General features: G+C 40.6%; 4 protein-coding genes across 5 annotated transcripts; 3 read left to right on the forward strand and 1 right to left on the reverse strand.

The window, feature by feature from the left end:
- The first annotated feature begins 767 nt into the window (after positions 1-767).
- LOC146551089 (tubulin alpha-1A chain) lies at positions 768-5,395 on the forward strand. The gene is made up of 4 exons (XM_085260430.1): positions 768-904; positions 3,702-3,924; positions 4,011-4,159; positions 4,255-5,395. The coding sequence occupies exons 1-4, from the start codon at positions 902-904 to the stop codon at positions 5,233-5,235; spliced, it is 1,356 nt and encodes a 451-aa protein (XP_085116556.1). The 5' UTR covers positions 768-901; the 3' UTR covers positions 5,236-5,395.
- Positions 5,396-10,134: 4,739 nt separating this feature from the next.
- LOC146551090 (tubulin alpha-1C chain-like) lies at positions 10,135-12,570 on the forward strand. Its single transcript, XM_085260431.1, has 4 exons — positions 10,135-10,284; positions 10,980-11,202; positions 11,289-11,437; positions 11,539-12,570. Exons 1-4 carry the CDS (start codon positions 10,282-10,284, stop codon positions 12,511-12,513), a joined length of 1,350 nt encoding a protein of 449 aa, XP_085116557.1. The 5' UTR covers positions 10,135-10,281; the 3' UTR covers positions 12,514-12,570.
- A 3,647-nt stretch (positions 12,571-16,217) lies between these two features.
- Positions 16,218-21,820, forward strand: LOC146551091 (tubulin alpha-1C chain-like). The gene is made up of 4 exons (XM_085260432.1): positions 16,218-16,309; positions 18,016-18,238; positions 18,325-18,473; positions 18,575-21,820. Exons 1-4 carry the CDS (start codon positions 16,307-16,309, stop codon positions 19,547-19,549), a joined length of 1,350 nt encoding a protein of 449 aa, XP_085116558.1. The 5' UTR covers positions 16,218-16,306; the 3' UTR covers positions 19,550-21,820.
- Positions 20,746-49,928, reverse strand: jph2 (junctophilin 2). Of its 2 annotated transcripts, none has more exons than XM_085260425.1 (6): positions 48,564-49,928; positions 44,138-44,954; positions 28,521-28,639; positions 25,363-26,306; positions 22,463-22,563; positions 20,746-22,388 (listed from the first exon to the last, which is right to left on the reverse strand). In XM_085260425.1, exons 1-5 carry the CDS (start codon positions 48,940-48,942, stop codon positions 22,483-22,485), a joined length of 2,340 nt encoding a protein of 779 aa, XP_085116551.1. In that variant the 5' UTR covers positions 48,943-49,928; the 3' UTR covers positions 20,746-22,388; positions 22,463-22,482. The 2 variants fall into 2 exon arrangements, with proteins under 2 accessions (XP_085116551.1, XP_085116552.1); XM_085260426.1 differs by having other exon boundaries at positions 20,746-22,378; positions 48,564-49,927.
- Between the last annotated feature and the right edge of the window lie 5,091 nt (positions 49,929-55,019).

Below are 55,019 nucleotides of genomic sequence, written 5' to 3' on the forward strand. Positions count from 1 at the left end.
ATGGCTGTTAATCTGCTCAATAAAACACCACATCTACCGTATCATGTAGAAGGCAGTAAATTTTGAACAGTATGTAAAAATCTGTATGCATGAAAACATACAAAGGTCATATCAAAAATACATTTAACAGTGATGGTTTGATAATAACTAAAGTTTTGTTGTTGCCAGCCAACGTGGATGGGTGTTTAAACTCCTCTTTAGGTTAACTGCAAATGCACATTTTATAATATAGCCTTAAGGAAAAGTAAGACACTGGAAGATCCATATATATCCGGTGAAAGGCTTGAAATTCAGTCTGATGGTAACAAATTGGAGGGGCGATTTGAAGAAAGATTAGCTGATTGATTTTGTATTGGAAAATGTGAAATAAAATAAGATGTATTATGGATAAAACCTGATAAAATCAATTATAAATAAAAGTGAATACAGTTTTCACTTTTTAAGTGTTTCTTGAATTTTATTATAAGCCTTCCTATTAGTTATTCTGTTTTTGTTTATTAGTTTTAGCATGAGGAGCGACATATGGAGAGTTTGTGTAGAGCAGCCGGGTCTGTCTGGCACAAACATGCTGAAAATTACGCAGCATTTTTCCCATAATCAGAGGCGCCATGCTTGCAGCACAATACGGCAGGATAGTAGGGTGGGGTCTGCTGGGCGGTCCTTGCAGTGAGGAGAACCGCTTATCCAATCGAAAGCCGCGGAATGATTCGAAACGTCAGACTGACGGGAGATTGGCCAATAGGGCGCAGCAGCCACCGGCGCCGGGTCTTCCCTTGCATATATACCTCTGTCCATCCTCATGTGCGCCATTATCTCTTACATCGACCCCATAACAGTCGAATTGTAAGACTGCTTATCGAGGAGCTTCTGCCAACCTCCACCGCGACTATAACATAACAAAATGGTAAGAACTTTTAAAAAAGCTTTGTTAACAGGCCATACTTGAGGCACACTTAAAAAAAAAGAAGAAGGTGGGTGTGATTTGTAAGTTGAGCTCTTATAACGGAGGGTTGCTTTACCTTTAAATGAAAAGTGGGATTTAAAACTGTGTGGCTGATTTTGCTATATAGATATTCAATTTCTTGCAGTGTAGTGTGGGGGGTTTTAGTCCCAGCTTGAGATGGGGAGATGCTCTGACGCCTTTCAATTGGGGGACGTGGCGGGCAGACCGAACAAAAGAGGTTTTCAGGGGTGGACAGAGGGAATAATGGAGGCTTCAGTCCAGCCGGTGACTCTGCGGTATTTTATTCTCTCACTGGCATGACAAAAGCCCCGGTCATCACTAGTCGTGACCGCGACGGGCTGTAAGGGCACGGCACTGGCAGGGAGAATGGCATTAAGCTGTATCAGCTTAAAAAGAATGCCCCACACCCACAGTAACCCAATCCTTAGGGAAAACTGGATGAAAATGCCCTGTCAGCGCGGCAAGCCATTAAAAATGCATGCGAGTAACGGACTCTCCCGGGCTGATAGTTACCGCACTGATGCACAGCCAGCCACCTAGCAGATGTACAGCCGGCAACCTAGTAGTATTTTCTGTTATAACGGTTTAGTTTCAGTGATGAGTCGAAATCAGTGGCATTAACATATAGACAGACCTAACACTGAATTAAAATGATCAATTCTCTGATGGCAAAGATGGCGTAACTTGGGGGGGGGGGGGGGGGGGGGGGGGGGCGCAAAACCGCATTTTGGGGCTAAACTGGCAAACTTTTGAGCCATTTTTCCACATTTGACTGGTGGTTCAACGCATGCAGTTATTATGCTGTGAAATCAATACCCGTGGGCAGGCCCGGCCCTAACCAATCTGGCGCCCTAGGCAAGATTTTAGGTGGCGCCCCCCTACATCGGCAGTGTAGTGTATGTACTCACAAGAAACTGAATAGCTTTGTCTTTGACCTTTTTTTTTACTTAAAGAAAGCAAATTCACAATCAGAATAATTAACAAGATAAAAAAATATACGAATAAATAAATGAATACAAAAAGTAAAAAATGAATATATGAAATACAATAAATTTTACATACATAAACACAATAAAACGTGTCAACAAGTTGGATAAAATAAATTAAAAATACAATATAAATAAGGCAACAGGAAGACCGCTTGATGCTGCTGCATCATGGCTGGGTTGTGCTGCTGATGCTGCATCACTGGTGGGTTGTGCTGCTGAAGTGGAGGCAGCAGCGGTAGATGTGGTAGATGGCCCAGGGGTGGGATTTAGAAACTTCAACAGTGTATCTGAAGAGAGGAGTATGTGACACCACTGAGTATTAAAGTCTAATAATAAAAACATATGATTCCAGGAATAAAATGAAATGATATAATATAAATGAAAAACCAAAGAGATATATGTATGATGTTAACTGATATGCAAATTAGATTAGATTCAATTTATTGTCATCATTACAGTGAAATGCTGAATAGCAGAATGCAAAGTAACAGTATAATATCATATGAGAATGTTATGTTATGATTATCTTTGACCGAATCACAGCAGTGCTCATATTAAAAAACAGCATTCCCTCTCATGTGATATTGCTTAATTAACACTAATGATGTGCACTTTAACAACTAGGCTTTCAACTATAATATATACAGGGGTGGAAAAGTGACTATTACCTGCAGGGTAAACGTTAGCTAACCAGAAGGCAATAACAATGTAAACAAAAAACACCTGCTTAAAAGATGAATACAAATGAGGAATGGTGGGAAAGGTGGGAGTACTGTAATTACCTAACGTTACATTATTATTTTCCATAACAATTTAGCCCTCTCCACAATATTAACTGACGTTAAAACAGTTAACTAGCTATTTATTGATTAGCAATTAGCGAATCATGTAACATTAGCTTAATGCTAAAAATTTAGGTTACTATCACATTCAGACAAATAATTTCATGTAGGCTAACGTTACCTACCGCTGTCTTTTTCTCGTTTCTCCTCCTCTTCTTTTCTCTTTTTTCTTCCCTGGCCACCTGACAGTTTTGGCCGTTTTGACATCTTGTGTTGATTTTTTGATGTGGTGACGTCCAAAAGGAACCATGATACGGGAAGGGAGGGGGCGCACCGTGCGGGGATTATTTGTTGTAACAAATAATATTTCTATTAAATAAGCTTTACTTTGCATTTTAATTAACGTGGGATTATTTTTTGTATGTAGAAATAATAGTACCAACTTTTTTTTTTTTTTTTCAACATTTGTGGCACTGGCGTGGTGCCCCCTGATGGACCGCGCCTTTAGCATTTGCCTATACGGCCTATGCCACGGGCTGGCCCTGCCCGTGGGCATTACCACTATGGCTGCCTTGCTTCCTTGACTAAACTTTTCTCCTTTAACGGCTCAACCTTTTCTAATATTCACGCTTCCCAACGAATTTCAACAGCCCCGACGTCATCGGTTGCCAGAGTGAAGGGTTTGTCGCATAGCAACGAGGTTCCAGACACAATCCAGTGCACCTGTTGGGCGGGAAAAAAATAAGACTAGTTGTTGCTAATAAAAGAACATGTTTGGATCAGTAAAAGTGACTCTCACCCAAAACAACTGAATGAAGAAAAACACTTTGAACAGTTTTGTCCTTTGTTTTGTTTGCATAAATAAATTATTTTATTTTTGCATAAATAAATAAATAAATAAATGAATACATTTACAGCTAAATTAACCCCCCCCCCCCTTATCGCTTTGTTTTCTTCTCTCCACAGCGTGAGTGTATCTCCATCCACGTTGGTCAGGCTGGTGTCCAGATCGGCAATGCCTGCTGGGAGCTTTACTGCCTGGAACATGGGATCCAGCCGGACGGACAGATGCCCAGTGACAAGACCATTGGAGGAGGAGATGATTCCTTCAACACCTTCTTCAGTGAGACTGGAGCTGGAAAGCACGTCCCCAGAGCTGTTTTTGTGGACCTGGAGCCCACTGTCATCGGTAAGTGTCATCACCGCTCGCTGAACAATAATGTAGGAAAATTAAAAAATCTTTAAAGCAAAACTAACGTAATGTTGTTTTCATAGATGAGGTACGCAGTGGTACCTACCGCCAGCTGTTCCACCCCGAGCAGCTGATCACAGGCAAGGAGGATGCTGCCAATAACTACGCCCGTGGACATTACACCATCGGCAAAGAGATCATTGACCTGGTTCTGGACAGGATCCGCAAACTGGTGGGCTAAATTTACAGCAGCTTGTTTCAACTTTATCTTCAGAAAGACAAATTAAATAAAATAATCACTGGTTGTCATCTCCTCTCTCTCCTCAGGCTGATCAGTGCACTGGTCTTCAGGGCTTTTTGGTGTTCCACAGCTTTGGCGGTGGCACCGGCTCTGGTTTCACCTCCCTGCTGATGGAGCGTCTGTCTGTCGACTACGGCAAGAAGTCCAAGCTGGAGTTCTCCATCTACCCAGCTCCCCAGGTGTCCACCGCTGTGGTGGAGCCCTACAACTCCATCCTGACCACCCACACCACCCTAGAGCACTCTGACTGTGCCTTCATGGTAGATAACGAGGCCATCTACGATATCTGCCGTAGGAACCTTGATATCGAGCGTCCTACTTACACCAACCTGAACAGGCTGATTGGTCAGATTGTGTCCTCCATCACTGCTTCCCTCCGCTTTGATGGTGCCCTCAATGTTGATCTGACAGAGTTCCAGACCAACTTGGTGCCATACCCCCGTATCCACTTCCCCCTGGCCACCTATGCTCCAGTCATCTCTGCAGAGAAGGCTTACCACGAGCAGCTCTCAGTGGCTGAGATCACAAACGCCTGCTTTGAGCCAGCCAATCAGATGGTGAAATGTGACCCTCGTCACGGCAAGTACATGGCCTGCTGCCTTTTGTACCGTGGTGATGTGGTGCCCAAAGATGTCAACGCTGCCATTGCCACCATCAAAACCAAGCGCACCATCCAGTTTGTGGACTGGTGCCCCACTGGGTTCAAGGTTGGCATCAACTACCAGCCCCCCACTGTGGTTCCTGGTGGAGATCTGGCCAAGGTCCAGAGGGCTGTGTGCATGCTGAGCAACACCACTGCTATTGCAGAGGCCTGGGCTCGGCTCGACCACAAGTTCGATCTGATGTACGCTAAGCGTGCCTTTGTTCACTGGTACGTGGGTGAGGGTATGGAGGAGGGAGAGTTCTCCGAGGCCAGAGAGGACATGGCAGCTCTGGAGAAGGATTATGAGGAGGTGGGAGTTGACTCCATTGAGGGTGAGGGAGAGGAGGAAGGAGAGGAGTACTGAAAGGGACCTGAAGGCATTAGTTAAAAAGGAAATATTTGACTAAAATGTTTCCGTTAAAGCATTCCAAATACAAATGTTTTGTCATTTTGGCTGTTCAGTTCTAAACCCTTGGAAATGTCAAGTTTGGCTATGCTCTAAATAAAACCTCTGTGATGAAAAACTGTTTAACTGTTTGTCTTTTAAATATTCAGTGATATTCAAAATGATATTTTCAGAATGATTTTTAAATATTCAGAAACTTTACGACATATTAGTCATGAGTAAGTAGCACAAAAAGGTTTGAATCATGTAATTTAAGATGTTTCAAATTCATATGTTTTTAAACATGCATGTAAAAAGCTGATTAGTTTTCTCAATAGCGTTCCAATCTTTTTTCTTGTAATCGATACATAAATCCTACAGCCGTGTTTATAACTACTGTTCATAAATACAGATTTTAAATATTAGTGTGAACCATTGCTTGAAGTTTCAATAGTTAAAGTCAAGCTAAGAAAATCAGTTTTCAGCAGGTGTTTAAAATTCACCTGCTGAATATCTGAGTGATTCAGCCGACCTGAATGACAAAGGAAGACTCTTTCAAAGCTTAGGTACGACAACTGTAATAGCACCAGCCCGTGTGACCCACCTGCCACAAACTTTAATACAAAAGCAGTAAATTTAGGTCAAGTAATGAATAATATCATAAACTAACCACCTTTGATTAAGTTTTTATATAAATAAATATGTTTATGTAAATATATAACTTGGCTGTTGCCCGCTTGCAGTACCTTTATGGTCCACCAGGGGGCCCCAGCCCACAGTTTAGGAATCCTTGCACTGTGACAAATCTTTAGACCGTAATGAGGATCCTGAGGTTTACAATGCGGTCTTCAAAATTTAATAATTAAATAGTATGAACTGTTAAACTGAAACCTTCAACTCACAATAGATCCATGGTGTGAGACTGGAAGGACACACAAACCCAGCCACCGGTGTAAAGTTTGGGCTAAAGCAAATATGTGGATCCATCTGCTGTGACAACCTCATGGAAAATAAGGCTGCAGCCAAAAGTATTCCACTACAACTAAAATAAAAATACTGAATTGACAGCTGTAGTGAATTACTCTTCAGGTCTGGTAAGTCCACGCAGGAGCTATAAGATTAAACTATAAGAGGAACCTCAGATGGGCAGCATTCTCACCTGACCTCCTACTTTACTATTGTATCTAATGAAGCCAAGCAACAGCTTATCCTGACCTTATAAAAACATCTGGAGTTACAAAAGGTACAAAGTACATAAATAAGGTTAGGTGAACATTTTTTTTTCCAGGATTTTTAGCCCCACAACCTCTGAAGTACAGGAGATATCCACATGAAATGTTCAGGGCTGAAAAGCACATTTACTGTAGATTTGCTGCTGTGTTTGGGAACTTAGCCAAGCTGTCAGACAGACGGCCTTACATCTGACTCGAGAATACTTTGATATACTGAGGAGCTCATGGGCGACTCAATGACTGCAAGGCGCCCAGGTCCTGTGGCTGCAAAAAAAGCCCAAAATCATCACTCCTCCACCGCCATGCTGACAGTTAATGTTTGTGCTGATTTACTCTTTTTACCAAATACGATTGTGTGCATCGTAGCCAAACATCTCCACTTTGGTCTTGTTTGTCCAAAGGGCTGTTACAGTTCAGATACTAACATAAATTGTGATGTCGTGTTCTTTTTTAGAGATCATGGCAGCCCCTTCCAAACAATCTGTAGTTTTTCCATTTTTTGTTAAATGAATGATGTGTCGTTCATCTGAGGTTGCATTTACCTGCTTTTAAGACCTCGTCTTATCACCCGATATGTAAAGCCTCAAGCGTGATTTATGGTCCCAGTAATGTGTCTGTCTGTGTACAGTGGATGAAAAGGGGTTTTTACACACCACTAATGTGTTTCCAACTGCACATCACTGAATTGAGTGCTGAATGACTTACAAATGGGCCGGAATGGAGGAGGGAGCAACAGCGGACTGGGAAAGGATGAAGCATAAAACGAATGTTAAAGATAAAAAATTAAAGCATGAAAAGTACAAACAGTGGCTGCGGTGGACAGTTTTCAATACTTATTTCCTCTTCAGATCCTTGCACGTTATCACTTTGTTGTTCTCAGCAGATGGCTGATGGACCAACAAACAAGAGTAGCCCACAGACCGGCTGTAACACATATTTTTCACACTGCCTCCATCAACAGCAAACACTCTCAGCATTCCATAACTACCTGCCTATACCTGCCTTCCCACTATCACAGCTCAAGCATAAAACAAGCATTAGAACTTTCAAGAGTCTATTTTCTTTTTTGGCATGATTGCATTACAGACAAATTGTACATAAAGTAATTATTCTGATGAAAAAGGATGCCTGTTAGTGTTATAGGGATTAATACTGATGTTAAGATGTCGAGCTCATTTTAAACCGTTTGCATTCTGTTTTATCTACAGTGATTTATCATATTCTATAAAATAACATGTTTGTAGTGGCTGTCCTGTGAGGAATACATACCTCCAAAACAGCTTTTATTGAGCTCAGAAAAGCAGCTCAACTACTTGATTAAAGGATTAAAAAGCATAATAAAATATATCGATACATAAAAATTACAGCTGAATTAAAAGGCTTGAGCACTGTGTGACATGGTTAACTGCCAGTATTCACAGGGGGATTACAAATATTAATGAAAAAGTAAGTTTGAGATACTAATACTAATCTGAAAGAGTTTGTGGAGCCTTTGTCTGCTCAGTTTATTAAACAGCAAGAAGCGACTGTGCCACAAGATGGCAGTATAATACAGGGTAGACGCAGAGACTTTGCTTTCACTTTGGGACATTTTAATTTCTGCCTGCCTATTTTTTTTATTTTATTTAATTGAACTGAACTAACTGAACAAAGCACTGCTTACTTTGCTTTGCTTTGCTTGCTCTGACACAACGCCACAGCTGTAGCTGTGACTTCTTCTGGGTCAAAATAAAATTCTAGCCCTTTTTCACTTGCCTTTAAAATTTGAGATTTGTGGAATAGGGGTTGTAAATGTAACTGTAATTTTAAACAGAACTTAGATGTGATTTTCAGGCTTGACATTTTCACGTTTTCTCCCTTTAAAAGTAATAAAGACTCACTGAAAAGGCAAAAATGCAACTTAGAAGACATCATCTTAAAATACCTAAATTTAGGCTTGGGACCTAAATATCCATATAGTATAAAAATATTTTGCATGCATTTCATTAAATATGCTAATAGTAAAAATATCAGCTCATTCCTAAAGTGGTCAGATGGGATTTTTTTCAGTAGAGTTGTATATTGATTTTCAGTCTTTTAGGCTTGCTACCCTTGACAAAGAAGCAGTGTCTTGGAGCCATTTCAGATAGTAGTTTTCTCTAAGCTCAGACATTTTTATTCAGTTTGCCAGTTTTTAAGCATGCTTTTTCTTCTTTTGTCTACCACTTGTCCAATTCCTATAATTTTTTTAAAAACACATTTGCTAAATATTCAGCTAACTCTATGGGAATCACCTGTTGGTGATAAATACCATATTATATCTGTCTAAGTGAATGTTTGGCATTTTATTCCCCCACTGAAACTGGAACAAATAATAAGTGAGTTACTTCGATATGCTTGAATCCTCACAGGTCAGTTTTAAGTGGGTTAATAAACAAACAGAAATTCCTCTGAAATTGATCAGGTATTTGTATTTGTTGTAACTGTTGCTCCCCTATTGGCCAACTGGACAAATAAAGGAAAATAAGGTACATGGACTGGACTGAATGTGAGTGAAAAAAACAGCCAGTGCCCAAAGAAAAACTTTGAAAGACCTTCAGGAAAGTCTGGAGAATTATTGCTCAAGCTCTAGGAGAACTATTGTTACTTAAAAAAAATCTACAAGAAGCCCAGCTCAGGGGAAACAAAGCAAAGAAAAAAGAACGGCTCAAGACTTAATATAGACTTAATGTAATATTACCCTCCATGTTTACTTTTTGTGTAAGTCAGTATGTTTGTGTTTTTACTTTTTCAGGCTTCTGGTTTTGTGGAAAGAAGAATAAGCTGCTGTTTTGAAATGTGTTCTATAAATAAATCTTGCTTGTGACTCTTTGGACCCCGAGCACCAGGTTGGGAGACATAAATCGACATTGTTTAGAGGTACACAGATATTTAAAAACAAGCCCGCAGCACCAAAATGATTCAGGTCTGGTTAAGTAATAATGTCATATGTGATGACAAGTTTCTTTTCTTACAAAAGGTTTTTTTTTTTAAAATTTTGCTGACAATAATGCTGCCCTTATTTTTGAGGGAGTCTATTGGAGTGGATTTCTAAGTGTCATTTTCTTTATTTGAATACTTCTCCCAACACTCTATATTGTGCTTATAATACTCACTGAATGTCATTTAACTAAATAAAGCAGGACTGGGGAACTCAAGGTATATCCCACCCTCCAAGATGCAAGTCTCACCATTCTGTAGCCGGGATGAATCTCCTCCAGGCACTTGTACATAAAACCGGCACGTATAGAATCACCAGTTATATTAAAAAACCGCCTAAAATCTTAATTTGCTTCCAAATAGGGGTTTAAAAAGTTTTTTTCCTCGTGAAAACATATCTTTTTCTCTGTTTACTTTAATTGCCATGTCTTTCTCTTACAATGTATCCGATCATATTTGGTAGATGCTGTAAAGTATGAGTGAAAACAGACAATAAAAACTTAAATGTGAAATCACTGGGGGGAAAAAAGCACAGTTCCTGCCTGAAACACACTGCTGGCAGCTGGGATTGCCTCACCTTCCTGAAAAGTTTGTGCCGTGTCAGGCTGAACGTGACGCTTACAATCTAACCAATAGGAATAGGGCTCGTGTGACGTGACCCAATCAGATTCAGCGGAGCGTTTCCGGCGGGTGAGCGAGTATAAAACGCCCCGCCCAGAGGCAACGCGTCAGTTGCCTCTTACACGGGACTCATAAAGGCCTATTTGTGGGAGCTAACGTTTTTCTCGCTTCCTATTCCTCATTTTAATCCTGAAACTTATCAACGCAAGGAAACATGGTGAGTGTCAAGTTTTTTTTGTCTTTTCCTACAATTAAGTTCAAACTGAAGTTATATCACGTGGTAGCCGGTAATTCAAATCAGCTGAAAGGGTCGTTAAGTTCAGTCGTTACTTAGCTATAAGAAGTTATCATTTCAGGCTGCTAACCAACCCCAGTGTTCAACAGACATTTAGTGTATTTTTGGTGTAGCGTGACGAGGCACAGCCCAAATTCAAGTTCTGCCCCGTCTGTCTGTTTCCGGCTTCTCATGCGCACATTGACCTAGTTGGCAAAGGTCAGCCTGCAGCATTCCTCTGATTAGCGCCTCTCTGAAGAGGCCCGGCCTTTGTGAAGTTGAAGCCACAGACTCAGCAAACAGAAGCAGCTCACTTAAAGTTTTATGGGGTTTTTTGTCTTTTGTTTGGTTTGATGTGAAAATGTTTGTTCTCGACACAAAAGATTTGCTTGTTGCTTTGCTTGATGTACATGTGATATTTCTAAAGGGCTCAGATGTTATCAGCCTCAGGGGAGTCATGACTGTGGCATCCCACTGCTAGCAAAGAGCCTTATTTATTTTCTTCTTCCTCATTTCTCACATTAGTTCCAGAGACGGCCTCAACATGTGATGAGTAGCTTTCAGCTACTATTGGGATTAAAAAAATAGAATGGATGACAAATGAATGACTACTTTTTTTTTTCCCCCCCTCTCCACAGCGTGAGTGTATCTCGGTGCACGTTGGTCAGGCTGGTGTCCAGATCGGCAATGCCTGCTGGGAGCTTTACTGCCTGGAACATGGGATCCAGCCGGACGGACAGATGCCCAGTGACAAGACCATTGGAGGAGGAGACGATTCCTTCAACACCTTCTTCAGCGAGACTGGAGCTGGAAAGCACGTCCCCAGAGCTGTTTTTGTGGACCTGGAGCCCACTGTCATCGGTAAGTGTCATCACCGCTCGCTGAACAATAATGTAGGAAAATTAAAACATCTTTAAAGAAAAACTAACGTAATGTTGTTTGCATAGATGAGGTGCGCAGCGGTACCTACCGCCAGCTGTTCCACCCCGAGCAGCTGATCACAGGCAAGGAGGATGCTGCCAATAACTACGCCCGTGGACATTACACCATCGGCAAAGAGATCATTGACCTGGTTCTGGACAGGATCCGCAAACTGGTGGGTGAATTCAAAGCAGCTAGTATAAAATGTATATACGAATTAAATTATTGAATGAAGTAACTCATGCCTGGTTGTCATGTCTTCCTCTCTGTCCTCAGGCTGATCAGTGCACTGGTCTTCAGGGCTTCCTGGTGTTCCACAGCTTCGGCGGTGGCACCGGCTCTGGTTTCACCTCCCTGCTGATGGAGCGTCTGTCTGTCGACTACGGCAAGAAGTCCAAGCTGGAGTTCTCCATCTACCCAGCTCCCCAGGTGTCCACTGCTGTGGTGGAGCCCTACAACTCCATCCTGACCACCCACACCACCCTAGAGCACTCTGACTGTGCCTTCATGGTAGATAATGAGGCCATCTACGATATCTGCCGTAGGAACCTCGATATCGAGCGTCCTACTTACACCAACCTGAACAGGCTGATCAGTCAGATTGTGTCCTCCATCACTGCTTCCCTCCGCTTTGATGGTGCCCTCAATGTTGATCTGACAGAGTTCCAGACCAACTTGGTGCCATACCCCCGTATCCACTTCCCCCTGGCCACCTATGCTCCAGTCATCTCTGCAGAGAAGGCTTACCACGAGCAGCTAACTGTATCTGAGATCACAAACGCTTGCTTTGAGCCAGCCAATCAGTTGGTGAAATGTGACCCTCGTCACGGCAAGTACATGGCCTGCTGCCTTTTGTACCGTGGTGATGTGGTGCCCAAAGATGTCAATGTTGCCATTGCCGCCATCAAAACCAAACGCACCATCCAGTTTGTGGACTGGTGCCCCACTGGTTTCAAGGTTGGCATCAACTACCAGCCCCCCACTGTGGTTCCTGGTGGAGATCTGGCCAAGGTCCAGAGGGCTGTGTGCATGCTGAGCAACACCACTGCTATTGCAGAGGCCTGGGCTCGCCTCGACCACAAGTTCGATCTGATGTACGCTAAGCGTGCCTTTGTTCACTGGTACGTGGGTGAGGGCATGGAGGAGGGAGAGTTCTCCGAGGCCAGAGAGGACATGGCAGCTCTGGAGAAGGATTATGAGGAGGTGGGAACTGATAGCTTGGGAGAGGATGATGAGGGAGAAGAGTATTAAATGACTTAATGGTCCTGTGCCATTTATTTCTGTCATAAATAAAGTTTGTTCAATGACTGCAATTTGTCTTTTCTTTTTAAAATACTATAAAGGGCACTGGATATCAAATTTAGAATTTCAGTTATTAGAGCTTAATCTAACTTGTGTGGAATTAAAGTGCTCACATGATGCTGTAATACTTTCTGGTACGCACCACTTTAGAAGCCAAAAATCTGCAAAGCCCATCCATCACACAAAGGGTTGATCCTTTCTTTTAGGTCAGAACAATCATAATGTTAACCTTTCAAAATTCCCCACTTAATAAAGATCTCATAACTTGATTTCACATTTTTAATCTCATAAGCATCCATCTGTAGAGGCTCTACATCCCAAACCCTGCAAGACCCACTGTGGTTTAATATAATCTAACAGGTTTCTTGTGTGGTTACTAACAGTGTTTGAAAGTAAAACTGATTAAAGTCTAGTCACTTGGGGGCAGTGATGCTCCACAGATGTTCTGAATCAACATGTTGAAGCTGATCCACACTCACGTTGTTAGTGCTCCACTTGTTTTATCCATTTCAGTTCATGATTTGGAGGTGTTCATTTCCCTGTGAGGTACAGTGCTTCTCATTACTGAAGTGGCAGTCCAGGCTTATGCCCACAAGTCACTGTGCACCTCAGCTGAATCCTACCGATACACCTCAACTATAAGTTATGCCAGTTCATACAGTTTTGTAATGAAACTTAAACAATCATGTAACTGATAAGTTGTTGCAGTGTGAGCTCAGTTTAATTACAGTTTACGGTGAATCATGTTAACCACCATGACTGATGAGGACAATGAGCAGATGGGTCAGACTTTGAAGTACCCCTCACATCTATAAAACAATAAAGGTGCCATTCATCAGGTCATACAGCTATTTTTAAAGCAGGACTGTTTGAAAATTGCAAAACAAAATGTAAATGTGTCGAGGATACTGTGAGCACAGTCAAATGTTTTAGTGAGTGGTGTACTCTGGAAAAACATTCTCTCCCATTTGTCTCCAGCTTTGTCTCCGTATGTAATCTGAGACAGATATGTTTGCCCTCTCATAACTTTGCCTATATTTTTCTGTGTATAAGGTTTAAAACATGAATCTTTTTTATGATGATTATTTATTTTTAATGGAATAACAAAGTGACTTCAGCAAAATGCCCCCGTTCATATTGTCTGCTGCCACCTCTGCTCATACCTCCAGTAGTTCTATAGGATGGATGAGAAATAAAAAATAGAAAAGCAGAAAATAGCCCAGATTTCAGAGACTCCAAGTAATAGAAAGGATTTAAAAGATGAATTCCAATGGCAATTTTAGCTTTTTGGACTTTAATATTTTTCTAATAAAATGGTGCATTATTTCCTTTTATACTGTCATGTATATCCCCGACACTGCAATATAAGTTTGTCAGGAACTGTAAGAGATGAAATATTGTTAAGTATAGAAAACTGAATGTCAGCAGCCTCATACAACTTATTTCTTATTAAACCTGTGAAGTGGACGTGTAACGTCACCAAAAAGAGGCCTAAAGGCAGAATGTGGGGTAACCAAAATGTAGGTTATACAGTAATTGATTCATCATCATGCAGGAAATTTCATGCTGTCAATAATGGCAACAGCACCCTGCCACCTGGCATTCCTTCCCCTCGGTGCACCCCTGCTTGACAAGAGGCCAAAATCTGATTCCACACGTATGTCCTGATAAGTTAGATCGTCCACCAGCCAAGGACATCTGCGTTGAGAGAAGCCCTTCATGCAGGGGCAGTGCCAGAGCATAAGCACTGGGCGGGAACCCAGCTTTCACAGGGGTGGATTTGGCTCACATCAATTTACTGTTTCAAGTCCATTATGTGCAGGAGGTTATTATAGGTACTAAAAGTGAAGTAAAAACTGAAACTAGGTGTTAGAAAAAGAATGAACTGAAACAAAAATACAAACTAAAAAGAAGGTTAACTAAAATGATAATGCACTTACAAGATTAACTAAAATAAAAATAAACACTAAATCTTATTTTTGGTCTTTGATGAGGTCAAATTTGTAAATCAGTTTATTGAGACAAGGATGTCTACATAACCTGAAAATGTTTATATACGCATTAAAATATAAAGCTAACAGTGAAACTGAATATTTTCAATTAATAAAAATGAAACAGAATGACTCAATACGCTGTGGAAAGTAAACTTAATTGAAATAAAAATTAATACAAATAAAAGAAACATGTAACTCTGATGTTCAAAGCTATACTTGTAGTCACGTAACAGATCCATAAAAGAGAGGTTATAAACAAAGATGCAAAGCAGAAAAACCCGTTGGATTTACATTACATTTAAAACAGCAGGTCTACTGCAGGAGGCTTTAATAAACTTCTAATTTGGCCACATTTACAGGCTACACAACAAATGTAACTTTAAACTATCTGACGAACATATATCCTTAACTACAAGCATTCAAGTGGCTAAATTAATTCACCACATACTAGAAAAGTTGGAGTCACACTGCAGAATTTTTCACCCCATTTTTATTTATTTTTCGATTGTCTTGCCAGATCATGCATTAAAGCTACATGAGCTGACGGATGACTGTTTTTACTATAGCTCCAAAGACAAAGTGTAGGATCAGTGTCTTCAGTCATACTAGTGATCTTTATGACTGTATTAGCACTAAGCCTGAGCTTTGATATCTTTTTACTCGAGTAACTTAGTGCAGATGTTTATTTTAAGTTCCTTCAACCATAAAACCTATTTAAATAGTTTGGAAAGTGTATCGGTAACATTCAGATGATGGGTAACAAAGACCTTTTTAAACATACCTGAATCAGCAAATGAGGAGATTTCCATAACCTGTTTTCTCACATCCTTGTTGCTGTTTTTCAACCTCATCTAGCTTCTTTTCCAGGCAATAACCCAATTCCCCAATCTGCATCATTAGTACCTTTCCACTGAATTTCCAACCTTTTCACATAATCCTGAACAACAGCCACAATGGCAGTATTATTGCCCATCTTTAGTTTCACACCTGCGTGCTGTGGGTATCTCTGTTAGAAGAGGAGTGAGAAGGTGGCTGAAGTCAGCCTGGAACAAAAAAAAAAAAAAAAAAATCAGCAAAATTCCAGGATTGGTGGCTACTCAACTTCCAACATACTTTTCTCTGGCTCAAGGCTATTATTTAAAACCGCTCTGGATCAGAGCTTTTAGTTGAGGTTTGAGGTAGAGGTGCACACAAACCTGAGAATAGAAGTTCCAGATCCCACTATCAGGACTCCTTTCTTCTGTTCCTGCATCGCTTGGACAACTTAATGCAAAACCTTCTGGTTGGACGAATCAGTGTTCTTTGCAAATAGGTGGCAAGTGACCAGATCCATTAAGCCCAGATGTTAGATCTTCATAATGTTTCTTTATAATTCTGAAGTCTATAAAAGCCAAATGTTCATATGGAAGTGTAACATATCCATTCTTCATATAATGAAATAGCCCTAATAAGTTGTTAAAACCATGTTGTACTCCACAAATATTTAAGAAATCGTAAGAAAGCACCTGCAGAGATCTCCATCCTACCGTCTGGTCCATTTTAACCAATAGGCGCAGGTCTCATGCGACATCAAACCAATCAGATCCAGGAGACTGTTTCCGGAGGATCTAGGGTTATAAAAACCACCGTGTAGCAGGAGCTGGTCATTTATCTCTTACACAGGATTCATAAAAGCCTGTTTGTAGGAATTAACTAATTTCTCCTCTTTTTCCTCATTTCGGCTCTGAAACTTCTTGACTTCAGGAAACATGGTGAGTAAATTTTTTTTCTCTTATTAAGTGTCGATTTAATCAAAAATCATTACTGAAATAGTCAATAATCAGGTGGCAGACCGTTAACTGAGATTAGCCGGAAGTATCAGCAGGATTTAGCAACACCAATTTCATTTTTAAAAGGATAAAATTCACACTGTTAACCAGACTACGCTGTCCTGACTGTATTTTTGGTGCGATATGACAGGACACATCCAAAATTCAAGTTATTTGCTTGTGTCCGTTTCCGGCTTCTTGTGCGCGCACTGAGCCAGTTGTCAACAGGTCATCCTGCTTTCAGGCTGAAGCATTCCCATGACTAACAACTCTTTGAAGGATCCTGGCCTTTATGAACCTGCGACCGCAGACTACAAACAAACCAACTCACTTGAAGCTCAATTGTTCTTCTTCTTCTTCTTCTTCTCATGTCTTTAATGTTTTTGGGCGTGTATGGGCTACTTTTTTGTAAAGAAGTCTTTCATTGTCTACAGCTGTGTTTGCTTTGCTGAACTCTGATGTGCACTTGTTTGTTCTCGATTGTCTTGTCCTGGCTCACATGCGACATATTTCTAAAGGGTTGTTAGTTCAGAGCGTAAAAGGCCTCAGGTGACCACATGAGTAGCGGACAGGCTATGTAAATTGGAGTAGCGATTTCGGAAGCGGCAAATAGCGGGCGGAATTTTTAAGATCCCACACATTCTGAACGTCCTGAATCTGTCGCCATCTCCTGTAGATTGCTCTCGCCACAGCGACCATAGCGCGCGGGTGCGCTCCCCAAATACGCAAAAAGTTGCGCACACGCTGCCATCTATCCGTCTCTCTCCCGTGATCGATGTGATCTCTTTCCAGTGTCTACCTGCTAATTTATGACGAAAATGTTTCTGATGTAAGAGGGTCTAAAGAAAGTTAAAGCTGAGACAAAACCAAAAACTGATGTCACTACTGAAGAGTGAGAGACCGGAGGATGTACTACAGACCATGTTCTCCAACCTTAGGCTTTAGGTTTTGTAGAACCAACTAAGTCAGAGTCGGAGATTATTATCAGACAGTGGTTATGATCCTTCTGCAGGGTCTGTGAGTGCTTACACAACAGGCAAGTTTGGTGCATCATTTGACTCTTCTGCACCAAAATGGATTAGTTGAGCAGCGACTTCTCAAATCAGATGCAAATGATAGAAAAAATAAAGCTGACATTCCTGAATACAGGCAAATTTCTGTGACTGGTCCTTTGTTGGTAGGATGTGGTTTAACAGGTTGCGTATAAAAGGTGTTACTTCAGAAGAAAAATTACATCAGTGATGAATTCAACTTCCCTTAAACCAAAACTCTAAACATAACCTGGCCTGACTTCCGCATAAGTTACCTTTGCGATGTAATTAGGTTAAGAGAGCTATGCAAGTGACAGTGAAAACTGACTTCAAGTTCAACTTGGCTCGCTAAAGCATTAACAGTGTTAAGAATTCTCTCAAGTGGGATTCATTTGTTGCAAGGGACAAATTACATAGCTGACTGATGGAACGATTAAATATTTTTAATGTTCTATACTAAAATTCCAGTATTGCTGAAATCACAGTCCTAAATCATGAAGCCATATTCCCCCAGGTAACTTTACGTTAGTTGAAGAGCAGGTCTAACAATGTAATTTTTGGATAATAAGTCAAAAATGAGGTCACCAAATAAATGGCTTTTCCATCTCATTTCCACAGCGTGAGTGTATCTCAGTGCACGTTGGTCAGGCTGGTGTCCAGATCGGCAATGCCTGCTGGGAGCTTTACTGCCTGGAACATGGGATCCAGCCGGACGGACAGATGCCCAGTGACAAGACCATTGGAGGAGGAGACGATTCGTTCAACACCTTCTTCAGTGAGACTTGTTCTGGAAAGCACGTCCCCAGAGCTGTTTTTGTGGACCTGGAGCCCACTGTCATCGGTAAGTGTCATCACCGCTCGCTGAACACTAATGTAGGAAAATTAAAACATCTTTAAAGCAAAACTAAAGTAATGTTGTTTGCATAGATGAGGTGCGCAGTGGTACCTACCGCCAGCTGTTCCACCCCGAGCAACTGATCACAGGCAAGGAGGATGCTGCCAATAACTACGCCCGTGGACATTACACCATCGGCAAAGAGATCATTGACCTGGTTCTGGACAGGATCCGCAAACTGGTGGGTGAATTCAAAGCAGCTAGTATAAAATGTATATAAGAATTAAATTATTGAATGAAGTAACTCATGCCTGGTTGTCATGTCTTCCTCTCTGTCCTCAGGCTGATCAGTGCACTGGTCTTCAGGGCTTCCTGGTGTTCCACAGCTTTGGCGGTGGCACCGGCTCTGGTTTCACCTCCCTGCTGATGGAGCGTCTGTCTGTCGACTACGGCAAGAAGTCCAAGCTGGAGTTCTCCATTTACCCAGCTCCCCAGGTGTCCACTGCTGTGGTGGAGCCCTACAACTCCATCCTGACCACCCACACCACCCTAGAGCACTCTGACTGTGCCTTCATGGTAGATAACGAGGCCATCTACGATATCTGTCGTAGGAACCTCGATATCGAGCGTCCTACTTACACCAACCTGAACAGGCTGATTGGTCAGATTGTGTCCTCCATCACTGCTTCCCTCCGCTTTGATGGTGCCCTCAATGTTGATCTGACAGAGTTCCAGACCAACTTGGTGCCATACCCCCGTATCCACTTCCCCCTGGCCACCTATGCTCCAGTCATCTCTGTAGAGAAGGCTTACCACGAGCAGCTCTCAGTGGCTGAGATCACAAATACTTGCTTTGAGCCAGCCAATCAGATGGTGAAATGTGACCCTCGCCATGGCAAGTACATGGCCTGCTGCCTGCTGTTCCGTGGTGACGTGGTGCCCAAAGATGTCAATGCTGCCATTGCCGCCATCAAAACCAAGCGCACCATCCAGTTTGTGGACTGGTGCCCCACTGGTTTCAAGGTTGGCATCAACTACCAGCCCCCCACTGTGGTTCCTGGTGGAGATCTGGCCAAGGTCCAGAGGGCTGTGTGCATGCTGAGCAACACCACTGCTATTGCAGAGGCCTGGGCTCGGCTCGACCACAAGTTCGATCTGATGTACGCTAAGCGTGCCTTTGTTCACTGGTACGTGGGTGAGGGTATGGAGGAGGGAGAGTTCTCCGAGGCCAGAGAGGACATGGCAGCTCTGGAGAAGGATTATGAGGAGGTGGGCGCTGACAGCGTGGTAGACGACGATGAGGGAGAAGAGTATTAAGTGCTAGCATATTCCTTCTCTTAATCTCTACCATCTAGTTTCATAAAGTTTAATTGAACGCACCATTTGTGCTAATGAATTACAGGATAGTAGAATTTCTTTATAATTTTCAGATTATTCAGTTTTAGCAAAAAACAAAATTATGTCTTGGCTGGAATCAAATACTTTTATCCACTGTGTACTTTTAACATGACCTAATCTATCTTTACGGATGTTGCCAGCATGGGGACTCATACTCCTTTCTAGTCACTTGAGGGCAGTGATGCTCCACACATGCTGACTCAACACCATGTTGAAGTGCTTGACATTTCAAACTATTGCAGGTACTTTACCTGACCTGAGGCATTAGAATGGTGATATCACAATTAATAGTGTGACAATTCTCCTTTGATCATGGCTCAATTCACACCTCAGTTTTGGCTCAGATCTTGAGCTGGATTATTCAATCTACATTCTGTTCATGGTCTGGCATTAAATTATTTTTTCAATTTACCAAAACAGGTGTATTTATAGTTTTATAACAGAACATTGGGAAGAATACAGAAGTCTTTGGTACGAAAGGTGAGGACATCAGCAACCAGACAAAGAGAACCCACCAGAGAGGAGGAGAGGCTGTGTGTATGTGAGGGCACTTGCATTACATATAGCGTTATCTTAGTGGAAACCTATTCTGTTTGATTCATTTTCCATTTAATATCACAGAATAAAAGACTTGGTTTGAGTTTATTTTTCACTTTCCAGTCCAGTGCTCTGTAATAAGGAACTATATGTGAAAGGAATAACAAAAAACAAAAGTCTTTATTGCTGGCAGAACCCCCTCTATTCTGATGTTTGTCCATTTTCTCCATACCTGAACAATTTCCAAATAGACAGTACAATGATCTATTGTCACTGTTTGATTTTTGGTGTAGATTTCAGGATTGTTACACCCATATTTACCATTCGGATGAGGTTTGACATGCCTGACTGAGAACCACCAAGGCCAAACGTTGCCTTGGTTTAAAATTGGGTGTGATATTCACTGTGGCGCAAGGCAGGGACAGAGGGCGTCTCATGCTGGCAGACAGGTGGTGTTTAAAAATACTTTCTTCTTCTGTTACTAGACTGGATTTCTTCAGGGTAATGAATGATGACGAGTACGTTCAAAATCTCAAAGCTAACAGTGGGAGCTGTTACAGATCATCAAAAATAAAAGATTCACAAGTGTAAAAGTTTTTAATTTGACTTCAGCTGTATTTCTGCTCTAAAACAGAAAAAATAAAGTGGCTTCCACATTTGCATTGACACTGGTATGAATCATTGGTAGATTACAGGTAAACCACAATGGGGAATTTCTTAAACTGGTTTTTACTACTTTCAAAACAGTTTTATATGCTTGTAGACTTTTTCACTAGTGGTCTGTGTGTACATTTGCAAACTCAAAGGCAAAAAAAACAACAAAAAACTGCAGCTAAAACTCTGTTCCTTTTAAATCCTAACTGGGTTAAGAAAATAAAAGCTTTCTTCTCAATATAAGACATGGAGTTAAGAATCTTTCTATTTTCCTCCATCTCACAAACATGAGGTAATCTGACTCATTTGGGAAACAAATTTTAGGATTACAACTTCTGATTGTACTAATGAGCCCTCCCCCCAAAATCCTACAACAGAATATTTTGAATGCTGTAAAGATGTGCACTTCAAAAAAGGTACAAAAACACAGATGCATACAAAGTGTTCTCATGTGTACAAAAGCTGATCTTACAACAGGCCCTGAAAATAAAGCAGTGGACAGTTTTCTACACTGACACATAAAATAATGAACCCAACCCACTCCCTGCTGCAAGATAATTATGTAGATCCAGCAACCTTACAACAACATACAGGGACAGTTTCAAATTAGATAAACTCCAGCCATCATTTTCCTCTTGCAAAACTTGCACAACTCTGTATTAAAGCTGCCTGGGTGCTAAACAGCATTGCACGACACCACAGGAACCTACGCAGCAGCAGCGGCACTCATAAGCTTCTTATTTTCCCTTCTCTATTTGGTTTATCAGCTTCCCCAAAGCAAAGCAGCAGAATGACAGGAAATGCACATAAATCCCAGTGAAAACTGAAAACTTCACAGTGTAGTACACCACAGTCTCAAAGATTTTGCAGAAACTCACAACGCTTTGAAAATGTTGCCAGTAAATAAACCCCCCCTTTTTTTTTTTTTTTTTTACAGTACCACTCGGAGAGCTTCTTGATGAGACTCAACACACGCGAGATCCCTACTCCTGACAGTAACAGTTATCACGCCCAAACCCTTCACACATCTGCTGTAGTTTTTGTGTCTAAACAATCAAGTTCAAGGCATTATAGAGAGAATATTCAGTCTGGCGATTAAAAACGTATCTAGGTGGGTTTGTCTTATGTGCCTGATTCACTCTTGTGAGATCCAGATAGTCTGAATGCCAATTAAGTGTTTATTTAAAAGCCATATTGCAAAAATGTTGACACGCTCATGACACACTGTGAAAAAGTTGAATTCTTGAGTGCCACCCTTCTTTCCTCAGCATCATCACCGGGACATAACCTACCATTCACCCACCAATTTTTTTTTTCCTCTAAACAAATCATTTTTAGATGCACTGAACAGTGCCAGCCCTTCAATGTCCTTCAGTTTCTCTAACCTCTTGAAAGAGAGGAGCTTCGCAGAGCCTCACGAAGTCATATCAACAAAAACCATCCTAGGAGCTGCAGCGGTCTGCGTGAGGCTTCTGTTCCTCCTCAGTGTTGTCTTTGATCTCTGGTCTTTACTGAGGAGGAGGAGGAAGCCCATCTCTCTCTGACACTGCTGTTAACCTGTAGCAAACTGATATTAGTGGATTCATGTTTATTTTTACTGTATCGCCTCTTCTGAGTACATTTTGATGGTGTGTTTATTACCTGAGGAGGTGGAAAATGTCTCATGACAAAATGTGAACGAAGAGAATGGCCAGGCCGATGTTGAGCAGGATTACCATGCAGATCATGATGGTGTTTGGGCCCTTAAAAAAGGAAAAGAACTCAATGCAGAATAAGGACAGCGGATCCAGTCAAAACTGGAGATGAGTGAAAAATTAAAGGAAAAACCTAAACCTTAGCTCCAACAGTAAAGGGACCCAGTGGTCCTGTTATGTAGAAGGGTACATTACGGTGTCCTGATGGGAGGAACGGTTTCCAGGAGTAAAATGCCTCCATGGATGTGCAAGTTAACTTAAAATTAATCCAAATTACTTTTCTTTTTGCCATAAGTCAAAAGCTAAGGAAATATGAGACAAAAATAAAACAACAAATTCAGAAAATTCATAAATTCATATCAATTAAAACCTTAGAACTAAGCCTAAGTTAATCACACAATTAAATACAAGGTCCAAAAGAGTGGTTTCGTGGATCAGCTTACCACATGAAAGGGGGACAATGAGTCATCAGAGAAATTAGTTTCTAAGTAGAGCTAAAAAAATAAAATACTCAAAGAAATATTGATAATTGAACCCTTGATAATGCTGATAATAATGATTTGATTATTAAATAAGTCTTACAACTATTTTCTCTAAAGTTGCAAGTGATTCTGCAAAGATTCAAGAAACAAATGGAAACTTACTCAGTTTTGAGGTGTTAAACACCAACATGTAACATAAATGCTACTTAAAATGCAAAATTCTTAGAAATTTTTGAGAAAATGTATCCTGATGTCTACGTTGGGGGGAAAAAGAAAGTAGAGCCCCTGCCTCTTCTTCTACTGTTATCACTTGGAAAAATCTTAAGCGACATATACAACATCAAATATAATGTCAGTTATTCATTATGATGATGCTACATGAACTTAAACTGTACAACACTGAGTGTACTGACTACAAATCAAAACTTAGATATGCAAATTTACATTTGATTTCCTTAAAAAAAAAGTTGTCAGAAGATTCAAAAAACACTATAAAAATAGAATTTTATGGGAATTATTTCATGGTTCAGGCTTTACAGGATTAAGACTACATATTTATCCTGGAATAATATTGTGCGAGCTCAACCCGATGCCGTGGTGAAAATTGCATACTCTACCAAATCAGAGCTCCACTTTCAGTAATGCAGTCACCCCTTTTTGTACAATGGGACTCCATGAACATATGTGATGACATTTAAACCTGAGATAATTAGCTTCTGACACAAAATTGATAATGATACTTGGGATACTCATGAAGATTTTGACAGACTTTAGTTTCTTTCCCACAAAAAAGGAAAATGCTAACTAAATTCAGGGTCAAATGACAAACAGTGTTTGAGATCGCCCAGATAAAGGTCGTGGGTCAGCTTGTCTACTGGCTCTCCCCTACAGACATTAAATCTGAACCTAATGAAGCCCTGTGGGAGATTTTGAATTTACGTCATACATAGCACTCCCCACCACCATCAACACACCAAATGAGGCAAAATCCTCTGGATGAATGGTGTTTATAGTGTTCCAGCAGGCTGGAGAATCACAAAGACTCCGAGTGCTCTGAAACCTTTCTAATTGCATGTGATGGCCATAAACCTTATTAAGACACTTTGTTTGTTTTTCTTTAACCTTCCTAATCTGTGGCTGTTCATGTTGGGTTTTATCTTTTCAATGCAAAGAATTAATAAAGGATTATCAAAATTATTATTTATAGGAGATGGTTGTACCCAAAACATATCTTGTGAGCAAGTTCAAAATAAGACTGCAGGAGGAGCAAGACAAAAAAAAAAAAGAGACAAAAAAAGGGGTTTAACATCTAGAACAGCCTAGTTAAAGGGTAAGAAAATTGTCCTACCAGCACCTTTAAAGATCAGAAATTAACACCCCTTATCCCTTTTGTGAGATTTACGGGTGCAGATGGGAGCAATCTGCTAGCTTTGGTTAGCTCTAGGCTAGCCATTTCTTCCTGTTTCCTGTCTTTATGCTAAGCTATAATCAGCCTCCCACATTCCAGCTTCATATTGGCAGGTACATTGTGTACACTGTCTTCTACTTCCCGAATACAAACCAATTTAAGCATATTTCAATAAAAGTTGCTTCAATCCTAGCTTATAACAAATATTTACAATGTAAAAGTGAGCATTTCTTTGTCATGCATGCTATTTCTAAGTGTATTTTTATTTATTTATTTATTCCCATCTAGCCAGCAGGGAAACTAAAAGAAAATTGTTTGGACATAACAGATAATTATCGTCCACTGAGATTAGTAAATGTCACCTTATTTGGTGGAGGTTAGTACTGGCTGATACAGATGTTTGGCTGATATATTTATAGCCATAATTATAACTTAATGCTGATGCTTAGGGTACATGCTTAGCTAAAACTTTAAAACCAATGTAACATTAATACCTGAAATTGGCAGGCAATATAAAGCAAATGCACATTTAAAATAGAGAAAAAGGAGACATAGCATTCATTTACAACTATTTCCCCCTCCAACAAACCAGAACAGTAGTCTGGCTTTGCCCTTATACGGTAAATAACGTGACTGGATATGGTGTACACTTTTATTTGACTATGATGGTGTCAAGCTGTGCTCTTTAGTTAGAAACTAGGACTTATGGTCATTAATGTCAGCAGTAATGCTAGTGTATATTTTTAAGGCTGTACTGAGCTAAATGCTTATACGAGCATCGGTAAGAATTACTCTCTGGGGACACTGAATGTGTGTGGAAAATTTAACAGTAATCCATCTGATAGCTGTTGACCAAAGTCTTGGACTGACAGACTGACACCACCATACATGTTGTGACAATATTGATGTAGCAAAAAATAATGAAGAGTGAGTCACTGTGTATATTTACTGTCTTACCTCCATGTCCAAAGACTCTGGGGTCACCTCGTTGCTGAGGCTCGACAGGATGGGCTTGGGTCTGACTTCGGCTTTGGGTTCCACCTTTGCTGCCGGTCTGGCAACTACAGATTTTGCTTCCACTGACTTTGGTGCCATTTTAGGTTCAAGACTCGGAGCAGGTTTTGGAGCTGGAGCTGGGCTGGGTTGCCGTTTTGGTAGCGGTTTTGTTTCTGCTTTACTGGGAGGCCTGCTCGGTTCCCTGGACTCCACTTTGTTCTCAAATACAGGCGTCACTCTTTCTTTTGTTGGTGGTGCTCTTTCGCTTTTTACCTCGGAGGCTTTAGACTCAGGAGTTACAGATTTGTAAGACGCTTTGGAAGGCGTTTTGGAGGGAGCTTTGGAGATGGGACGTGGTGCTTCTTCTTCTTCTTCTTCTTCTTCTGGTGAGATGAGGCTATTCCTTACAGGGGCAGCAGGGGCTGTAGTGGCATCTGATGCTTTTGCCTCAGAGTCAAACTTCTGCAGTGGCTTGATCTCCATGTCAGAACCCTGCTCGTTCTTGTTGCTCTGGCGGCTCGGGGTACGAGATGGGCCACGACTGCTGGTGGCCCCTCCTCCTCCTTCAGATACAGTTGAAGCAGGAGCAGGGGGAGTAGTGGGACGACTGCCTTGCTTGCCGTTGAGTTTACTACTTCCACCACTTTTACTGGTTTTGTCTTCATTCCAGCTACCTGGACTGAGGAGTTTGGGCTCTTCCTTGCTCATGATGCCTGGGCTTGGAGAAGGCGTGCGACCTGGGGATGAGCTAGGCATGAGGCTGTCCAGTTCATTCATAACCGGGCTTTCAGGTGGTGTAGGCAGTGGCTCCTCCTCAGCTAGCAGGGGTTCATGCATGATGGTCTCTGTGTTCTCACTGCCTTCCACGGCCAACTGTAACGCTCTCTTCTTCAGATACTCAGGACCTGAAAGCCAGTTCAAATACTTTTTAATCACTGGTTTCTACCATCAGTCATTATAAGTCAGAGGAATGATTATTTTTTCCATAATTTAAAATGTATAATAGATACAGAATGTGGGCTTTCAAACTCCTCCTACACAATCACAAACTGACTAATGAAACTTGGCACACAGGTACGTCTTAGACCTGTGTAGGTTCTTATCTAAAAAACATATGACGCCATCATGTTGCCTACAACCATCTACCAACATTTATGCACCTACAATGCCTCATTAAAATAATATTATTTGAATGACAATAACATGTAATTTATAGCCACAAACTTGAATTATGAATTATATATGATGTCATGTTGCCAAGGAACCACCTAACAATGGACCGAAATTAGAGATACTGTAGCATGGGTATGTACTAATCACGATAATTAGAATTAATGTTCCATAAAAAGGCCATGGTATTTTTAACACTAAGTAATAATGCCTCAATCCATTAGGGATTTACAAACATCATAAATGATTTATCATGTGAGTGTCATGACTTAAAGTTCAAAATAATCCTCTTTTGTTTTTAGTGGTTTCAGTCATTCACCATGTGAAAGTAGCTGTTTTAGTGCCTCTCACTTTACCCAGCTTTATTCTGATTGGCTGCCATTCACAAACAGAATAATTGAGCAGCAGATGGGTGTGGCTACTGTGCTCACAGAGAGGTCACACTTCATGGCGCATAGCGCAGTATTGGGTTAAGTACAAAAGGAGTCTATAACCGAGTGCTCACATCAGTGAGGCCTGAACCTTTAGCTTACAGTGAGAATTATTATTATTATTATTATTATTATTATTATTATTATTATTATTATTTATTGAGTTATTTTTGCAGGTAAATATATTTTTTAGAAATATTCATTTATATTAATATCTTTCTGCTGTTTCATAATTATCATGGAGCACAGCTCACTGTTAGATAAATTCCTGTTGGCTCGAAAATAGCTAAAGGAGCTCAATTTAAAAACGGACATTTTTCCATTAAAAAAAAGATTCCCTTGATAAAAATGTTAGCTCAAGTATTGCAGGGCTGAGAGGTCACAGATTGTCTTTATAAGTATCATCCCCTTAAACCTCCTGAGAGCACAGGAAGCAGCTACAGAGGATATTAGAGATGCATTCAGCTGCTGCATGCCCTTCCTAATAAGCTTTCGCTGGAGTACACATTTTTCCATTAAACACAAATAAATTCTCTGTTTGCTCACATTTCAGAAAAAAATCCAAAGGAGAAAATTTGTCCCAAAATGAAATATACTAAAAACAATTAATATTTTTGATATTGTCAGACAATCCATACCTACAATGCACTGATATGCTTTCTCTTCATATTTGGTTTGAATTGAACAGCTAAACACTGTAGTTTTGAGCAAATGTTACTAAAACAGAAGAAATTACCATTTGTTGGGAAACATTTTTTGTTGTGGATGAATACACATGCTGATGATGATGATTACCAGCTGTAGGACACGTACAGCTGTAGGACAGCTGTACATATGATACTTTTCTTATGCTAAAAATAAGAAAAGTATAGAATATCAAAAGTCTGATCCTTAAATTTATGAAGTGTTTTGAAGCAGATGTTTCTCAGCCAGCGCCAGTCTCAACCAGACTTTTAGTGAAAGACTAGTCATTTAGAAAGTGAGAGACAATTCATTTAGAAAGCTGGACGACTTTCTGTTTGCATCTGACTTCTTTAAGCTCTCTGCTGAGTGAGAGCGCAGGAGTGAAATGCAGGAGGCTCCCAAATAGCCCCTTTGCTTTTGTGTCAATGTGTGTGTCGACAGACTCGCAATGAAACTGATACGATCCCTTCGACCCAATAAGATGGTCCTTTTTTTAGACAGTCAAACGCGACTATCCCTGTGATGGGCCTCAGCAGAAGGATATACTATCACAGGCTGTGAGGACAGAGACAAAGTAGAGAAGTAGCTCTGCTGTTGGGATTTTACATTTGCTGTTTCCTTCATACAGTATCATACATAAGTAGGTAAAATTTTTTTTCTGAATTAGCTTTTTTAGTGTGCATTCCCGTGATATCTAGTGAAACTCAGAGCTTGCATACAGCTGCAAAGTCCGTGAGTGACATTATGATGCCTTAAAAGGTGGCCCTTTTAGATGCTTTTTAAATTAATTTTGCTGATTTTTTTCTAAAATGTGGTGTGGAGATGTCGACTAACCTGGCTGGTAGAAGGAAGGGGAGAGCTCTTTGGCCACCAGTCTGGCAATGCTGGACTCTCTGTTGGAGGCCTGGGCAGCCTGCTCAGCTGCATCTGCCTTGGCCTTGGCATGGGCTGTCCTGCAGTGGAAAGATGCAACACAAGTCACTCAGCCTTCTTTCATCTTCTCATTTCATTAATGGTCTGAATCTTCCCCCCCCCCTATATGCCGGCAATGAACATGCTGTTTTCAGAAAGCATCTGTTGTTCACTTCAGTGTGTTTTATAAATGACACAATCAGTACCACACTTGGCTTAGCTGTCGGGAGGAAGAGTGGGATATGAGTGTGTTTTCACCATCAAGAAAGCAAAGTCAGAGTGTCTCCCAAATAGAATAATGCTATTAATTTAAATGTGAAACTACAAAACCTGGTTTTGTCCCCACAGGAGGCAACAAAGTCCACCTGTTAGCAGCTGTGAATTGGTGAATTGGAATATATAAATCAGAATGTATAAAACCATTCCTTTAATAGCAGGGCAGTTTCACAAATGTCGGTTTATACTGGTCTATAACTTTAAACCAGGCTTAATTTTACTAATAAAAAATAATTAAAGCCAAAGAAGGGGAAAAAAAAAAGAAAAAAAAAAAAAAAAGATTCCCTCAGGTAAGCCTAGCACTGATATTACCATTTCATCAGCGACACCTCCATTGACAAATAACAGGGAAAGACAAAAACCAAAATAAACAAACCGGTTATATTTGAGGAAAAATACCAAAATCAATTTATTTTGAAGGCTACGCTATAACTTGCTGATCTCGTCTCATCATTAAATCATCAATCAGTTCATTTTGGAGTCACTGTTAGACAGAAACCACCTTTAGAAAGCCAAAAATTATATTTTAATTGTCCATCGTTTACGCTCCAAAACAAAAAGGGAAATCCCTTCTATTTATCCTCTGTGTCACCTTTTTAAGTAGCTTTAAGCTTTTCTTGTGTGAGGAAACACAGCTGAGGGGTTGGATACGCTCACTCAATTGAGCATTTACTTGTCACTTTCTTGTTTAACCTCTTTACAGCCACCAGTGATCAGCACATGCATCAACCAGGATGCAGCCTGTTTCAGTTCTACATACTTTTTCTGCTTTCTATTCATTTACGTCATACTATAATGGTTTAATGGTTCATGAGACATTGACCTCGACCTTCCTACACAAACACTCTCAGAGATAAGGGCCTTAAACAGAGTGACCAAAAATATCGCAGTACAAGGCTTGTTTATAGTATTCAATCATGGTCAAATGGATGCTGGGGTGGGCAGTCGCTGGTCATATGGCTCATTAGTATTATTAGCTTTGGAGGAAAGGGGTTGTCCTGTTCTACCGTTTGCCTGGGACAGAAATAAATTACACTTTTGCCACCATGAGTGAGACAATGAGTTATTGCTGGCAAGCTACTGAGGCCTCCATCATCACACAAATGTCTGTGTGGGTGACAGGCAGAAAGCACTGCAGCCTGACAGGCGTACATTTGTATATTTATAGTTGTTTTGCTGCACACTGGAAAAATTTACTTATCATGCAACACTTTGCATTGCAGAGTTCATGAACTTTCACTCTGGATTTCCCCTTAAAAAAAAAAAAAAAAGAATCACTGAAGAACAGGTAGCAACCAAGAAAACAAGGCTAATTCCAGCTGCTAAACCTGAAATGCAGTCTAGTTATACCACGAAAATAGGGCAGCACAATTTATTATTTTAATACTATTATGCTTCTCTACTCGGGTAAAGACTGTAGCCATACTGAAGTTTTGTAGAATAAAAGCTGTTTAACTGGTTCAGTGGTTACCATCTCAGTTTAGCTTGTTAGCATGCTAATGGTAGCTCTTTAGCAGTGTCAGCAGTGCGCGATTGCTCACGCGCACAGCTTAGAGGGAACATAGCGGTGTGTCAGGCATTTTGACTTTGCACATGTTTTATGATAACTACATTTAACCTAATTTCTACTGTACGATTCAGCTCAGTGTGACTTTACTCTCTGTGTGTTGGGTTTCTATTGTGGAAAGAAACTGGATTGTTTTTTTGTAGCCTTAAGTGCCTAAACCAATTATTTGGAATATTTGGTCAGGGAAAATTATCAGTAGGAAGCCACTTGGGGAATGTTACATGGAAAATGAGCCCCAACACATTGCAACAGCAACCAAACAGTTCCAAAAATCATATCATCTCAGTGAAAAAGTACACATATAATTAATTTAATCTGATACACCTCCTGCCTCTGTAAACATACAGTCAAATTTCAGCTAAGCGGATCAGGGAACTTTTAATTAAACAATTAAAAACACCTGCTGATATACTTCCTCAAAACCATAAAGTAAAACATCTGGCAATCACAAAAGGATCAGTTAATAGTTAAGAAAAAAAATCTAATCATGTTTTCATCATTAGTGATGAAAGAGGATGATATTAAATCAAATCAAATCAAATCACTTTTATTGTCACATCACATGTGCAGGCACACTGGCACAGCACATGCGAGTGAAATTCTTGTGTGCGAGCCCCACAAGCAACAGAGATGTGCAAACACAACAACACAAACGAGCAAAATACAAGAATGGCCAACCTGAAACTAATAAATATATGTACAATATATAATAGTGTATGCATTTCTGGATGTGTATACTAAATATTTTCCTACGTGTGTGTGTGTGTGTGTATACACATTTTTACAAATTAAATAGTAAAAAAAAAAAAAAATAATAATAATAATAATAATAAAATATATAAAATATACAGAGTTGAATATGTGCAAAACAAGTGGCATTTATATACAGTGTGGAGTGCATAATGTTGAAGTTCCAGTAGTGAAGCTGAGGTGTCTATGACGTGTTCAGCAGTCTGATGGCCTGATGGAAAAAGCTGTCTCTCAGTCTGCTGGTACAGGACCGGATGCTGCAGAACCTCCTTCCTGATGGAAGCAGTCTGAACAGTTTATGGCTGGGGTGACTGGAGTCCTTGATGATCCTCCCCGCTTTCCTCAGGCAGCGCTTCCTGTAGATGTCTTGGAGGGAGGGAAGCTCACCTCCAATTATCCGTTCAGAGCACCGCACTACTCGCTGGAGAGCTTTGCAGTTGTAGGCGGTGCTGTTGCCATACCAGGTGGTGATGCATCCAGTGAGGATGCTCTCAATGGCACAGTGATAGAAGGTCCTGAGGATGCGGGGGCTCATGCCGAATCTTTTCAGTCTCCTGAGAAAGAAGAGGCGCTGCTGCGCCTTCTTCACTGTTTTGTTTGTGTGTACTGACCACGTAAGATCCTCAGCCAGATGTACACCAAGGAACCGGAAGCTGCTCACTCTCTCCACAGCAGCGCCGTTGATGGTGATGGGGGTGTGTACTTCTCTGCACCTCCGGAAGTCCACTATCAACTCCTTTGTCTTTGCGACGTTGAGGGTGAGATGGTTGTCTTGACACCAGTGGGTCAGGGCGCTGACCTCCTCCCTGTAAGCCGTCTCATCACCGTTGGTGATAAGACCCACCACTGTAGTGTCGTCCGCAAACTTCACAATGATGTTGGAGCTGTTAGTGGCTGTGCAGTCGTAGGTGTAGAGTGAGTACAGGAGAGGGCTCAGTACACACCCCTGTGGAGCACCAGTGTTCAGTGTGATGGGGGATGAGGTGATGCTGCCCAGTCTGACCACCTGGCGTCTGTCAGACAGGAAGCTAAGGATCCAGCTGCAGAGGGAGCTGCTCAGTCCTAGATCCTGCAGTTTCCTGTCCAGCTTCGAGGGAACGATGGTATTGAATGCTGAGCTGTAATCTACAAACAGCATCCTCACATACATGTCTCTCTTCTCCAGGTGTGACAGGGCAGTGTGTGGTGTCAGGGCTATGGCATCATCAGTGGACCTGTTGTGGCAGTATGCAAACTGTAGAGGGTCCAGTGAGTCGGGTAGTGCAGAGCAGATGAAGTCCCTGACCAGCTTCTCGAAGCATTTGCTTACGATGGGGGTCAGGGCTACAGGTCGCCAGTCGTTCAATGAGGAGATGGTGGAGGATTTGGGTACAGGGACGATGGTGGCCATTTTGAAGCAGGCTGGGACTACAGACAGAGAGAGGGAAAGGTTGAAGATGTGCGTGAACACTCCAGCCAGCTGAGCCGCGCATGACCTGAGGATGCGGCCGGGAATCCCGTCCGGACCAGTAGCTTTGCGTGCGTTCACCTTCCTGAAGCACTTCCGCACATCCTCCTCAGACACAGTGTGCGCACTGACGTCATCCGCGGTGCGCACACTGTCCGGTCTCAATTCATTAGATGATGAATTGCTCCCTATCCAAAAACTCGAGAGGTAAATGAGTTAAAAGCTGCTGCTGTTTGTCCCCAGTAACTGCAGGTACTGAGTGTGATTACTCTATAAATACTCAACATGTTGTAACTTTACACCAAGATGAAAATAGCTCCTCTTAGGTGGGGAAGATGCTTCCACCAGGAACAATTAGAGGCTCCTGAGGTCCCCTGATTGATATAAATGAGCTCCACCTGTCCACACAGACTCAGCACCTACTCAGGAAGCTGTTTTTCCTCAAAGTTATTCTAACAGCTGATCTTTAACAACATGTTTCCATAGCAATCTCAACAATATCTAAACTTACCACAAAAAGTAAGGAAACTTTGTTTTGGTCGATTACTTCTTTGTTGTAATAATGCTTCTTGGCAATAAATCTTGTACCACTGGAAAGCCTGTTTATTTCCCCTTAGATGATGCCACATTTGCGAGGAAAATGCTTTTGTGTGTTGAAAAGCAGAGTAAAGTATGTGGGTTGTGCCCATGAAAATCTTGGAAAAAAATTCCCTCTGCCAATGCCAAACAGCTTATTCTGCTATCAGCTCTTGTTTGGTATCATTTATTTGACCAGATGATCAAAGTCTATGCGATCGTTGTTATGTTGGAGGATAGAATTTGGTCCAAGACTGTGGAGCGATTACCCCTGGCTGCAGAGACTCATCTTGATATCTCTCTGCATTGAGATGCCTCTAATGATGACAAGCCAGATTGTCAGCACCAGGGTACCAGAGGCTCAAAACAAGAGTCAATAGCAGAATAAGCTGTTTGGCTCATTCTGAGAAGATTTATAAAGTTTTTTTTAAAGGCACAACCCACATACTTAACTCTGCTGCTCAACCCATGAATGGATTTCCACTGGTATCAATTTTATTGCCAAGAAGCAATTTTGCAGCAAAGAAATAACTGACCAACCAAAAATGTCCTTACTACTTAGTTGTTGTGCTAAGTTTATTTAAAGTGCTAATGAACACAATATGCATACATGTTTATTATAAAAATATACTCTGAAAAGCCTCAACCATCTTCTCCCTTACCTAACAATATACTATTACAATTTAGTTCCTGACTGCCTGCAGACAGAGTGGTGTGTGAGGTAGCAGACAAGATGGCAGCCTTTCAGTGTGGACGGGTAAACTGCCAGTTGGAAGAGAAAGATGTCGACAGATGGCTTCTTCCTGGAAACTGACTCTACCTTCCACCTCACAGTGGCTCAGTGTCTTCAGGAGTAGGAATAGAGTTTCAACTGTTTGTTAACTGCGGAGGCTGCAGAGGGGGGCTTCATTCAGATAACACTGAATGTTTGGTCTGAATGTGGACCACATCTGCAGTTTTCCATTGGCCATAGTTGACTTTGACTGATGGATCAACTCAGGGGGAGTCCGGCTGCTTGATTTCACCTCTGATACACCTAAATGGTCCAGATGTCTGATGTCTTGGACATCTGGCTCAAACAACAATGACTGTAACCCACATCAGGTCCAGCTCATATTATTACTATGATAGCTTGATGTGAGCTTGGGTAGATTAGTGGCTAACAGCTATTTTCTTTAGTATGCCTGGAAGCACCAGGGTAATTCTAAGCTGAAGCAATCAGCAGATTTGACACACCGGGCTCAGTTCAGCTTCCTGCCTCTCTCTTGTTCTCCTTCCTGTTGGGAACTCCACAGTTTTCCCATTTAGTTTAGCTTATTGCCAACAAAACATGGCATCGCACAATAGTCACAGAACCACGTTTACACCACTGATATTACATTTGTACTACTTTTAACATAATAAATGGTTGAATTCAGCATGAAATACTGTGTTCTTTCCATTTCAGTTGTAGCATAGGAGACGGACATTACAGCCAGGAAGCTAATTATGAAAGAAAAGGGTAATCTGAAAGTGACTGCATGTATCCTTTATATACAGTCTATGCTTAAATACAGTGGTTAAGTATGAAAACTCACTGTGCACTTTATTAGAAAACACCTATGAGACCTGCATTTTTTTATAAAGTGCTATGCATGTAGCAGAGCTACTGGTAAGTACTAAAATGGCTAAAGGCAGCAGACGGATATAAACTGACCCCTGTAGCAGCCTCACATCCATTCACAGCTCACTGAGCGTGTCCATCACTGACCACACAACTCTCAGTACCATAAATATGGTGAAATCTTTAGCACAAGCACAAGGTGAAAAGTAGGGACTTAGGCCTGCATGGTTAAATCAAATTCAATCCTGTAAATTACGAGTCATATAATCAAAATGAGTAGATTTGTGCAAATCACTGACTAAAATAATAATAACAAAAAATAAATAAATAAATAAACCAGAACCTGGCATGAAGGATTAAAGCAGCCAAGCACTGAGCAGTGTTTTCCTGCTGGAACACTATATTTGTTTGGGGCTTTTGGTGTAATTATATATCTTCCAGTCTGGTTACAGTTGCTAAAAAATGTATATCATAGCTCCTCATAATGTCAGTCAATGGATGTTCTGATTGATAAATCCCACCTGTGACCTCAGCAAACACTTAAATGAATAGTTTAAGGCTAACCAATGTGTTATGCCATGACATTAGTCAGTGAGAATACTTTAGCCTTCTTTCTGGCTCAAATTGAGCCCAAATTTTCAAAATTAACCTTGTTTTCACCAAGCACAAAAACGATCAAGTCAGCCCATAACGCTAAGATTAGTGAGGTCACAGATCAAAAGTTTTCTTGGGCTGTTATTCTATAGGTTTATATACAAGTCTTTTTGAAACCAGAGGCGCTGCACTCTACTGTTTGTTAGAAAACAAACCCCCACAAGTGTAAGAGAATTCTGCACTGAGTTCACTTCTCAGACACAGACAGCTTTTATATACAGTCAGCGAAGGAAGCATTCAGAGGCTTCAGCTGCAGAAACAAAAGTACAGTAAAGGTCACTTTACACAAATGCACTGCAAAAATAACTGTGTGTACTTTGAATTAAAAAAAAAAAGCATGTGCTAGTGTTAGTACATTAATATACTTTATTTTCTGTGCGTCATAACTCCCCACAGCTATGAGATCACAGATTAATGTAAAACTTAAATTTGGCCTAATATATAAGTATAGATACAGTTCTTTAAATAAGTCCTGGTACTCTGCTGTTTTGTAATGTCAGTTTTTTTGTCCCGCCACCATCGTCTTGGAGTCTACTGATGGCGAGAGAGATGTGCCACTGGATCTTTGTGGAGGGTCCTTTCCAACTCTGCAGCAACTATGTGTGCATACACGAGGGAGTATGCAAGAGTGATTAGCTGTTAATAAAAAAGATGACAACATTTTTAAATATAATTGAATCTGTTGGCCAAAATATTCGCACATTAAGTGCTAATGGAAACCTCGTTACTGCAACATTACTCAGAGGTCACGTCGCAAGAAATAGTAGAGAGCTCATCTATTTTTCTAATTACTGACCAGTTTCTTTTTCTATCAAATTAAATAAGTCACTTGATAAAAAAAATAGTCCTCAAAGAGTCCTGAGCCGTAGTCTGAACTTTGTTTACAACTTCTATGACCAGTTGATCGCTCACCAGCACAAAATGCTAGTATCAGCAGTACAGTATGTAATCCAAGCCCCACAACTAAAGCTAGGTGTGGTACATATATACACTAACCCTTTATACCCAAGCACTTGCTTATGAGGTGTGCCATATTTATATCCATGGAGGCATTTGACACCACTGCTGACGCAAGATGGATCGAGATCTGTGATCTCGAACTGTTGGCGGCTCTTAGCAGAGCTAAGGCTTGCAGGAGGTGACAGAAAGAGAGAAAAACAGCAAGCAGATTACTGTTTTTGAGCACAGCTGTGTGGTGTATGGGTAAGTATTTGATTTCTGTCTGCAGGGAAAAAGAAGAAGAATCGCTGTCTGGGTGTTTGTGACCAGATAGGAAAGACGGGGTCTGACAGCAGCAAGGGGGGAGGGGGACAATCAGCTGTTGCATTCCCCCGCGATTGTGATACAGCAAGAGTATGCCTGTCCATATTTAGTCAGGGCTCCTCCGTGACTACAAGGCCCCTATGAGTGCGTCATTTACACCCTGTCCTGCCACACAGGTCCTCCTCCAGACGCCCAGCAGCCAGTCCACAAAGCAGAACAATGTCCACAGACTGTCTGAGTGTCAGCAAACACTTTGACTAACTGGGCTTGAAGAGGCCTGGTCTGGGATCGCATGCAGTGTCCTGGTTGTATGTGTATTTTTAAATCCAAGACATCACTGCCAAAGGATCATAGTGTGAGGAAACCACTGCCAGGAACAGATGTGTCATGTCTCCTCTGCTTATATAATATTGGATTTCAGTTTAATATCCAGGACTACAGGAAGGCTGTTTTGTTAGGACCAATGCAACAATATAAAAATACTCCAGTGCAAGAAAAACAGATTTTAGAGGGTGCAAAGGACATTAAATTGTCAAAAAGAGAATAAGAAAGATGTAATATTATTCCAGTAGCTGTCTACGTAGGATAAAAAGATAAATTCGAGGTGCTGTGACATAGTTAAACTCCTAAAAATAAAGAGCATTCCATGCACTTTTGCAAGGAACTCCTCAGTCACTTACACCTGCTCCCTATCAGCCACGGCTCCAGCAGATAATGTGCACTGATACCAATCAGAATTTTAGACTACTGCAAAAACAATGAATCCACTTTTTCAGTTCAATTCAAATTCAATTCAGTTTTATTCATGTAGCACCAAATCACAACAACAGATGCCTCAAGGCACTTTATATTGTAAGGTAAAGCCTCTAAAATAATACATAGAAATCCCCAACAATCATACGACCCCCTATGAGCGAGTGCTTTGGCGACAGTGAGAAGGAAAAACTCTGGCAGAACCAGGCTCAGGGAGGGGTGGCTATCTGCTGCAACGAGTTAGGGGTGAAGAGGAGGAGGGTAGGACAAAGACATGCTGTGGAAGAGAGATTAATAATAACTGATGATTAAATGCAGAGGAGGTGTATAAACACACACTGAGTTAGACAAAAAAGTGGAAGTCTGGAAGTCCCCAGCAGCCTAGCGTTATTGCAGCATAAATAAGGGATGATTCCGGGTCACCTGATCCCACCCCAACTATATGCTTTAGCAAAAAGGTTTTAAGCCTAATCTTAAAAGTAGAGATGGTGTCCGTCTCCTGAATCCAAACTGGAAGCAGGTTCCACAGAAGAAGGGCATTTGTTAACAATACTTTACATCTCCTCTGCCATCTGATTTAAATGTTTGGACACTGAGTGTATAAAGCACTGATATGTCAGTGGCATGTACACTGTTTTCTGCTACATCTTGCAATGCATTTTGTCTCACTTTGCAGGTACCAGACTGGCTGTTGATAATGATGTGATGATGAATCCTCACGCAGTGGGTATTCACCATAAAGACACTGAATAGATGCCTGTTTTGCATCACTGAAAAAGGATTGCCATTTATACTGTGCTTATTTGGTCTTACCAGACACTCAAAGTGGTTCAGACTGCACTCGTCAAGGAATTTGAAGTGCTGTGATATGGTTAAAGGAAAATCTCATGCTTGAGCTAGTTGCTGGTAACAAGCTCATTCAACAGAAACTTTTAAATATAAATGATTTATCAGCCCAAGCACATTAGCAAAAAGACTCCACGGTCACTTAGACCTGCTCAGAGTCAGCACTGGCCTCTGCTTTTAATGTGTGCCAGTAAAGAGGATTACAGCCAGAGCTATCTACTGCCCAACCCGTACCCATTTCATTTATTTATCTATCTTTTGGATTGTGCTTCCTACGCATGCAGCAAAAGAATTCCATCTGAAACTTGAATTGACAGAAGGGAAACATATTTTTGTCGGTTGGAGTCTACTGCTTAGTTTGACCCAGTCTCACCTGGCCTGGACATGAAAAGGACTGACAGTTCTCAGTTCTGCGGATGGTGTTCGATGGAAAATAATGCTGCCCTTATTCTCTGTGGGTCCCACTAACTCTGCAGAAAACTCGCTATACAAGAACTTGCACCAAACAGGGCTATTCAAAGTACATTTTAAAAAGCGTAATTTCTCTTGAGACCTTTTAAGTGTTTGTTTTTACCACCTGGAATGGCCATGGCTTATGCTTGCTACAAAAAAGCTCTCCATCAGTGACATCTACGACCTAATTACAGTGCAATTCCACTTTATTAGATAATCTAATGTTTGGTGGAAATGGGAAGTAATCCTAAAGAAGACACTGTGTGCACAAGGGACTGCATGAAAGAGTGATTAGATGACAGCATCTTTAAATATAATTGAATCTGTTGGCTAAAATACACACACATTAAGTGCTAATGGAAACTTCATTATTGCAACATTGCTCGGAGGTCACATAACAAGAAATAGTACAGAGAGCTCATCTGTTTTTCTAATTACTGACCCGTTATTTTATTCCCCTCAAATTAAACAAGACAGCCCTCAAAGAGTCCCGAGCTGCAGTCCGAACTTTGTTTACAACCAGTTTACAAAACTGTTTTTATGGACGGTTAAAGAGCCAAAAATACTCAGAATCCTAAAGAGTTAATATGTAAATAGTAGAAGTCAATTTTAAACGTAAACAGTAACTCAAACTGCCAAGTAAATGTAATGAAAACCAAAGTTTGCCTGTAAAATGCGGTGCAGCTGAAATTTCAGCACTGACCTTCCAGCACTTTTTTAGGCTCTTCCTGATGACAGTCGTGTTAAATGTGAAATCTGCTTTTCTCTGTTCAGACTTGCCTCAGGTGATCCTAAAGCACTGACACAATGAGTAACTCTCATATACTGCTTATCTTTGCAGTACAATATTTAGATTTCAATCTGCAGGGACGGGGGTCTGCAGTCCATCAGTGCAAGTCTCACTGCTGTAAACACTCAGCCTATTTCAGGTCTTGAAGACGGCAAAAACACCACCGCCTTGTATGGTCAGACAATCTGAAGGTCGACATGTTTGTGCACACATGAATCACATAATAAAAAAGGATTTCCTGCATTAATTTTAAATCAGATTGTGCTGCAATGTGTGAGAGAAAGGTTTAAATAAATCTGTGAGACAAATCGGGGTAGCGATTAATCACAATAATGACTTAAACATAATCACACTCATGCATTCTGTGCTCATCCAAAAGGTTTTTCACCTAGTTAAAGGAATAGTTTGACACTATGGGAAATGCTACTCTTAGGGCGATTGTGGCTCAAGAGTTGAGAGTTCGTCTTGTAATCGGAAGGTTGCCAGTTCGAGCGTTGTGTCCTTGGGCAAGACACTTCACCCGTTGCCTACTGGTGGTGGTCAGAGGGCCCGGTGGCGCCAGTGTCCGGCAGCCTCGCCTCTGTCAGTGCGCCCCAGGGTGGCTGTGGCTACAATGTAGCTGCCATCACCAGTGTGTGAATGTGTGTGTGAATGGGTGGATGACTGGATGTGTAAAGCACTTTAGGGTCCTTAGGGACTAGTAAAGCGCTATATAAATACAGGCCATTTACCATTTATACTCTCTACTGAATTTTGTGACTTTTGGAGTGTTTTTAATTAATTTATCTGACAGATAATATGGCTCGCTGTGGGGATGTTAGCAAAAACAGACCTTCCAAAAAAATTTGTGGCAGGCATCTTTGTCTGTGCATTGCAGCTGCACTGTTTACGGATGCAGCTTGGTAACCAAGCTCGGTACTGTTGGCTTAACTTAGTACTCCCACCTTCTCATCTAAATACAATCAGCAGCCAAAAAACTAAGGTTCAGGCTTCAAAAGGTAAAGTGTAGAAACCACTGAGTGCCAGTGTCCATCTTTTATATGCAGTCATACAATTAAGTACATTTTCCCTTCTAATAGGATTCAGCAAAGGCCATTTCTGGCATCACAGGGGGTTATAATAGGGTCAGACTATGTTTGTGTGGGGCAGGTTACAAATGCTCAGAGGAATTTAGCATGTGAAGCACATTTCCTGTGTGAATATATTCCTTGCTAAATAAATACATTGTACATAAAAGGAAGTTGTTTCTTACTCTCATGTGGCCTCTTTTTTTATTTCACTAAACTGTTCTTAACTGTTATTTCAGTTTCTTTTTTGATCTAGAAATCCGTTGGGTTTTAGCAGGGATGCATCTATCAACTGAAACATCTCTGAGCTGCAGGTTTCTTGTGAGACTAAAAAACAAAGAAAAACAAACTTTCTGATCTTTGACATAGCTGAATTTGCTTTTTACTTGTTCTACTTTTTCACCGAAGCCTTCCCAAATTGGCATAGTTTGTTACTTGTAGTTTTACACCTTGGAAAAGACATCATGTTTTCCTACAGGACTCCCAGGATGACAGTCCCTGGTGGTTTCCCCACAGTCTCTCCATTAAAAATATTCAAATTTAGAAGACTAGATGCAAAATGTGGAACATGATCATTGTAGAACAGGCGAACAAAGGATAAAAATGCCGTGTAGTCTTGCATAAAATGATACTTCTGGCTACAAATACTCCAGAAGATCACCTGTTTTACTTCCAGGCTTTGGGTGTAATAAGCTCAGGAATTTGAACCACTGATCAAATGATTATTGGAAACCTCAAACTATTAAAATCAAAAATTCTGAATGACCCGACCTCTTACAATGACACACAAATATAAGATTACAGCATGTACGTCCACACATGCTTTAGCGTTTTCACACCAGGAGGAGCATGGCTGTAAGGACCCTGGGATCCCAGCGGGGAGTCATTTCTGAGAAGTCGTGTTCAAGGCCAACAGTGGTGAGCTGGAAACTGATACTGTGGAGCTGCTTGCTACGTTCCAACTATTGTAAGATACATCAACATTTTGACAACTACAGGGAGTAAAAGTGTCAGATTGTGAATCATCTAAGATTTTCGCTAAAAGGCCAGCATCGCCATTACTCAAATACCCTGCACGACTCCATGATAAGTACTCTTCTGTTCACAACTCAAATATCATGTTAATTATTCAGCTTTAGAGATTTTGGATTTTGTTTCTCTTTCATGGGGATGATGAGACTTATGGGTTCCCCTGTTTCTAGGCTCTGTGTTAAACTATAAGCAAACTCATTTAGAAAAATCCAGAGATCTTCTGCTCCTCAGGTATTCAACTAAATCCTCTGTCGACTACGATCTGGGCTTGCAGCAGGAAGCACATATAGAGATTTCAGATATGTATTCTCCTCCTAATGTTGAAATCTATCAGAAAGCTATCAGATATTCAGCCACTCCTGTAACTGAGTGCAGTGGAGCTCTAAAGGTCACTCCAGTCTCACTGTTTGAATATGTTGTACACAGTGCCAATTCAGGCAGATAAACTGAGAAACACACACTGAGAGGGAGAAAAGTTATGCCTGTGAACTTTCCAGTTTCACCACAAAAAACTAAACAGGTAACCAGAAGAACCCACATGAATTTTTAACAATGGGTTGTCCAGTTTGTGCTATAATACATTGATTAAAGGTATTTCTGTTATAGGTTTATTTGGACTTGCAGCCAAAGCCATGGATGATTACAATGACAGATAAAGGCTCTAAATAAATGTTAGTAGTATGTGAACTTCATTTGCCTTCACACAAACTGACCTTTAGCAAATCCTAGCACGACTTTAAGCCTTTTAACCATTTAATTTACATATAAGTCACAGGGCTAAGCACCTGTTATAAAAGCAGTGCTGCTGAAAGGTTCTGAAGGCATTTCCTGGATCATAAAAGACTCTTTCAGCCATCTGAATAAATAAATATCTCATCGGCTCTACTGCAAAGGTTGCCAAACAATTCAAAACTATCCTTATTCACATTACGGAAAATCATAGTAGCTAAGACAATTACAGCACATAGTGTGTTTGTGTTTATGTGGATTGCAGTTTGGGGGGTGCCTACATACTTGTCTTTACTCCCTTTTGTAGGATTTTTAAAATAATTGATTTTATTTTTGTTTTATTTATAGATATTTCTGTCTGAACCAGTGCAGTGAAAAGAAGATTGACATTTCCATCTGCTGTGATTTATATTTGGTGATGTCGGCTCTTTAGAGGTGGGAATCACCATACATCCCACGATACGATATTATCACAATACTTAACGCACGATACGATATTATTGCGATTTAAAAAAAAAATTTTTTTTTTGCAATATTCAGATTCTGTACATAAAGGTAAACTTTGATATTAGATAAAATGAATATTGATAAAGTCTCGCACTCAGTCTTTCTCTCATTTCAGTCAGTTTTATAAACTGAACGGTTTGTATTACAGTCTAGTCCAACTTAACTGAATGCAACCATCTGGTACAATTATAGCTATTCTGAACTATGCAATATGAAAACTATGCAGCCCATTCAGCAACTGAAGAATTTGAAAGTAAATTAAAACAAAATATAAATTTACATTAAATAAAAAAGTTTTAAACTTAATTAAAATAAAACATGTCTTAAATTAAAATAAGTAAACTGTCATGTTTATTGCTGCCAAAAAAAAGTTAAACACATTTGGACAGTGAAGGAATGTCAGGATTCTTGCTCAGAAAAAGGATCAACATGCTCTGAGCACAAAAACCTTTTTAGTAACAAAATATCGATTTCTGCTGTCCCTGTATCGATACATTATTAGCAAACAAAATATCATGATACTACACAGTATCGATTTTTTCCCCCACCCCTACGGCTCTCATCGCTCTTCCATGTGTATATCGGTAATGGACAAGCTAGTGAGAGCAGCAGAAGGACCCAAGGACAGAACAGAGTGGGCTTCAATCAAAAACAGATCAGATATTAAGTCAAAAACAACATTAAAAGAAGAGAAGGAGTGCAGGTGTAGTGCAAAGCAACATGCTTATGTGCAGCTACTGTAAGGAGACTGAAGCACCCACATGGGATTTTCCAATTGGAAGGCACCGATATCTGCTGATCTGCTGGGTTTGTGCCGAGTTTGACAAAAAATACACTTGTGCAAATACTTCAAAAGTTGCCAAATTCTACAAAAACAACAGAGCCAGCGACCCTCAGTGGTATTTAATACCACTGTTAAAGATCGCTGGAGATTTATCCAGCGATCCATTTTCTTGACAGCTTAGCCTCACTGCAGGGGGCTGAAGCTGATCTTAGCTGCAACTGGACAACAGGCTGGATATACCATAGAAAAATTACAAGTCCTTTGTAAGGGAGACATCCACTAACACTCACATTCACACTTGAGGCTAATTTAGAATCACCAGTTAACCTAAGAAGCATGTCGAAATCATAGTTTTGCTCTGAGGATAGAAAAAAATACCCATAATAGACCAAATATGATTTTAAAAAAAGGCATGAGAAGAATGATCTCTCTGGTTTCTTACCTGGAAGCAGCAATCTCTGCCTTCTGCTTGCCGATGGCTGCAGCCCTCTGAGCACCCTCCACTGCCCGCTCCACCTTCTGCTTGATCTTGGTTCCCTTCAGCTGGATCACCCTCTTCTTCATGGCTTTCACCAGCATGTTGTTCATGTACTTGCCTTCTTCCTTCCCTCCCTCAGCGAACGTGGTGCATCCGTAGCCGTGTCTTTGGTTATTGAGCCACTCACCCTCATACTTCAGCCCGCTGGACCTCTCGCTTATTCCATATCCTGAGCGCTTGTCATTCTTCCACTCGCCCATGTAGACCTCTGTGGTGGTGGCGTCAATGTCAGCCTCCACTGGGGGGAAATCCTCAGCTCCAGCCAGACTTTCATCCCCAATGCTGACTGTGGAGTTGGTGTCGCTGGCGTTGGAGCTGAGAGCTGAATCCGGCCTCAGGAAGCTGATCTTGCTCTTCTGGCTGGACAGCGATGTGCTTGAGTCGGACTTCTTCAGCTTACCCAGTAGGGAGCTCCTGCGAAATAGGCCCTTCTTCTTGTTTTTAACAGCCCCAGGGTCCACCTGGAGTGTGAGGGCAAAGCCTCCTCGAGACGGTCCCAGCTGGGTAGGAGTGGCGACGGGTGTCTCCTCACCTGAGGCATTGGTGGTGGTGATGATTGGGACGTCTTGCTGCAGGACGGTGCCATTGCTGTGCTCGCTGCGAAGGGAGGTCAAGGAGGTACGAAGAGGGGAGCGGACAACTGCTGCCATGCCGTAGGGGACGCTCTGTCGAACACCATAGCCGTGCCGCATCCCACCAGTGAACTGACCCTGAAATGTACCTGGAAACCATTAAAAAAAATAAGTTGTAAATATTTTGTTACTACACCGCAGATCCTGAGCACAAGGTATTTAACCCTAGAAACGTGTTTCCACCTTGATCAGGATGAAATCAACACCAAATCATCTACATTGGGAAAGACTGCACTGCACTTTTTATGGACATAGAAGACAGACCCCACTAACACTGGAAATCATAATGACATTTACAATCAGGTCAAAGACTCCCTGATCTTTTGTTCAAGAATGCTTTTTGATCTTAGAAAGAAGTTTTCATAGAACTTTAAGATTTTGAGATGCAGATTTTATTGACTTCCCCATCCTCGTACACTTTTATTTCTGATCAAGCAATTGCAAAACCACTGGAACTGCAAGAAGGTGGTTTGAACAGCTTACTATCATTAAGAACTTTGTCATAGACTCTGGGCAGAAAGCACAGGATTCTTTTGCTTTTATTTTGAAATGATTGCTGTTAAACATTCCAGTCACACGTGACGGTGAGACAATCCAGTTAATCAAGACACAGTCGAGAAATTACCAAGAGGGAGAAGCCCTGTGACAGCCTGCCTGATGGACAGACAGGAAGCGCAGCAGCATGTGCCGCCTGTTCTTTCTTTTTGTTTATTCTCTCCTGTAGTTTGTGATTCATCCTGTTTACTGTTTGTTGTCTCTCCTTTTCTGTCTTCTCTGTCCACTCACTCACCAGTCAGTTACAGTAGCTCCCTAATTCTGAGTGTGTATGAGGTCTCTTCCTGTTAAAATGGAGCACTTCCTCCCAGTGCTTGCACACAGCGTGATCATGTTGATCTTTCATTATAAAGCACCTCGAGATAGCTTGTGTGCTATGTAAATAGCACCTGCGAAAAAAGTATGATTTTTATTTGTTGTGCCGTCTGTATTTTGTGCTAATGAAGGAGGAATGCACTGTGTTAAACCTACATTGTATCTTATACCCTATCCTGATGCTCACTATCTGAGAAATGTTACCTAACATCACAGCTATACAGACTTCAACACCTTTGATAAGTCTGTCTGTTAAGAATATGCGGTATAAACACATTATATTGATTAGCAGAAGGATAATGGCTCAGAAATAATTTAAGAGGCTGCAACTATCTCTAATTTGCTCATTACATTAATGCAAAAGCATGTGATGCTTTCATAGCTCCTGCAATTAATGTATTGACTCAAAGTCAGCTCTTAAGTTTTTGCTCCTTTCTGTGTCTTAGCAGAAGTTACTGTTCAGCAGTGGAAACACACCAGCTCACAATATGCAAATGGCATCACCCACTACAGCAGGGATTCAGTGCATTACCATAAATTAAATTGAAGATTGTGAAAATAGTAAATCTTAGCACTTTAGCTTCATTAGCATGTTAATAATGCCATTCTTAACATATTAGCCTGTTAGCCTATTTGAGTCCAGGCTCACAGAGCTGCTATCGCTCCTGGAGACTGTTGTTTAAACGTTCATTTCTGCCAAAATGTCATGGATATCTTTAGAGTGACACATCTCATTCAGTACTACCCTCGCTGACAAGTCATCTTAGTGTCTGTTCTCATGCTAAAATTGATGTGTGTGGATTACAGTGACAGCGAGGCCTCAGCCTGCAAGGCCAAGAGGGCACCAAATATGTGGGCTATTATTAAATCCTGACATCTGGTGCTTTCACACCCACCCGCCTCCAACCACATCTTCCAACGCACCGCACCTCAAAGCTGATGAGTCAGAGGTTAAGGAGGGAAACCACTGCTGTTGTACAAACACAATTAATTTTATTCGTCTAACTCATTTTATTAAGTAAGTGAGCTGACGGGCTAAGTAGAACCAAGAGAAGCGCCCAGAGAAAGTGTACAAAAAAATGCACACACAAAGTTTGATAATAATGTTTCCTTCCTGATACACTGTTAACACTGTGGCCGCATTCATAAATGATATACAAATGACATAATATACAACGTATAACAGTTGAGAGGACTAGTACTGCTGCACAACTGCTCACTTTACTACACGTTTTGTATGCTTAGTACTTTTACTTGTGTAAGACGTAGACTTGAGGGCATTTCTTTTTGTGTTTTTATTAATTTTGAGTACTTATTTTGCCACTGTGACGTGTAGTGTAACAAACTGGAAACATCCATGTAGGGGTTTTTAGCTCCAACAAACTCTGAGCACCTCTTGACTGACAGCAGCAGGGTGGTGTTTTCTTCTTGTTACAGAGGCATCATTAAAGACCACCGAGTTCATCAGGCCGGTCTGTTTTGCACTCACGGATTTGTCTCCAACAATCTTGGCGGGAGTTTCCTTTTGATGTTGCAAGATTTACAAGCAGAACAATAGTAATAAAGTACTGCACTTCAGGACTTCACATTTATTTTATAGCTATAGATAGCAGTTAAAACCATGAAGGTCATGATGTGTTCAATTCAGCTTTTAAAAGCACATCAAGAAGTTGAATCACCTAAACCTTTTCAGTTGTCAAGTGCATCAGTAATCTCAGCAATACTGACTGAAAATCCTCAAACTAGCAACGTTTCCTCATTGAGAGGAATGTTGTGAAGAGGTTCAGCCACACGATGACCTCTGACCCTACTGTGGTCTGCTGCTGCAGTTTTAATATATACAGTATATTTCTTAGCTGCCCTTAGCCATCTTGATTAATATTAAAATAATCTGAATACTCATAACTCTGCAGAGACCTACAGCAGCAGCATTATTTTTTATTTAGTAGTAACTATGTACATTTAAATCGGTATTTTACTGAGTACAGTAACAAAAATACTCAAGTCCTTCATTTATCTATTATTAGTTTTACTTAAAGATTCAGAAACCCGATTATCCTGCTGAGACATGAATCTGCAGTTTGACCACAAGCATCTGTTCATCTCAGTGCCATGTACTCAAGTGATGTACTCAAACATAGATAAGTGGATGTGCTTGAGCATGTGTACTTACTTGCTGTAGTACAGTAAATGGTAATTTATTTGATTATTTCTATATTTAAGGAGTAATACGTTTATCAGCACTAGCTTTAGAGGCACATTAGCATTTTCAATGACTATAAGTAACTCTTTTCTGTGGTAACTAAGTACATATACTCAAGTATTTCACAATGGTTTTCAGGTACTCTTTCTATATGTAAAGCGTTCTCCATTTAAAATATCTGAATCGGCAGTTTTAATGTGCACGTCTTTCTTTAAATAGTAACAAAGTGCATATATGTGAATATTTCACTTTTTCACAGTTATAAGGTGCCCCCCCCCCTTTTTTTTTTGCTGTATATTTGTTATCCTTCTGTATAGATTTTTGTAGAGGTAATAATTTCGCTTTCCATTGCACTGTTTATGTGGCAACTTTAGTATTTTCTTACATTTATTTGCGAATTAAAGTATCGAGTCTATCATACAAGTCTTGCAAAGAAGTAGCCTTTACAGACTAATGATAATTATTAGATACACATGGCATACAAAATATGTGATATTCAATTAAAACAACGAATACTTCACATATCAAACTTCTAACAGCACATTATCGAAAAATATAAAAACATCAAAGTTTTTTTTCCCCCCCACTTGTTGGTCGTTGTGGGCATATTTAATGCGACTCTCACCTCCATCCGCATACGTCTCTGTGCCATATCCATCCTGGAGCCCGTTATTCCATGTCCCCTCATACTTTGCTCCGCTGCCAACACTGATCCGGACGCCATATCTCCCTTTGAATCCATGAGTCCATTCCCCTTTGTAAATCCAGTGTCCTTTGGTTTCTACTCCCAGACCGTGACGCTTCCCCTGCGACCAGTATCCCTCGTAGGTGTTCCCGCTGGGCCAGGTGTAGACTCCCACCACCTCGAAGCCGTAGTTCCAGGAGCCCGAGAACTCGCCCTGTCCTTTGGGTCCGGTGCAGATGCCATGGCCGTGGGCTTTGCCCCCCTCCCAGCCTCCGCAGTAAGCTCCACCGTCATCAAACTCAAAGCGACCTCCACTCATTCCTCACCGCAGAAAAACGCACAGAAAGTAAAGCTGATTTTTTTTTCTGTTACCTGTCTAAAGATAAGAGCTCCGTTAGTCTGACTTCACCTTCACCTGACATTAAAACTGGCAGGAGATACTCTCAGTGCTGAACTTGGTTTCTTCTTTGGGTTTGGGGGTTTCTGAGCGTGTCCATGAAGCTCCGGGGCGCACTTCACACTTTATTCTGTTTTTCCTCCCTTCTTTTCTCCGGATTACTCCACTGTCTTATTGGATTCGTCGATTAAGCTAATTAACTACCCACTCCACAGATTCCCTCCAGGATAAATTATACCTCGTTGCAAATTTGGATCCTATTACCGGTTACTGAATCGGAATTGTTTCTGTATTTCTGTCTTGAAAAGCCAGGGATCTTACATGGCTTTACCAGGTGGCCACAGAGAAAAGCCCCTTTCCCCCTGTCCCTGCCACCCAGCTATCTCCCGACAGTCGCTGCTGTTGGAAATATTTTAGCAGACCTAACAAGGCGACCAATCCACACACACACCCTTCCAAAAATACAACCCAATCCTTACTCTGCTGCCTGCAAGGAGCCATGCCAGAGAGTCTTGCCACTTCGGGACAGGACTCTGCTCTCTATAGGTTTTACTGCTGCACACACGGTGCGCCCAGTTAATGCAGTTGGAGCGCAATTATTCTCTAATAGGCTGTTAAGCTTCAGCAGAGAGATATGTGAGCGCACATGCACCACTGTTGCATCCAATTCATCTTCCTGTATGACGGAAAAGCGCCTGTGGTTCTCGTGACATTAAGTCAAGTGCAATATTTCCAGTGCAAATTAGGCTTCAGCATGTGTCTCTGTGGTTTATTTCTCCATAAATGTAGCCATGCATATAGATCCCTTTTGGTACCATGTGTGCTGCTAGTATGTTATATATTCCTGTTTTACTAGGAAAAAAATGTTTCTCTGTCTAGTTTCTTCTGCTTTCTAGTTCCCCTGTCTCCGTCTTGTCTGTCATTTTTTTTTTAGTTTTTTTTTTCCAGTTTTACTTTGAAAGTTAGTTTTGCTGTATTTTACTTCCTTTTTCCTCCTTTGTGGTTGTATCCCTCATCCTCATCAGTTTCACCTGTTGCCCACCTGACTGTCATCACTAATCACACTTATCTGCTACACTTACTGGCCCCTTTATTAGGTACAGCTTACTAGTATAGGTTTGAGATGATTGGAGCGTTGTGATATGGTGCATTACCCTGCAGAAAGCAGCCACCAGAAGATGGGAATACTGTTTCCATTATGTCACTACCAACAACTTGACCTGTAAATACAAGGCAGGATGGAGTCATGCTTTTATGTTGTTTATGGCAAATTCTGACCTTACCATTCAGGTGAGGTAACACAAATGTCATCAGGTCTGGTTTTTCCAAATTACTCTTGTATAATTTTGGTGAACCTGTATGAATTATAGCCTATCTCCTTCAAGGTTTGACATGTTGTACATCAGAGATTCTCTTCTGTATATAATGAGTTGTTATTTGAGTTACTGGTACCTTCCTATTAGCTCAAAGGAGTCCGATCTCTGGCATCAATAAGGCATTTTCACACAGAGAATTGGTGCTCACTGGATATTTTATCTTTTTCAAACTGTTTTCTGCAAACCCTAGAGAGCACTGTTTGGTAAAATCCCAGCAGGTCCTTAAATAATTAAACACTTAAATACTTAAACCAGCACCAGCAGCTACGCCATATCCAAAGTCACTGAAACCACCTTACCCATCCGGATGTTGAATTTGGACTTCAGCAGGTTGTCTTGGCCATGTCTATATTTGTATATGCATTGAGTGTAAATGCAGTCTTGTGGTTGGCTGATTATTTATTTGGAGTAAAAAGCAGTTAAACAGGTGTGCCTAACAAAGTGGCCAGTGCGCATATATTCCTCTTTCCTTCTGTTTCCTTCTGTTTATGTTATATATTCCTGATTCCTGATTGTCTGCTTGTGCTCTGTGTGTTTACCTTGGATTTAATGTACCCCTTTTATGGATTCTTGCTTTAACTCCCAGACTTGATGTATGACTTTGTGTACTTTGTGAACAACCATGAATTCTTTTTCTTAATTTTTTTGTGTGTCCAAAATCTGAGCCAATGTAACAACAGGAGAAAAACAAATCCAACATAAACACTCACACTTATGCCCCTTCCAATGAGACATCAGATCTGCATCAGTTATGTATCACTCTTCAGCCCTCTGCTGGAGCGTTTTGGTAACAACATATTTTGCTTGAAAACTTGAGTTGTCAAACTTGGGATGACTCTGTGCCAATTTCAGGAGCCAGCATACGAATGAGGGCTGCACAAGGAAGTATGCTGTGTTTGTAACTTAAACTAAATCTGAGTCAGTTTATCACTGATTTATATTTCTGAAACATTAGTGAGGTGACATATCTTGATCAGCTGCATCTATCAGTATTTAGCTTTAGTCAGCTTTGATTACTAAAACAGAACAGTTCAGTCTGAAGGGACCATGCTCCCTTGTTCTCATTCTGTTGTATCATATTACGTAATGAAGGAAATCTACCATGCAGACTGAATTCCTTGCTTATGGCGCCGGACAAAAAGTTATAGAGGTGCAGATTGTCTTGCAGACTGGCCTAAGAACACTGGGCTTAAAATATCCTAAATCAATTGAACCACTGGGTTCTGTAGAAGAGGAATATGTACTCAGCTATTTTAATTTAGTAACGGTGTTTGTGCATTCATGTTAAGTATCCTATTACAAGGAAAGGGTTTGCACTTATACTCCTTTGCTTAAGATAAAAAAGGTAGAAAAATGCCTGTCTAACATACAATGTTAAGCTTTTGATAGCTTGACCTTGATATTAATCAATTGCCATTTTAAACTAGTGTTTTGGGGTTGTTGTTTTTTTTTTGTTGTTGTTTTTTGTCTAATGAATCCAAAATTGGGCAGTGGGGTCTGTTTTTGTTGCTTCCAAAGGTCAGAACATGAATCTGTGATTTTTAGGAAATTATTGTTACCCAATTTGACTGCTTAAAACTGCTTTCAAGTCTTGGTAAGAACATCTACTCTTTTTGTATCTGAAAAATGTTAACTTCTATTATTTGAGGTAGCAAGTCAGAAAGAATCTGAGCAGACTTCTTTAGCAGCTCATTGTCTCAGCTGCAGGCTCAATCATTTACCAGTTGTTTCCCTCAGTCTTGAATAATTACTGAAATAAACTCACGTGAAAGGCCTAGAGGAGGAATCATATGTGGAATATTTTTTCTAAGGAGTCAAACCAAAGACCCAAGCCTCCCAGTTTATTCTTTAAAAACACGTTTAGTTACACATGTTTAAACTGTAGAGTCTCAAGCTAATAAAATAGGTTTAGGGACAGGATTGCTTAGACTTTGTCAGATAAAAATTAAACTATATTGAAATGTGCATAACTCTTCAGTCCTCACAGGGTGCATTTAGAAAGGCATCTGAGCTACAACAAACAACAAATCCTGTGAACAGATGGTAAGACCCCTGCAGAGCCCTGATTCTGGCTTCCTGGAGTCTGTCTGGGATTATGCAGGAAACCAGCAGAGACTGAGACAGACTAAATCTCTGGTAAATTCTGGACTGGGCTGGCATTTCTATAGCAAGCCATGTCCCCAGGATATGGAACAACCAGCCCAAACTATGTGCTAGGCTGCCAATGAGAGCTGCTGTTTTGGAGATTACACTCAATCATTCACCTTATTTTACATGGTTACTCCAGTTTGTTTGCACCTAATTAATAAAAACATTTTCAAAAGTTCTCAATTTTTATTAGAATTTTTGCAGAGAACTGGCCTTTATAGTAAGCTGTTGCATTTATTGCATATGCAGTCAGTTTGGTAGAGCACATATTCAGTTCAGAGTAGCATAAATAAGTCTGAAAAATGATGCTCTTTAAAAGAACAAAAACACTATAACATCATACAGGAATGTGTTTGTTGCTTTGCAAATTATTCTATTTGTTGTGTCTAACACTGAAACAAAACACTGAATAGCATTTTTAAAAATCAGCACCCTGACTTAAGGTAGACTTCTGCACATAAACAGAAGTCAACTGTTATTGGATATTACTAAAAAGATGAATATAGTTTACTGTGCTGCAGGATGTCTAACATTTTTTTTTTTTTTGTAAAACCAATAATATATTTCTAATCTCAATGCTAATTAAGTCAAAAAGCAAAGAAATTATGTATTTATTTCCAGGTTTGGGATTAGTTTCAATTAGTTGTGGTCAAATGTTTACATCCACTCATGGACGTCATGGTTAGTTTGGGCTTTTAATTTGAACTCTTCTTTTTCCAGACTGGAATCATCGTACAGCATACTTCTTTTATGACTTTAAAATTAGGTGGAAAAGTGTGAATTTGAAACTTTCTATAATTCACACAGGATCAAAAGTATACATGCACACCCACTGATAATTAAATGTCCTTTAGAACAAGGGTCAAACACAAGGCCTGGGGGCCAGAATTGGCCCAGCAAAGACTCCAGTCCAGCTGACTGGATAACTTTAGAGGAAAAACTCTTAGTTGCTATGTTTTAGTTTTACTACTGTTTTCTACCATTTATACTACACTACAGTAATAAAGTAACATAAACATTCTCCTTTTTTTTTTAAATAAAGTCCTGCTGACAGTTCTTTCATTTACTACAGCAGCATTTCTTTATCATTCCTTTATTTATTCTTATTAAACGTCTTTACACTGACAGAAAGTGGAGTTTCACCGCTCTGTATGTGGGGGGTAAAAAAACTGATATATACGTGAGCTGTATGTGGCCCTTGATGTAAAATGAGTTTGACATCCCTGCCTTAAGAAACTGCACCTCAGCTACATGCTTTGGTAGCCACCAACAAGCGTCTGGAATAATTCTGACTGGATATTTCACCACTCTTCGTGGCACAATTGATAGAGCTCATTTAAATTGGTTGGTTTCCTGGCACAGGCCTGGCTTTTAAGCATAGTTCACAAATAATAATAATAATGGATTTCATTTATATAGCGCTTTTCGGGGCCCTCAAAGCACTGTACAATTCCACTATTCATTCCACTATTACCCAAATAGAACCCACACAGGAACAGGGAAAACATGCAAAATGCACACAGAAAGGCCCCAGGGAACCAGTGGGTTCAAACCCAGGATCTTCCTATTATGAAGTGACAGTGCTAACCACTATGCTGCCTAATTACTTCATTCTGTTTCCATAAAATGCATTTCTATTCTTGGTGTGTCGAGGCCAGGTTTATTCCACAGGAGACAAAATGGATGGAAACTGAAGTGTTTCTAGATCTATAGGCACATAGTTTCATAAAGAAATAACACTGGTATGTTTAATTACAAAACCATCTGCGTGTGAAGTTTTTTGTGCTTTTTCACTTTGATCTGACTCACAAATGTGGGAAAAAACAATTTGGAAATATTCTTGGAGCATGACTTATTTTATGTAAAAGATGAATCACCCATTAAGTGAGAAAAATATTAACAAGAAGTAATAACTTCTGTTGTTGTAAGTTTTATCTTCTTATTGGACAGATGGTTTTAGATTTAAAAAAATAAAATAAAATTAGGATCTGGTCAAAGTATTTACTGTGAACTTCTACATTACGTTTTCTAAATGCTCGCTGTGTGTTGAAATATTTTGGGATGTATGTTGTTTTTATCTGGCCATTTATTTTTAGCTTTACCTCAGTTTACTTAGCAACTGTAAATAAAGTATTTTTAATGTCTTGACTGATTGGGGGGGATTGATTGTCCCAGTGCGTCATCTTGTGGTGTAAATTGGTATTACATGAAAGTGCAGCACGGTTCTACTTCTACTTCAGTTGATAATGTTTTTTTTTTGTTTTGTTTTTTTCCAAATTAAAACAAATGTTACTCTATTGTGTTGCGTCCCTTGTTTCTTCACATTTTGTCGATATCTCCGTTAATTTCGGAAGACTTTAAATGATTTTACGGTCACGGGGAATTAGGCCCTACGTGCCTTTTTAAGAGAGTAAATCAGGAGTTCGGAATATTAAAAGTTATTATGTAATCGGTTTACTGGTGTGGCTCGAGATT

Source organism: Mchenga conophoros, linkage group LG20 (assembly GCF_057382185.1).
Source record: "Mchenga conophoros isolate Kocher_MC1m ecotype Shallow Benthic linkage group LG20, M_conophoros_male_GT1.1, whole genome shotgun sequence".
Classification (NCBI taxonomy): domain Eukaryota; kingdom Metazoa; phylum Chordata; class Actinopteri; order Cichliformes; family Cichlidae; genus Mchenga; species Mchenga conophoros.

What these genes read in the sequence shown, in the direction of transcription:
- LOC146551089 (XM_085260430.1), top strand. An exon ending in CCTGGAGCCCACTGTCATCG is followed by an intron (nt 3,925 to 4,010) that starts GTAAGTGTCATC and finishes TTGTTTTCATAG; the next exon opens with ATGAGGTACGCAGTGGTACC. An exon ending in TGGACAGGATCCGCAAACTG is followed by an intron (nt 4,160 to 4,254) that starts GTGGGCTAAATT and finishes CTCTCTCCTCAG; the next exon opens with GCTGATCAGTGCACTGGTCT.
- LOC146551090 (XM_085260431.1), top strand. An exon ending in CCTGGAGCCCACTGTCATCG is followed by an intron (nt 11,203 to 11,288) that starts GTAAGTGTCATC and finishes TTGTTTGCATAG; the next exon opens with ATGAGGTGCGCAGCGGTACC. An exon ending in TGGACAGGATCCGCAAACTG is followed by an intron (nt 11,438 to 11,538) that starts GTGGGTGAATTC and finishes CTCTGTCCTCAG; the next exon opens with GCTGATCAGTGCACTGGTCT.
- LOC146551091 (XM_085260432.1), top strand. An exon ending in CCTGGAGCCCACTGTCATCG is followed by an intron (nt 18,239 to 18,324) that starts GTAAGTGTCATC and finishes TTGTTTGCATAG; the next exon opens with ATGAGGTGCGCAGTGGTACC. An exon ending in TGGACAGGATCCGCAAACTG is followed by an intron (nt 18,474 to 18,574) that starts GTGGGTGAATTC and finishes CTCTGTCCTCAG; the next exon opens with GCTGATCAGTGCACTGGTCT.
- jph2 (XM_085260425.1), bottom strand. Translation starts at nt 48,942, where the DNA reads ATGAGTGGAGGTCGCTTTGAGTTTGATGACGGTGGAGCTTACTGCGGA. An exon ending in AGAGACGTATGCGGATGGAG is followed by an intron (nt 44,955 to 48,563) that starts GTGAGAGTCGCA and finishes AATGGTTTCCAG; the next exon opens with GTACATTTCAGGGTCAGTTC. An exon ending in CCCTTCCTTCTACCAGCCAG is followed by an intron (nt 26,307 to 28,520) that starts GTTAGTCGACAT and finishes ACTGGCTTTCAG; the next exon opens with GTCCTGAGTATCTGAAGAAG.